The sequence below is a fragment of the Hibiscus syriacus genome, unplaced genomic scaffold (assembly GCF_006381635.1).
Source record: "Hibiscus syriacus cultivar Baekdansim isolate YM2019G1 unplaced genomic scaffold, ASM638163v2 tig00116951_pilon, whole genome shotgun sequence".
Lineage (NCBI taxonomy): Eukaryota > Viridiplantae > Streptophyta > Magnoliopsida > Malvales > Malvaceae > Hibiscus > Hibiscus syriacus.
In genome coordinates this window covers 1,425,664-1,478,175 of record NW_024063482.1, presented here as the reverse complement: position 1 = coordinate 1,478,175, position 52,512 = coordinate 1,425,664, and the positions used below count along the sequence as shown (strand labels likewise).

The 52,512-nt window shown below is 34.5% G+C and overlaps 3 protein-coding genes and 1 pseudogene across 5 annotated transcripts; 3 read left to right on the top strand and 1 right to left on the bottom strand.

Moving 5' to 3' along the window:
• Positions 1-25,202: 25,202 nt before the first annotated feature.
• LOC120188971 lies at positions 25,203-31,878 on the bottom strand (annotated as a pseudogene).
• A 2,238-nt stretch (positions 31,879-34,116) lies between these two features.
• Positions 34,117-38,117, top strand: LOC120188588. Of its 2 annotated transcripts, XM_039191980.1 has the most exons (13): positions 34,117-34,221; positions 34,303-34,504; positions 34,592-34,666; positions 34,800-34,901; positions 35,095-35,132; positions 35,317-35,430; positions 35,625-35,739; positions 35,845-36,035; positions 36,116-36,232; positions 36,490-36,570; positions 36,726-36,964; positions 37,138-37,177; positions 37,372-38,117. In XM_039191980.1, the coding sequence occupies exons 1-13, from the start codon at positions 34,174-34,176 to the stop codon at positions 37,945-37,947; spliced, it is 1,938 nt and encodes a 645-aa protein (XP_039047911.1). In that variant the 5' UTR covers positions 34,117-34,173; the 3' UTR covers positions 37,948-38,117. The 2 variants fall into 2 exon arrangements, with proteins under 2 accessions (XP_039047911.1, XP_039047912.1); XM_039191981.1 differs by lacking the exon at positions 34,117-34,221 and having other exon boundaries at positions 34,375-34,508; positions 37,372-38,116.
• A 1,300-nt stretch (positions 38,118-39,417) lies between these two features.
• LOC120188970 (K(+) efflux antiporter 2, chloroplastic-like) lies at positions 39,418-47,727 on the top strand. Its single transcript, XM_039192333.1, has 20 exons — positions 39,418-40,634; positions 40,993-41,161; positions 41,270-41,360; positions 41,630-41,766; positions 41,862-41,921; positions 42,002-42,121; positions 42,525-42,593; positions 43,045-43,110; positions 43,487-43,576; positions 43,899-44,003; positions 44,104-44,232; positions 44,672-44,881; positions 45,192-45,341; positions 45,868-45,921; positions 46,022-46,080; positions 46,455-46,521; positions 46,594-46,770; positions 46,878-46,934; positions 47,126-47,200; positions 47,461-47,727. The coding sequence occupies exons 1-20, from the start codon at positions 39,418-39,420 to the stop codon at positions 47,581-47,583; spliced, it is 3,225 nt and encodes a 1,074-aa protein (XP_039048264.1). The 3' UTR covers positions 47,584-47,727.
• Positions 47,728-49,281: 1,554 nt separating this feature from the next.
• LOC120189115 (bifunctional protein FolD 4, chloroplastic-like) lies at positions 49,282-51,580 on the top strand. Of its 2 annotated transcripts, none has more exons than XM_039192451.1 (5): positions 49,282-49,628; positions 49,808-50,137; positions 50,533-50,769; positions 50,866-51,033; positions 51,143-51,580. In XM_039192451.1, the coding sequence occupies exons 1-5, from the start codon at positions 49,443-49,445 to the stop codon at positions 51,311-51,313; spliced, it is 1,092 nt and encodes a 363-aa protein (XP_039048382.1). In that variant the 5' UTR covers positions 49,282-49,442; the 3' UTR covers positions 51,314-51,580. The 2 variants fall into 2 exon arrangements, with proteins under 2 accessions (XP_039048382.1, XP_039048383.1); XM_039192452.1 differs by having other exon boundaries at positions 49,283-49,629; positions 49,812-50,137.
• Positions 51,581-52,512: the final 932 nt, after the last annotated feature.

The window sequence follows — 52,512 nt, the reverse complement described above, 5'->3', positions numbered from 1 at the left end:
TTCGACATTTTGATGTCTGAATTGGCTGATATCAAAAAATCCAATTTGAAATCATGCAAAGACAATCAAGAGTCGAAGAGAAACTTGATCAAGTCGTAGAGAAACTCGAGAGAGTCGAAGATACACTCGAGAGGCATAAGGGGGTAGTGGAAGGAAAAATAGATGGAGTGGTGAAAGAAGTAGAGGTGTTGAGGGGTGAAGTGGTGAAAGAAGTTGGGGTGTTAAGGGGTGATATTAAGATGGTGACGGGAGAAAAATTTGAGGGAGTGGTGAAGGAGGTTGTGGATTTGAGGAGTGAACTTACGGGGGTGAAGGGGGTGGTTGATAAATACTCGGATGAAGGAGCTCAATTGAAGGGTGAAATAAAAGAGATGAAGAGCTATGTAGAAAAAAGTACGATGAACTGAAAAAATATGAAGAAGAAAAGAGGGAGGAGGAAGAAGAAGAGATGGAAGAAATGAGGAGGAAGGAAGTCGATGTCATTTATACACCGGAGAGTGTTATAGCAGCAGTTTTGGATTCGGAATGTCCTGCACCCCAGAAGAAGAAGCAGAAGGTAAGTTTAATAAAAGAATACTTAATTTGATTTTTATTATGTTGTTGTGACAAAAATTTGTATGCAAAATTGTAGGTTGAAAAAGCGGATATTCCAAGCGGAATTGATGACATCGAAGCTGCAATTTGTGATTATTTATGGAATAGCGAGTTAGAATCGGGGTAAGTGAAATATATTGTTTTGTGAGTGATATTTAAATATTTCATGACAACATATTAATCCTAATGATTCATACAGATATTCTGTAATATCAATGGGAAATCAATTCGCTACTGTATACGACGTTGCAACGTTGAAGCCTACGGAATGGGTTGGCGGTGTGGTAAGTAGAAAGTAGAAAATGTTAAAACTTATTGAATATGTTCTGATTGTGTAATTAATTTTGTTAGGTTATCGATTTGCTCGCCTGGACCATATGCTACGATTCTCAAAAGTCACTCCGGAGGATTGGCTACCTTCCATACCTCTTAGTGGTGAGTTAAATTAATAAATATTGAAAAGTATGTTATAGACGGTAAATTAATAATGTTTGTTGCGTAATTACAGCAACAGGCGTTGGAAGCCAACAACAAAGAAAGTGTTGAGAGTATTTCTACCTTCTGGGGTGTCATATTGGATAACTATGTGAAATTCACCGACTGTGAGAAGGTAAGACACCATACCAATTGCAAATGATGTTTTCGGATATAGAATGTTGAATTTTGTCAAATTGGGTGTGAAATTTGTTGCAGATCATGATCACAATAAACTACCATAATTCACATTGGTATCTGTTGGTGTTGGATATGGTAGATCATGTTGTAACAATATATGTATGTTTACAACTGAAGCAGCTAAACAGAGAGTGAAGGATGCTAAGAGATTGGTATGTATGTATGTATGTATGAAAGGACATTATGTAAATTATAATGCATAATTTTTTTGGTGCATAACTTCTTCTATTTTAATGCAGATTAAAATATTAGATTCTTATAATAAGAAACGCATTTGGGTTGAGTCCTGTGGATCTCTAGGAAAGTATCCCTTGAAAAATTTCAAATTTGTGGAGCATAAGAAGAATAAGCAATTGAATGGGTATGAGATGTTATCACAAATAGAAAGCTTAATTTATGCAGTATTCATCATAATTGACATGTGTGGTTTTCAAATTTTGTAACAGATATGATTGCGGCATGTATGTGATGATGTGGATGGAATCGATCGGTTCTACAGGGGCAACTGGTGATTTTGTAAGTGGATAGAAAAAATCGTTTGTGGTAAAATTGTTAAAAGTCGTATATTGAATGCTGTAGTTGACAATACTTAACGTTCTGACAATTTGAATATAGGTTGTTGGAGACTGGGATCGATCGCGAGTATTAAACGATCTCGTAAGCCACAATCAAAATGAACGAAGACAGGAGATAACAAAAGCTGCAATATTACATAAGAATAACAAAAGAATGCAATGATGTAAATGTAGGGTTAATTTTGTATAAGATTTATAATTTTGTATACGATTTATATTTTCGTATGTGAATATAATTATGAATGAGATGAGAAAAGTTAGCAGTATGTTGTTGTACATGTTGATACAATTTCGTATGTGAATATAATTTCGTATACAAAAGGGTCATGTTGATACTTGGAAGTAAAAGGCAAATTTACAATATGGCCAAAAGGATGTAATTTTTCAATCTAACCGGTACAATTATACCGGTTTTATGTGAGAATATGTCTAAATAATGTGTCGACACTAATATAGTTTGTGTCGATATTTTTTTTCCAGAATGAATGAAAAACAGGGTGCACCATAAAGTGTCGATCCATATATAAAAAGTGTCGATCCCAAAATCATCTAACCCAAAAGTATAATGTAATATGTAATTTTTCAATCTAACCGGTACAATTATACCGGTTTTATGTGAGAATATGTCTAAATAATGTGTCGACACTAATATAGTTTGTGTCGATATTTATTTCCAGAATGAATGGAAAACAGGGTGCACCCATAAAGTGTCGATCCATATATAAAAAGTGTCGATCCCAAAATCATCGAACCCAAAAGTATAATGTAATATGTAATTTTTCAATCTAACCGGTACAATTATACCGGTTTTATGTGAGAATATGTCTAAATAATGTGTCGACACTAATATAGTTTGTGTCGATATTTATTTCCAGAATGAATGGAAAACAGGGTGCACCATAAAGTGTCGATCCATATAAAAAGTGTCGATCCCAAAATCATCGAACCCAAAATTATAATGTAATATGTAATTTTTCAATCTAACCGGTACAATTATACCGGTTTTATGTGAGAATATGTCTAAATAATGTGTCGACACTAATATAGTTTGTGTCGATACTAATTTAAATATGAATGGAAAACAGGGTGCACCATAAAGTGTCGATCCATATATAAAAAGTGTCGATCCCAACATCATCGAACCCAAAAGTATAATGTAATATGTAATTTTTCAATCTAACCGGTACAATTATACCGGTTTTATGTGAGAATATGTCTAAATAATGTGTCGACACTAATATAGTTTGTGTCGATACTAATTTAAATATGAATGGAAAACAGGGTGCACCATAAAGTGTCGATCCGTATATAAAAAGTGTCGATCCCAAAATCATCGAACCCAAAAGTATAATGTAATATGTAATTTTTCAATCTAACCGGTACAATTATACCGGTTTTATGTGAGAATATGTCTAAATAATGTGTCGACACTAATATAGTTTGTGTCGATACTAATTTAAATATCAAGTGTTTTCCACCGTTTACGATATATAGTACTCTTAATCGAGAAACCCTAAACATAAAGGCAAGCAGGCAGATCTTCCTCTTTCTTCTACCGTTATCATAAGTGACGACCAGATATTCAGGTAAATTTATCGATATTTTATGGGTTTGATTGATTTCTATATTGGAGTTTTTATCCTGAATGTGTTTGTGTTCCATTGTAATAGGGGTAACATCCAACCAAAATGGCTCCAAAACGTCAGCGTCAGAAGCGAGGTCTTTCTCAAAGCTCTTCTCAACCCAGTTCTTCTCAACCACCTCCTTCTGTAACAAACGATTCTTCTGAGGAAATCAGGTCCTTCGAAACTCTGAACTTTAGATCCGACATGGAGAAACAAAGATGGCAGACGAGTTTTAAAGTAAGGAAGATTCGTCCCGAACGTGTCATTGACCTGGGTTTCTTGTTTGATGATAAATATGCATTTAGTTTTAAATCCACATTTACATCTTGGGGTTGGCTTGAATTCCTTGGTGTAGAACCAAGATATTATCCCAACCTAGTTAGAGTCTTCTACAACAATGCTTCCTTACAGCACGAGCCTAATAAGACTAATATAATAGGAATTAATACACATGTCATGGGGAAGGATATATATATCTCCAGAAACTATTGCGGAGGGTTTAGGTGTAGCGAATACAGGGGATTCAGATGAAAATGGTGTAGATTGGTCTACAATTAAACGGGTTACTAGAAATAGCCCAATTCACCTCGATGTAGAGTCGAGAGTGTTTCACAAAATGCTCACATGGTATATCCGGCCTAGTGGGGGAAAACATTCAACGCTTCGAGACAGCGATTATTGGTGGATAGCAAAGTATAAATCCAAAACGGCTCCAAACATTGCAAAACTCATATTTAATACAATTGTATATGGTCACAAAGGGAGCAACAATTTCAACTACACTACCATATGGATGTGTCATCACCCATCTGTTGAAGAAGAAGGAAGTTGATTTTTCACATGACGCCCCTGTTCGATTAACCCGCAAGATTGACATGGTATTTATTAAAAAAGCGAGATATGATTTTGTTGAAAAACTCGGTTGGAAGCGTGTCAAGGAGGTCGGATTAGATCAAGAGAGGGAGGAAATGGACCCCGTTGGCCATGAAGAAGAGCAACCAAGTGGAGACGCAATGATGGAAGAAGCTCCAGTTGCAGAGGATGTCACAATTAAGACCGTGATGGAATACATGGTTAATTTTCGGGAGCATATTGATTCCCTTGTGAGTGGAATGCGATCCGATATTTCATCATTGCAACGTGAAGTCTCCATGTTGCGTAACGAATTACGTCAACGACATCAAACGAGTTAGGTAATTCATTATCTATGTTTCTTAACATTTACACGTTCTGAACTTTATTTTATTTTCTTTTAACAGATGTGGACAACCAAGCGGTCGCAGAAGATGAAGCTGACGATGAAGATGACGATGATGATGACGATGAAGCTGGCGATGAAGATGATGACGATGATGATGATGAAGATGATGATCCAAACAAGTATATCGTGTCTGCAACGCCGCCTTCAAGAAAACTTTTAATTTTTGATCTCAATGGTGTCCTTGCCTACATCCCAAGACTGCCGGCAGGTTTTAATTCTATTCTTTTGTATCCATTATTTTAACATATAAGCGTAGAACTTTAATCTCATTTTCTTCATGTTGTAGATGTTGTCCTCAGAAGAGGATTATTTGAATTTATGCAATTTCGTGTCGACAATTTTGTTGTTGCCCTTTGGTCTTCAAAGATGAGGTTAGAACATGTTTGAGGCAACTGAATTACTGTAGTCAAAATCGTTAATACACATTTGAATGTTAACATTCAAACTTGATTACAATCTCAGGCATAACGTCGACCGTGTACTTGAGAAACTACCTGTATTTTCCGAGCATTTTCTATTCGTGTGGGTAAGATGAATGTCATTACAGTTTGCTGACTTTTCGTTGTCTATGATTCCTACATATTTATGTTCGACTATTTGTGAACAGGATCAAAAAAAATGCAAAACATACGATTCTGTTACCTACTGTAAAGATCTCAATGATGTTTGGAACGCGTGTCCAGATTTTAACGAGCTAAATACACTTTTGGTCGATGATTCAGCGGAAAAAATGATTTATAATCCGGTAAGTTGCATTTATGCAATATGTTTTTCCAGTTGAACAGGTGTTCAGACATTGATGATCCAAACAACTTATGTGTTTATATAGAAATACAATTACATATGTCCACATACCTTTGACGCTGCTTCCCATTCGAACGACAAAGCTCTAGGTATGACACAAATTTATTCATGCTTATGCGAATTTAATTTATTGTTAGTAAAATTGCACCTCATTAGTTTGATAATTGAAATTATTTATGTATGTCCTCAGAAAAAGGCGGAAACATACGAGAGTATTTGGAAAATTTGTTGAAGGCCTCTAATGTTCCGGACTTCGTTAGAAACAACCCTTTTCCATCGGATTAATTTTGTTTGTCGGTACATTATTTAAACATTCTTGTGTATTTATATTTTGGTGTGATTATATGGTGTGTATTTTTCATTAATTATTCCATATTTGCTTCTATGTGTACATATACATTTGAGTGTCTATACTTTTTTAATATATTGTAAAGTATCTATCCTTTTTATAAAAGTGTCTATACTTTTTCCACTGTGGAAAACATTAATTTAAGGTTATCTTTTGAGTGAGTTTTAAGATAATTTTTATTATAGGCGTCTAATGATTATTTTTACGTTACGGTATATATTATTATTAAATTAAAAATTCTTAATATTATTTTATAAAATATCAAAACAATCAATTAATTTTTTGTGCAAATGAAATTATTAAATTAATATTGTAGGTGGAAAACATGAAACATACTTAAAAAATATTGAAACATAAATTACATATCTTTAAAAAAAGTATCGATCCTTTTTATAAAAGTATGGACACTTTCAACATATTATAATAAAATAGGTAAATTTGCAATATAACCGGTATAAATATACCGGTTTTATGCGCGAATAGGTCTACAACCTATATCGACACTTTTTAATATTGTGTCGGTACTTTATGTCCATATTGGAAGAAAAATGTGTCGATACGATTTAAAAAATTGTCGACATTTACACATCGGAACCCATAATTATAATGTAATAGATAATTTTGTAATATAACAGGTATAAATATACCGGTTGTATGAGCGAATAGGTCTACAACCTATATCGACACTTTTAATATTGTGTCGGTACTTTATGTCCATATTGGAAGAAAAATGTGTCGATACGATTTAAAAAAGTGTCGACATTTACACATCGGAACCCATAATTATAATGTAATAGATAATTTTGTAATATAACAGGTATAAATATACCGGTTGTATGAGCGAATAGGTCTACAACCTATATCGACACTTTTTAATATTGTGTCGGTACTTTATGTCCATATTGGAAGAAAAATGTGTCGATACGATTTAAAAAAGTGTCGACATTTACACATCGGAACCCATAATTATAATGTAATAGATAATTTTGTAATATAACAGGTATAAATATACCGGTTGTATGAGCGAATAGGTCTACAACCTATATCGACACTTTTTAATATTGTGTCGGTACTTTATGTCCATATTGGAAGAAAAATGTGTCGATACGATTTAAAAAAGTGTCGACATTTACACATCGGAACCCATAATTATAATGTAATAGATAATTTTGTAATATAACCGGTATAAATATACCGGTTTTATGCGCGAATATGTCTACAACCTAAAATGTGTCGATACCATTTAAAAAAGTGTCGGTAATTTTAAGTAACGCGGTTTTTCTTCCTTCATTCAAAATATTTATATGTACATACAATAGGAGTCATGTTGATACTTACGATATATTATATGGAGATCGTTGTCATTCCATTCTGTCTTCGAAAAAATCAGTTGATGTAGGCTGTGTGCTTGTACTCAAACTGAGCTTGACTTGAGGACATGTTAGTTTGTTATGCCCCTCACCGTTGCAGTACCCACATCGCCTAATTTCTTCTCGACCTTGTTCTTCGGCACTTCTTTTCGCTTGCGTTGTTTTCGTTGAGGGTCACGAACATTGTTTACTACAATGCTCTGGTTGACTGAATGATTCAAACCAAACGAGTTTTCTAATTCTTCTATTAGTTTTTTCATCTCATCTCTTGCGGTTTTGAAAGACTCGTCTGTCTTTGATGCAATGTAGCATAACCTACTTGACGTTGAACGTAGAGCAGCGAACCTTGCCATTTGCATCACTTCTGGAGACACATTCAAATCAACATAGCTGGGTGCAGAAGCCTTCGCATCATTAGTCCACCTACTTTGAATCAAAGTCCCGGGCAAATATGTGTAGTCCAATTGCTTCAAAATGTGAAGTTGATGGCGACACGGAAGTCCAACGGTCTCGAATTTTTTGCAGGAGCAAATTAGAGTTTTCGTACGAGAATCAAAACTAATTTCAAATTTCCTATTTTTTTTCTGCGTACTTTGACAAAATATAATGTTGACATTCATCTGATAAGGACTTAATCTCTGCCTCAATCCGGTACAATGTCTCCCGTATAAGTTCATCTTGGAACAGACGAAAAGATTCGCGGGTAAAAATCGCAGCGGCATGGCTTTCAAGGTCGACCAGTTTTGTGATCTGGAAGGGCTTAGTATGGGAACTTAAGTAATCCGCTTTCAACTCGTTCATACGCATTCTACTAATTCCATCTTCAATTGCACGAACAACATCTAAATATGTCTTCTTGTGTTTCAGTGCAATAGCTAGTGAAGCATTCATAGACTCGCACCTTTGTGTTGAGAGAATATTGGCAAAGAAATGACCGGTTAGATATGCTTGTGCCCATAAGTGTCGTGTATTTCCCTTCTCAATCACCCATGGATGCTTGTGGACGTTGAATTCTGAAACAATCGAACGCCATTGAATATCAAATTCCTTGGTTGTCCACCAGGAAGCCATGCATTTTGAGAATGCTGCTGTAAACTTTGGGTCACCAATGTTAGCTTGTGCATTGCGAGAAAGATGCCAAGAACATAATTTGTGCTTAGCATAAGGGATAACAGATTTTATAGCCCTCTGCATTGCCCTATCCCCATCGGTTACAACAGAAATAGGTGATTTATTCATCATGGCTTCTAAAAAATTCTGTAGCACCCACTCGAAAGATTGAGACGTCTCGTCAGCGATTATGGCAGTGGCAAACACAATTGTGTTATGGTGATGATTGACACCAACAATAGGCATAATTGGTCGACCATACAAATTATCTTTGTACGTTGTGTCGAACGCAATTACATCACCGAAGCATGTGTAATCCGATCTCGATGTAGAATCCGACCAAATAAGATTATACAATGCCCCCGATTCGTCTACCGAGTATGTCATAAAAAACCCGGGATCATCATGTTTCTTATAATCAAAGTAGGCAATAAGCGCATTCACATCCCCATCGACGATTTCCTTTGCTTTACCTCTTTGAAGTGCATTGTAGAGGTCTTTATGTGTAAATCCAACATTATGATAGCCCCCTGCCTGCTGCGTTAAATAGTTCATTACTTGTGACGTGCCAACACCGACCTCTTTCAATGTTGTTGCCTCATCGATATCAGCCTTACTTACAGCTCTATTAGAACGCATAAATGGTGTCATAGCAGATGTGCACAATGCATGATTATGTTTCTGATCAGACTTACTTATAACCCACTGATCGTTTGTATTTGTTGCTGTAACTACGACTCTAGCCTTACATCCTGTTCTTGTGACTGGCGTATGAGCACGTTGGCGATCAACAGTATTGAATTTTGATACTCGAAACCCTTCTTTGGAACAACAAAATTCTTGTGTCTTCACATCCCCTTCCACGTCAAGCCGTGTTGTTCCCTTACGTGCACTAAACCCATGTTCCCGTGCGAATCCCTTGTAAAAGTGCCAAGCTTGATCACGTGAACAGAAGAGCTGACCAACCAATCTGTCAGATTCATCAACATTATGTACTTCATGGCATTCCTCGGTTGGCTTAACATTGTCTACATCAGTATTATCCATGGCAAAAATTTTGTTGTGCAAGTTCAGTGCTCCAGGAGTTGATGGAGATGTAAGCAAAGGTTCATTTTGAATATGTTTCAGTCGTGCTGCTTTCACTATGATGTGGCATTGGTAGTGGTAGTTAAAGGGTGGGTACAACATTAAATTCGCAGTACATATTTAGGTATGTACAATAACTACAAGTATATAATGTAATAGGTATCGTTTATATAATGTAATAGGTAGCGCTTATATAATATATTGTAAAGTATCTATCCTTTTTATAAAAGTGTCCATACTTTTTTCACTGTGGAAAACATTAATTTAAGGTTATCTTTTGAGTGAGTTTTAAGATATTAATTTAGTAATTATAGGCGTCTAATGATTTATTTTTTACGTTACGATATATTATTATTAAATTAAAAATTCTAAATATATTTTATAAAATATCAAAACAATCAAATAATTTTTTGTGCAAATAAAATTATTACATCAAATTACTTTATTCCAACCATGTGACAAGTGTGACAACTCCATCAACTCACAACTCAGCTTTGAACTCAATCAATATTGTCTTTTAGCTTGATGGTTCATAAAGCATGTTACTTGAACAGTATGAATCAATTATGCAATTTTCATGTTCAATTTAACACTGCATTTCAAATTCATTTCATATGTAATTGGAGTTTGAATTTAAATTTCAATTTGAGTTTGAATTTCAATATATATTTCGGCTCCACTATAAATATTAGCCCAAGCCAATATGCATGTTATCATTGATTATTCCTAATTTCCATTGTTTTTTTCTAACGTTTAAACGCGAGGGAAATCCAGACCATTGTATTTTTTGGTCAACTTTAAATCGTCAGAAACGTTTCGGGCGTATGATCTGGGTGGTAAACAAATAGCAACTAAAATCTAAGTCCGAAATGCTTCTGAGTACCACCCAAATCATAAGTCTGAAATACTTCCGATGCTCATCAAAATCCAAAGCTCATATGGTGCCAAGCAAAAGGAAATCAAAATTCAAATCTCATATGATGCCAAGCAAAAGGAAATCAAAATCTACAACTTGATTTTGAACATTGATATGATATGTTCAGTTGTTATCATGTTGGGATTTTCTCGTTTTTGATTGCTTGGATAGTTGTTCTCTTGCTTCTTCAAGTGTCCTTAGCTTGTAATTTATAGCTTGGAATGTGTTTGATGTGTATATATTATTATTAAATTAAAAACAATAAACATATATTACATATTTATTATTATCTTTGGTTAATGTTGTTAAATTAAAAATTCTAAATAATATTTTATAAAATATCAAAAATCAAATAATTTTTGTGCAAATGAAATTATTAAATTAATATTGTAGGTGGAAAACATGAAACACTATTAAAAAAAATTGAAACATAAATTACATAACTTTAAAAGAAGTATCGATCCTTTTTATAAAAGGTATGGACACTTTCAATATAATAGGTAAAAATATGATGTAATAGGTAACGCTTATATAATGTAATAGGTATCGTTTATATAATGTAATAGGTAGTGGTTATATTGTAAAGTGTCTATCCTTTTTATAAAAGTGTCCATACTTTTTTCACTGTGGAAAACATTAATTTAAGGTTATCTTTTGAGTGAGTTTTAAGATTTTAATTTAGTAATTATAGGCGTCTAATGATTTATTTTTTTACGTTACGATATATTTAATGTTGTTAAATTAAAAATTCTAAATAATATTTTATAAAATATCAAAAAATCAAATAATTTTTTGTGCAAATGAATTATTAAATTAATATTGTAGGTGGAAAACATGAAACACTATTAAAAAAATTGAAACATAAATTACATAACTTTAAAAGAAGTATCGATCCTTTTTATAAAAGGTATGGACACTTTCAATATAATAGGTAAAAATATGATGTAATAGGTAGCGCTTATATAATGTAATAGGTATCGTTTATATAATGTAATAGGTAGTGGTTATATTGTAAAGTGTCTATCCTTTTTATAAAAGTGTCCATACTTTTTTCACTGTTGAAAACATTAATTTAAAGTTATCTTTTGAGTGAGTTTTAAGATTTTAATTTAGTAATTATAGGCGTCTAATGATTTATTTTTTACGTTACGATATATATTATTATTAAATTAAAAATTCTAAATAATATTTTATAAAATATCAAATAATCAAATAATTTTTTGTGCAAATGAAATTATTAAATTAATATTGTAGGTGGAAAACATGAAACACTATTCAAAAAATTGAAACATAAATTACATAACTTTAAAAGAAGTATCGATCCTTTTTATAAAAAGTATGGACACTTTCAATATAATATAATGTAATAGGTAAATTTGTAATACTATCGGTATAAATATACCGGTTTACTTATAAATTAGGTAAATATAAGCACTACATATTACATTATATAAGCACTACCTAGTATGTTATTGTACTTTATAATATTTCCGGTTAAATAATATAACATAACCGGTATAAATTTTAACCGGTCACTTGTTTAACCGGTCACGCCGTATATTAGCCGTTTTTTAGGCGCCGCACCGCAGAACTACCCTGCATCGCCATCTAAGATATGAGAACTACACCTACCATACAAAAATCCATGGATGGCATTTCTACTACACTACTCAGTGTCGAAATGATTTTTCTTTAAAAAGTGAGAAAATGAAATTTTAAAAATTACAGTAATTTTTAACTTAAAAATAAAATGTGATTTAAAAGACTTCTCGTTTTAAAAAATTTTAAATTTTCTTTACGATTGAAAAATACAGTTCGAAGAGTCGCCACCAATCTTTGATTAGGGTGTGATTGGACACCCAAAATTTTTTTCTCATTTTAAATAAAAATTAATTTTAATTAAAACAACAAATTGAGGTCTGCGTTACTAAAAAATGAGTTCGGGAGTCAGTTACGTATGGAAAGGATTAGCACCCCCACAACGCCCTAAATCGGTACCTAGTCGATTAATTAACGTCTTTACAATGAACTTTATAAATTCAAACTTAATTTTATTTTTGATCTCATAAAACAAAGATGTAAATTTAAAAACATTCAAAAGCATTCAAATAAATTAAATTAACATTACCGAGTCGTTTTAGAAAGATAAAGAGTGTTCGATTATTTACAAATATCGAGACCGGATCTTAAAAACTATAACAACTTTTTCTCGATAAATTTAAATAAACGAACCCTTCCTTTTCTCTCGTTCCCAAATTTTAGGTGACGAATCAATTTTTGGTTTCACTTTCGGGATACACTTTTAACTTAAAATGGTCATAACGGCCCTCTAATCAGTTAAGACATGCCACTCAAGACAATTTTAAATTAAAAGGGTATTACCCTTAGTCCGATTATGTAATAGGTCGAGTTATGCACGTGAGAGTATCATACAAATTATGCAAAAAGTGGATGTCATGCCAAAATTAATTAAACAAAATTAAAAACATCATACAACGTGACATACAAAAAATTATATATATATGTTTTAATTAAAAATCATAAATTATGCATATTAACGAATAATGTACAAATATGACTCAAATATAAAAACGAAAACATAACATGCTAAACTAAAAATTTAAAAAAATGTATATATACATTTGTGCTGCATGAAAAACAATGATAATAAATGGCAAGGGACACTTGTACATTATAAGGCACATACATTTGGCATGAAGTAATTATACGTAGATGTATTTACTTGCAGTGCATCACCCGTAATTTGGAAATCAAAGAACTTAAAAGTGCACATGAATTACATGACCATGTATTTACAGGACATATGAGCATGCATGATCGCAATTAAATAAAAAAAGTATAATAATAATAACGGTTGATTAAAAGAGGAAATTAAGGACACGGATGAATTCAAGCATGGTACGTGGAGAGCATTAAAAAAAATAAAAATAACAAACGCATGGAATTACAAGCATTAGAATTAACGGCGTAGGATTACAATAAAAATAAGAAAAACAAATTTCAAATGTAAAACAACAAAAAAAAAATAGTAATAACCCAACACTGGACTAAAGAAAGAGCGTGTGAAATATAAAGATAAAATTATAAATTCGTAAAACTGGATTTAAGGACTAAATTGAATTAAAGTGGGAACTGACATGACTCATGAGGCAATAAACCCTTTCGCACACATATGGGCTACCCTAATTATCATTTCCTTTACCGCTACTCTCACGCAGCTTTCTCTTCCTTCTTCCCCTATCTCTTCTTTTTTCTTTTCCTCATCTTTAAAAACAAATCTAAGAATCAATGGCAACCCATCTCACCCCTTTTCCGAGTGCTTAATCTTTTTTCTAAATGAACCGAACTAAAGCCTAAAATCTTCACCCCGGTCTTGGATTGACGACTCTACTACCCTCCGACCGCTCGACTCCTCTAGACTAGACTTCAACCACATGTAACCTAAACACTCTATCTTTTTACTATTTTTTATTCTTGTTTTGCTTTATTTTGAAATCTATTTAAACAAATGAAAAGAAAAATGCAACCATAAGTAATCATGAAGAGAAAATCTTACACGAATTGGATTTGCTTCGTATTGCTTTGAAAGAGAAAGAGCCCTTGTGTTTATAATAATCTTCGAATTGGAGGAAAAACCTCTTTACACACTGTTTTTTTTGTTTCGAATAGGATAATAGAACCCTCTATACACTGTCTTTCTCTTGTTACTCTATTGTGTTAAAAACAAATGAATGAGCAAACTCTTTCGTGCTTTTCTTGCCTTTTTTTTTAAAAAAAAATGGTCTCTGGTTCTTCGTCCCTCCCGTGATCACTCTTTTTCCTTTCCTCCCTTGTGTAATGTTTTTTTAAAAAAAACTCATCTCTCTCGTATATTCTCCTTTTTTTGTGATCATCCCCCTGTACAAACTGGTTCCCCCAATTATTTTAGTTAACTGCTGATAACTGACCAGTTATCATACGTGGCTGAAAATCCTTTTTTTCTGATTGCAGTACATCCAAGCAGTTGTATGGTTAGATAGCTCCAACCAACCAATCCATTGGTCCGGGCTTGCTCCGATTTAGCCCCGGACAAAAACGAGCATCTACAGTTGCCCCTTTTTGCTCATTGTCGTGTAACAAGAATAGAGCAAAGATCAAAAGATGATCGAACTTGTTCGGTTCTAAGAACTTCAAAAGATTAAATCACTTCATTGTTACTTTGGGATAAATGAAACTTGAAAAATCTTCAAATGATAAGTCTGCTCCCTATTCCTTCAGGGAGTATAAGACTCGAACAATCTTCAATAAACGGGTTCGCTCCCTCTTTCTTTCAGGAAGTTTAGAACTCGAATAATCTTCTGTAATCGGGTCTGCTCCCTATTGCTTCAGAGAGTATGAGACTCGAACAATCTTCAATAATCGTGCATGCTCCCTATTTCTTTAGAGAGTATAAGACTCGAACAATCTTCAACAATCGTGTCTGCTCCCTATTCCTTCTGAGAGTATAAGACTCGAACATATTCTCTTACAGGTTCGCTCCCTTTTTCTTTAGGGAGTATGGAACTCGAACATCTTCTTACGAGTTCGCTCTCTCTTTCTCTAGAGAGTATGAAACTCGAACATCTTCTTCTTATGGGTTCGCTCCCTCTTTCTCTAGGGAGTATGGAACTCGAACATCTTCTTCTGCTTTACTACTTTCCTGTGAAGACTTCTAGATGATTTACTTCACTACTCTCTCATGAAGACTTAAGTTTGATTTGCTTCGAAGGTCGAACCTGAAAATCAAACATTATCAATCATTAATGTGTGCTTGAAATTTTGAAAATCATTATACTCAAAAATTTAGAATTTAAGAGAATCTTTTCGAATTCATTTCTCTTGTGAGAGCTTGTCTCGCCGCAACTAAATACGAGAGTCTTCCTTGACTTGACTGTCATTTGAACCTCTCCCTTCCTGGGACATTGAATCGGTTAATAACTCCTCACGCGCGTTTCTTTTTTTGTACTCGAGAAATTTTGCTTTTTCTCCTACATCTGATTGTCTGATGGTTTACTTCAGCACTCTTTCAAGAAGGCTTAAAAAGGATATGCTTCACTACTCTTCGATGAAGGCTTAAGATGGTTTGTTTCACTACTCTTTGGTGAAGGCTCAAAATGGATTTGCTTCACTACTCTTTGGTGAAGACTTGACTTTGCCCCAATCTTCTGTGTACAAATCACTTTAATCGAGTGATTCCTCTCTTCATACACGAACATCTCTGTTTTTCTTCTATATCTGATGGTTATCACTTTAGAGTAATGCTTCTTCTGTGGATTAGACCTCTCAATTCTTCAGAGTATGTCTCTCTAAACGCGATTTCTTACGTTTGAGGTTTGAAATCTTCCTTTCGACTTGTTGGCCTTTTGACATCCTACATCTTCTTTTTTCACTGAAGATCTGTCAAAACCATGTGTTTATGCATGAAACACGAACACAAATGCAATTAAATGTATTAGTGTAATGCATTTTCTTTTATGCAAATGATGTTCTCATGAATGCATAAATATCGATTCCATCTTTATTTGACTTCAAAGTGGTGAACTTAGTCTTCTTATACTTGATCATTCCTTTCCAGGGTTTGCTTTATATACCCGTATAGCAACTCATAGTTTCCAACTTGCATTTTTAACGAGCCCTCTGATCTTAATCTATCTCCTTGTCGTCTTTGTTATCTATCTTTATTTCGGAGAAAGTGTTTTCTCTCTCAACTTCTTGCTATGGTCAGAAGCATGATTGTGTTGCCCCGTTTTTGGAGACTATGTACATGACTGCCAAATTCTGCCAAGATTAAAGGGAGAGATGCATCTGTTCTGATTTGACTCTTGAAACATGACGCCAAGAGGACCCATCCAAATTTCATTTTCATCACATCATTTCTCATTTTAACCTTGGAGTTGCGTAAGACAACCTTCATCTTGGATAATGGAAACAACACATGATCGTAACATTGATTCAACATCATATTTACTGGCTCATAAAATATTTAACACACTCATCTTTTCATGTGGCTTCTGCCCATATCTTTCAATTGGAGAAGCTTTTTACAAAGCGCTCAGAGTTTTTTTGCATGGTATTACAAGGATACCAAAACTCAATGGAGATTAAAATGGGATATTTTGGCTCGCCAACATTAATGCATGTGAAATCACTAGAATAATGCAACTGATGATGGACAAAATGATCATATATGGTAAACTCCACTGTCACTGTTTCACCATTTTCATTCTTCATACATTTTTATCCCCTTGGAACCATTTTTCAATTCAATGATCGTTCCACAGGTCTTCATTGGCTTCCAAAGATGCCCCACAATATTACTTTTAGCTGGAACAAGCCTTCACTAATGTCGACCCATTATCTTATTTAGGTACGAGCCTTCAAAATACTCCAACACCTCAAATTATAAGGCTCATTTTTAATGCCTTCTTGGTCTGAACCTTATCATCTCAACATGATGTGGGTTCAGTTGTGCCCCGACATTATCTCATACTGGTACGGGCCTTCAAAATGCCCCATCATCTCAATTTGTAAGGCTCATTCTTCATGACTCCTTGGTCCAAATCTTGTCATCTCAACATGATGTGGGTTTAGTCATGCCCCAATGTGGGTATTCATGGTTCCTTTCGTACCAAAATCTCTTGACTTTGAATGCTCAAATTATCATGCCGCTACACAACAATGTTGTTAAATAGCTTGAGGGCTTTTCTTCACGCTGTCATTGACACTTAAGAAATGATCAACCCTTCTAACGCAATGTCTTGTTTTTTGTTATGAGCTGGGATATGTGTGCCTCTCTATTCAAATAAAGTGATCATCTTATTCTTGACTGGTCACACTCTTGCATTTTTACTATGCACTAGGATATATGCCCCTTTCCCATATGGTGATCATTTGCTTGACTGGTTACTGACAACGTCACAAAGGAGTGTTACAAGCTCCATTCCTCAGTCCTTTTGATCTCTCGGACTATTTGCTTTCAACACTGTGGAATGCTTCATGTTCTGGCATCGCTTATTCTTTCTTCAGTGGAGGCAAAAAGAGCCTCGTCAGCCTCAAGGACCTTTCACATTTGAGACTATCCTGTTTGAAAATATTTTTCCTTTTTTTCTTATTTTAGGGATCAAAGAATGAAATAATTTTGTAAAACACTGCCCCTTAATTCAGGCTCACAATTGAATCAAATCATAAATAAGAGTTCACAGAATATCAAAAGAATCAATAGATCTTTAATATTTTCAGGGTTATAGCTCTTTGACAAGTGTCAAAATTGAGGGGTTGGCTTCCTATTTTCTAAGGTTTCAACCACCGAAATATCATTTTCTTCTCAGTCATCGTGAATATTACAACATGCCCTTCTTTTTTTGGCTTGGTATTTTAATCGGATGCGAACAAAATGACGCAACTAGCATAATCCATTACTAGACTTTCTAGAACACTTCCATTTCAGTTCTCTGAAATCTTCCATTTGTTCAAGCCTCGTAGACTCCTCTAACCAAGGCAGTGCAAAAATATTGATCTAAAAATGAAATTTCTGAGTGCACGTGTGAAATTGACTATAACAGGAGTTCCTTATCTCCCTTAGTCCATTTTTGCCGCAACTCCTTATTTATAAAATTGATTTAATTTTCCATTGTCTGGCTAGCTGAAATCAGCTTTATTGTAATTTGCCTTTATCGGGCTAGCTGAAGGATTCATCTCATCACAAAGTCTTTGACTTGACAATCACAGTGGAGCATACACCGAATTACCAAGTACCCGATTAAGGTCATGGTTTGAATATAATCTATTCATAAAGCCAGGGCTTTCGAGTTTCCTCTATAACTAATTGCTTTAGCGGAATAGCTCAGCTTTATTGTATACATATAATATAATCATCTTTATCATGGTAGCTGAATTCTATCCATAAAGCCGGGGCTTTTAAGCAATTGCTCTAGAGGGACAGCTCAAGCTTTATTATATACATATACTATTATAATCTGGGTATATGGATCCAATTTCTTAAGCTTGTCAAGAAGAACCTGTCATAGTCTAGGTGTTGTTGAAAGTCAGAAAATCTCATCGTTAGAGTTCAATTCCCAAGCAACTGACCTAAACTAGACTCATCTACTCGACTATTCCATCCGTAAAGATCATAATCATCATCGAACGTCGTCAACAAAAGTATGGTCTAGATAGTTTTGTAATGTCATACGTAAAAGATGCCCCATGTTGTCCGCTCCTATGCATACCTGAATACCAAGCCTATGGTTCATTCTATTATGATAGAAGAATGCTATATCGGTCCCTGCAATAAAAAGATATGGTGTTCAATTGTATCTTCTGGGGATAAGGTCAAGGTCATTGTTTTATCATGTTTCAACCTTGCCATTTTGTCAAAAATTTATAACTCTAACCATTAAAGAGCTGTTAATTCAATTGATATTCAAAGAATTTCAAATCATGAATCTGATTCAATGATTACCATTCTTAAAGTAACATGATTCAATGATTACCATTCTTAAATGGGAAATGCAATTGTGGTGGAGCACAACCTTCACTTGTTCAACCAAAAGGCCCTACTTTCCCTAGAATGGCGGGTGCCCCGTTGGATTAGGGTTTTCATCCTCATTCTCTCCCCATATCTCGATCATTTCTTGTGTCAGGACTCCTTTATCAACGAGATTTTCTATCTCTTCCATCAACGGTATGCACTTGTCAGTGGGATGACCTAATGCCCCCATATGAAAATCACAAGCACTATTCGGTCGTAGCCATAAGCGGATGGGCTAGTCTTCATTCTTAATGGCCTTGGAGTGAGGTACTGATTCTTGATTAAAGGGGATAACAAGTCAGAAATGGGCACTTGAAAAACCTTGAGGGTCATATTTTCCCAAGACATCTTCTACGGCCAGTCTCGGACTACCTCTCCTTTAACTTTCTTCTTGTTACTTCCCACTTCTATCTTCTTTTTAGCGTCAGAGAGGTCTCAAGAGTTGAGTCCTTTATCTCTGCTTCACATATCTTGCTTTCATTGATTTTATTTTTCTCTTTTCAACACTCTCTTCGGCATATACTTCACTTGTTTCAACCCCATCAACTTCATTCTGGCAATTGACTTTCAACTGCTGAGCATCCACCTCTATAACTCCATGAGCCAAAAGATCTCGAACCTGTCACTTGAAGTTGCTATAATTCTCGATAGAGTGTCCTCGGGCTCCAACATGATATTCACAAGTAACATCCTCATTATACCAACTCGGATAAGGGGGCAGCAAAGGCTTGGCCAGACGTGGGACAATCAGTTGGGCTTGGAGCAACATTGGATATATCTGGCTATATGAAAACTCTTTTGATCTCACTTTCTCCTTTCCGTTATTATGATCATATTGAAGACCTTGTGACTGACCACTGGAACATTCGCTTTGAAGGTTTAACATTTGACCAACATCTTGGGAGAGACATTGATTTGCAGATCTCCCTTCATCGACAAGTTTTGAGCTTCCGAGAAGCTTAGGTTTTCCATTTTCAAAGCATAACAACCCTTCCGTGATGAAGTTTTGAACTTTAAATCTCAGGATCGAATAATCTTCTGTAGAGTGGCTAAACTCTTGAGAATAATAACCGCATGATCTCTTGACACCTTGTCAGTCTGGACGCAAATAAGTATTGTACCTCAGAGGAAAAGACTTTAGAAGCCCACTTTCAAAGAGAAAGGGTAACAAGTCTGAATATGAGATCGGAATCAGAACCATAGATGTCATCTTCTTCTTCTTTCTATTCTTTTTGGCCTTCTTTACTGGCACTTGAACTTCCTTTATGCTTCTTTTCTTTGAGTCCAGTTCCACTTTCGTATTAGAAGTTTCACCCTTAACTTTTGCTTTTCCCAGTATGATCTTCGTAGCATCTTCTGGAATCTTACTTAATTTTTGGAGTTGACTTGAATTACCACATCTCCTAACAGGTTCTTGATCAGTTGCTATCATCACATTGGCTGCACCACTAACATTCAGATTCTCACCCGAAGTCTTCATATTTTCTTGATCATTTGCTATCATCACATTGGTTGCACCACTAACATTCAGATTCTCACCTGAAGTCTTTATATTTTCTTGTGTAATAGGGTCATCGGATGATTATCCCCATATATCACTGTAATCATCATGCTCGTCAACTTGGACATCTGTCCCCTGGATTCAACTTGGAACTTCCTTGCTTCATCAATCATTTCTTGTTGGGTCCTTACAAGTTGTTCTTGAATTCTCTCGATCTTACTAACTCGTGCTAAGATCTCATTCATTGTTGTCTCTCTTTCCAGAAACACGTCTCAGGGTAACTTCAATTTGCTTCCAGAGCTTCTGTCACAGTATCTTTCATGAGTTACTCTCACGTTTTCATGATTGATGCGTGTAAAAATGCTTAAATTAAAGCAATGCGAATGCAAATGTGGGTGCAAAATGCAAATGCAAAAGGTGTTAATTCCAAAAGTGACCACTATAGAACAACCTTCATTTAGAAAACAAGATTTCATTACACCATGTAATCAAAATACAATTGTGATTCTTCATTTCCTTGAATCGTACTCTTCATGGAATCTGACATTGCATCTCCAAAATGGTCGGCGTATTTTATCACATTTGATGAAATCGATTGTCCTTGAATTGAATATTGGGATCTCCATCTCCACTTTCAATGGAAAGTGCTCTTCACGTCTTTATGAAGGGTCTTTTCGTCCTTGGCATTACTGTATCTATCTCCTGAGGGAACATCTTCAGGATGTCTTTCTTTGTGGATCAGTCTTCAATCAGTTTCAAATTTCTTCATTCATCGGATGTCCTTCTTCATGAATCGTTCTTCAGTCAGGTTCAAATTTCTTCATTCATCGGATGTCATTCTTCATGAATCATCTGAACGCCTCTGGATCTCCCGATTTTGATTATATGGTTAAGAATTTCTTGTCTCATTATGACCAGCCTTCTTATTAGTCAATCACTTGCGAATTAACACCTTTGGATGACATGAAAATGCAAATGCAATAAAATCAAAATAAAATAGACATATAACAAAATGGGTTAGTACACATAATATAAACAACAAAATAATAAGTATCAAAGTCATTAAATAAAACATACCCTCACATGTTGGCTACCCAATCATGCTTTAGCAAATCCTACCCAACATGATATCTACCCCCATGCCTTGTCATTCACAAAAAATCCTAACCGCATGATATCTAATTCGCATGCTTGTTCGAGAAAAATAAACCTAGCCGCATGATTTCTAGTTCGCATACATGCTCAAAAAAATAAACCTAACCGCATGATTTCTAATTCGCATACATTTATTCAAAAAACGAAATTAAATGACTCAAAAAGCTTTTCCTTGTGTTCCCTCCTCACGGGACTCTTAAGGTTCGGGTTAGGCTCGACCTAAATTTGGGCTCTATGTTCACTATATGTTGAGTTCGATTCTAAAGTAATAGGTTCTCAAATTGTCCTTGCCGGTGCCCCCTTGGGCTGTCGAACCCTCAATCCTGGCCTATCACAGGCTTTAGGGGATCGAGTTCAATTTCGAGGGAACCCACCTCCTTATGTCCATGCGGAGGTGAATACCATCACGAGGACCATAAGGCGTGAGCTCCAGGAGCGATCCACTATCCCATGCGGAGGTGAAAACCACACGAGGGCATAGTCTCTCACTCCTACTTAAATAGGACGGAGCGGGGGTTTTAGCTCATGTTATGATAATGCAGCTGTGTAGTGTATGAGGAAAAGCGAAAAAAAATAAAAATAAAATAAAAGCACTCAAAATCAATTCCCAAAACACACAATTAATCTTAAACCATTAACAAACAGATCAGTATAACTATTTATTGGTTAATCAAATTATATATAAAAAATTATAAAAACGAACAAGGGATCAAAAACCAAATTAAAACGAATTTATAATTTTCATTTGTAAAGACAATTAATTAATCAACTATCAGTCTGACTCTCTAAAAAAAAGTCCCCAGCGGAGTCGCCAAGCTGTCGAAACGGTTTTTCCTTAAAAGTGAGAAAGTGAGATTTTAAAAACCACAATAATTCTTCTTTTTAATTTAAAAACAAAATACGATTTAAAAGACCTCTCGTTTCGAAAAATTTTGGATTTCCTTTACGATCGAAAAATACGGTTCGAAGAGTCGCCACCAATCTTTGATTAGGGTGTGATTGGGCACCCAAAAATATTTTCTCATTTTAAATAAAAATTAATTTTAATTAAAACAACAAATTGAGGTCCGTGTTACCAAAAAATGAGTTCGGGAGTCGGTTACGTGTGAGGAAGGATTAGCACCCCCCCACAACGCCCTAAATCGGTACCTAGTCGATTAATTAACGTCTTTGCAATAAACTTTATAAATTCAAACTTAATTTGATTTTTGATCCCATAAAACAAAGATGTAAATTTAAAAACATTCAAAAGCATTCAAATAAATTAAATTAACATTACCGAGTCGTTTTAGAAAGATAAAGAGTGTTCGATTATTTACAAATATCGAGACCAGATCTTAAAAACTATAACAACCTTTTCTCGATAAATTTAAATAAACGAACCATTCCTTTTCTCTCGTTCCCAAATTTTAGGTGACGAATCAATTTTTGGTTTCACTTTCGGGATACACTTTTAACTTAAAATGGTCATAACGGCCCTCTAATCAGTTAAGACAGGCCACTCAAGGCAATTTTAAATTAAAAGGGTATTACCCTTAGTCCGATTATGTAATAGGTCGAGTTATGCACGTGAGGGTATCATACAAATTGTGCAAAAAGTGGATGTCATGCCAAAATTAATTAAACAAAATTAAAAACATCATACAACGTGACATACAAAAAAATTATATACATATGTTTAATTTAAAAATCATAAATTATGCATATTAACGAATAATGTACAAATATGACTCAAATATAAAAACGAAAACATAACATGCTAAACTAAAAATTTAAAAAATGTATATATACATTTGTGCCGCATGAAAAACAATGATAATAAATGGCAAGGGACACTTGTACATTATAAGGCACATACATTTGGCATGAAGTAATTATACATAGATGTATTTACTTGCAGTGCATCACCCGTAATTTGGAAATCAAAGAACTTAAAAGTGCACATAAATTATATGACCATGTATTTACAGGACATATGAGCATGCATGATCGCAATTGAATAAAAAAAAGTATAATAATAATAACGGCTGATTGAAAGAGGAAATTAGGGACACGGATGAATTCAAGCATGGTACGTGGAGAGCATCAAAAAATAAATAAAAATATCAAACGCATATCAAAGAGGGGTAAAATGGAATTTAACAAAACTACAAGTATTAGAATTAACGTAAACCCAAAACATGCGTAGGATTACAATAAAAATCAGAAAAACAAATTCCAAATATAAAACAACAAAAAAATAGTAATAACCCAACACTAGACTAAAGAAATAGCGTGTGAAATATAAAGATAAAATTGTAAATTCGTAAAATTGAATTTAAGGACTAAATTGAATTAAAGTGGGAGCTGACATGACTCATGAGGCAATAAACCCTTTCACACACATATGGGCTACCCTAATTATCATTTCCTTTACCGCTACTCTCACGCAACTTTCTCTTCCTTCTTCCCCTATCTCTTCTTTTTTCTTTTCCTCATCTTTAAAAACAAATATAAGAATCAATGGCAACCCATCTCACCCCTTTTCCGAGTGCTTAATCTTTTTTCTAAATGAACCGAACTAAAGCCTAAAATCTTCACCCCGACCTTGGATCGACGACTTTACTACCCTCTGACCGCTCGACTCCTCTGGACTAGACTTCAACCACAGGTAACCTAAACAGTCTCTCTTTTTACTATTTTTTATTCTTGTTTTGCTTTATTTTGAAATCTATTTAAACAAATGAAAAAAAATGCAACCATAAGTAATCATGAAGAGAAAATCTTACACGAATTGGATTTGCTTTGTATTGCTGAGAAAGAGAAAGAGCCCTTGTGTTTATAATAATCTTCGAATTGGAGGAAAAACCTCTTTACACTGTTTTTTTGTTTCGAATAGGATAATAGAACCCTCTATACACTGTCTTTCTCTTGTTACTCTATTGTGTTAAAAACAAATGAAGGAGCAATCTCTTTCGTGCTTTTCTTGCCTTTTTTTAAAAAAAATGGTCTCTGGTTCTTCGTCCCTCCCGTGATCTCTTTTTCCTTTCCTCCCTTGTGTAATGTTTTTTTTAAAAAAAACTCATCTCTCTCGTATATTCTCCTTTTTTTGTGATCCTCCCCCTTTACAAATTGCTTCCCCCAATTATTTTAGTTAACTGCTGATAACTGACCAGTTATCATACGTGGCTGAAAATCCTTTTTTTTCTGATTGCAGTACATCCAAGCAGTTGTATGGTTAGACAGCTCCAACCAACCAATCCATTGGTCCGGGCTTGCTCCGATTTAGCCCCGGACAAAAACGAGCATCTACAGTCAGACAGTGACAATTCCATTATGAATTCAATAATATTCTGACTCAAATATTATCCCCCAACAATTAAAAGAAAGATGACAAAAATTATCTGAATTATTTATATAAACCACAGATTTGGATTTCAAAGTAGCAAAATGTTCTAACCAAACTGGAAATGCAAATATGGTGGTATCAAACAACAGCCAACACTAGTCTTCTTAAATGTGAGATGCTTTTTATTCATTGAAATTGCAAAAGATTTAGATGAGCAAATGCACCAACAGAAAATAAAAACAACATACACTTCTAGCACAAGCTACACTTCCATCATGAACAGAGTACCAAAACATAATTTAACTAGACCAAAAGCGGTACTCATCTAAATTCTCTCCCTAGTCTGCTATATCCTGTGAACATTTCAGGACTATGAAATCTGACATATCAATTAAAAAAAAGCATTAAAGGATTACACGCACCAGCTAAAACGTCTTCCACCAACACCACCTAATGTATTTCAGAATATATAATCCCACCCCAATGTGCAAGGACCGACACCTTGAGAAAGCAGATCTTTAACCCTGACAAACATGCCGCAATTGCACATCATCGATGATTAATTACAATAAACAGAGAAATCACTTATTGCACCCAATCATAAAATGGACTAGAGGGTGGGTGGTTGCTGACCATTGTTACCGCTGTAGGACCATAAATCGCCGACAGTATATAGCCTGATCTATATGTGGAGGAATTTGCTTAATTTCAGTCCCAAGTTCTTGTTCAATCCTATACCTGTTGGAGAAGAACATGCAAACATTTCAACAAATCAGAAGAACCTCAACGCTTATAGCACTATAGTTTCAAAAACAGTTGGAGATATAGCAATATACAGGTTAAAACGATCTTCGTAAGTGATCAAATTCACAGCTAATCCAAGATGACCAAACCTTCCTGATAGACCAACCTGCTCATTAAGAAGATAGTCATGAGCTTGGTTTTAAAATGCGAGATGCGCTCTGATGCGTTTAGTGTCCCGAGAGCCGATGCGTGATGCGCTCGCATCACGAACCCGATGCGCTAATTTTCACAAAAAAAATACTTTTGAACTAATTTTATACCCTGTAAATACTTATATATAAAAAATACATCAATTAATACCAAAAGTAGTTTAATAATACTTCATAAATGTTAAATAACATAATAGACAAGTACGCGTAGGAAAATCAAAACAACCAAAAGACAAATCAACAATAGCTCCCACTTCCCTTCGCCCCACAGAGTTCTCCAAACTTTCTCTAGTCACAAACTAAATGTCTCCAAGATCCCCATCATCAAACCCGAGCACGTCTCCATCTCCCTCATCATCATCAGTCACTCCAATGTCTTCCTCCATCTCATCTTCATCAACAAGAGCATGTCTTTTTCCTTTATCATTTCTTGATCGGCCGACTCCATCATAGAACCACCGTGCTATATATTTACAAACTTTTTCCCTCAACTCTTTTTGAACCGTGACATTGATAGTTTGTTGCTTCCCTCCTTTTCCAACTTTTCCTCCTTTGACAACATCTTCGGGATTAGGAGCGAAGAACTTATCTATAGGACCTTTTTGTCTTGGCTTTTTCCTTTGAGACATTTTGCTACTACCCCTTGCACTTCAACATAATCATCATCTTCATCAAGATCATAGTCACTATAGTCGAATCTTCTTGAGTAAGTTGAGTTCATCTTTTTTTTCTATGGTTTCCATTTCTTTTTTTTTGCATGAAAGACCTCACCTCTTCCTTTACATGCTCTGGACAGTTTCGACAACTAGTAACATCCGGAAAACCACCAATGAAATGCCATTTCATTCGATACACGCCACCCTTCACTACTTTAGGACAAAAATGGCAACGAAAATTGTTTCTATTGCTAGGCTCTTGCGTAGAATATTTCCTAGTTGGATCAGTTGATTTGTTGGTTGTGTTTGTATTTGAACCCGTTGAGGTAGCACTAGGAGTTGGTTCCATACTAAAAATCACAAAAAACAACTTGTTTTAATACATATAAAAGCTTAAACAAGTAGCAAGTAGCAAAACAATCACACACCCCAGCAACAAAAAGAAACAGTTCTTCGCTAAACCTTCAGTAAAATCAATTTAAAGCTATTGCGGCATTAAAGCTTCTTGATTTAGTTTTTTCAGTAAAATCATAGGACGTAAAAACAGTTCATTCATTTAAGCAACAAAAAAACAACTTGTTTATGTTTCTAAAAGCTAAAAGCTTTTGCAAGTAAAAGCTATTGCAACAAAAAGAACTTATCTATAGGACGTAAAAACAGTTCATTCATTTAAGCAACAAAAAACAACTTGTTTATGTTTCTAAAAGCTAAAAGCTTTTGCAACTAAAAGCTATTGCAACAAAAAGAACTTATCTATAGGACGTAAAAACAGTTCATTCATTTAAGCAACAAAAAACAACTTGTTTTAGTACACATAAGAACTTAGGGATGAAAAAAATAGCAGCAGCCTCTTGTCAAGTCTATTGCGAGTGGCAGGATGAAAAGAAACAGTAAAATCGAGGATAAATGTAAAAAAAAAATTGAGACTTACCTTCAAGTTTCTTCAATGGCAGCACTCAGCAGACAAATCTTCAATAGCAGGGGGGAAAGCTCGATGGAGGAAAGCAGCAACCAGGTGACATTTTATTAGAGATTTAGGTCAATTGAATATGGGCTTTTTAAGCCCATTCCAGCAATTAAGTTAGAAACATAAACTAGTCCAACTAAAAGCCTAAAAAAAATCTTATTAAACGCATCGGCCCGCATCAGACCGCATCAGCCGCATCGGATCGCATCAGACCGCATTATGTACCCCCTACCGCATCAGGCTGCCAGATGCGCTTTGACCATCGCAATGGTCGCATCACGCGCGCCTGATGCGCGCTTTTTTAAACCAAGGTCATGAGGATTGGTAAAAGGAATATATAATAGTTAAAAGTGTTGTAAGAGAGAAAAATAGATAGCTAACATACCCTATGGAGGTATGTTTCAGAGTTCTTGGGGAAGTCAAAGTTAATAACAACATTCACGGCTTGGATATCTATACCCCTTGTAAAAAGATCTGAAGCAAGTAAAATACATTAAATAATGACTATAAAATACTTATGAGTAAAGTAAAACTGTTTTCTGCACTGCCATAGAGAACTAATCCTAAAGAAATTTGATGCATGTTGGTTGAAATAAATAATCAATTCCCACTCGTTTGAGGGGACAATGAAAAGAAATTAAAAGAAACGCTTAAATATAGCTAAAATTGTACCATATATTTATTAAATTAAAATACTATCATTCTTCAATCCCTAGATTTAACTTTTGTGAAAAGAGGGAGGCAAATTCAAATGTAAAGTACCACTAATAAAAAATAAGCAGTGGTAGTGGATTAAATAATAGGTATGATAGGCTTCAGCTATATTGTCTGGCGAAACATAAGAAATATAAATAGAAGATTAAATCAAAACTGATGCCAAGCCTGACAAACTATCAGTATCAAAACAATTACTTGCTAAATAATCAAATTGCAAATTGAGATTAGCTCATATACCCAAAAGGAAAAAACACATGGCAACATACCAGTACAAACAAGGTTCCTGCATGCACCATTGCGGAAATCATGAAATACTCTGTTACGATAGTCCTGAAGCATCTTTGCATGGATATAAAAGCAAGAGTAGCCAAGTTCTGTAATTTTCTTGGCCAACAGTTCCACCCGATTTACTGCGTTGCAGAAAATGATTGATTGGTTTATTTGCAGCTGCAAATAAATTTATATCAAATCTCAACCAAACAAGGGTAAAGGAGAGAAAGCTAGATAAAAGATAATATAAGATTAAACCTTAGAGAAAAGAGTATTTAGGCAGCGGACTTTCTGTCTTTCTTCCACAAAAGCATAATATTGTGTAATACCATTTAGGGTAAGCTCATCCATTAGATTAATAATCTAAGGTTTCTGTAGGTGTCTGTCTTTAAAGTCCTTAACAGTAACAGGAAATGTGACAGAAAACATCAAAATCTGACGAGTTGCAGGAAGAAAACGTATCAGCTGCTCCATGGAAGGTTGAAACTCAGGAGACAAAAGTTTATCTGCCTGAAAGAAACAAAAACACAACATTAAACTTAAATCAAGCATGCTAAAAGACAAGGAAAATAATCAAATACATTCTCCATTCCACAATAAGCAACTTGCTTCCTTCCTTTTTAAGAATTGTTATACCAATGAATAACACTTCAGAATTCTACTTCCAAAACTAGAATTTATGTAAATATAAGAAATTTTTAAAAATATAAAAAATGAAAGGGAATACGAAGAATTGTTATACCAATGAAATAACACTTCAGAATTCTACTTCCAAAACTAGAATTTATGTAAATATAAGAAATTTTTAAAAATATAAAAAATGAAAGGGAATACGAGGAACTGGAGATAACCATGGTCAGTCTTTACAGAAAAATAGAGATGGGCACTCTGGGACCAATAGAGTATCCGCACTGAAAGGTTGAAGACACTTCTACAACCACCTTCAGTGACTACATATTCAGTTGAATTTTCCAAAGAAAATTCTAAGGTATGGATAATGGGGTACAAGTATACAACCAACATAAAATAAGTAATTGCAATTACATTTAACACTTTTAAAGCAAAAATCCAATAAATTATGCAACCAAAACTGTTTCTAGGACCTTTGAAAAGAAACCAATAAACTTTTCAACTGATTGCTAAATTTTCCAAATTGTAAAGAAGCGGCAAGCATAGCCTATCACCATCTCACCCAACCAAAAAGGATGCCAACCATAAATCACAGTTAACAGGATACAAAAAGAATAAATAAACTTTCTTCCATGTCTAGCCAAATACAAAGCTTCAAATTCTAAAATGTAAATTTAATCAAGCTGAAAAAAGAAAATACAGATAGAAACCATCAAATACTTACTTCATCCATGATAAGCATTGAACAATCCTTCAAAATGCAAACACCCTTCTTGGCAAGGTCTAGAATTCTGCCAGGGGTTCCGACCAACAAATGGACTGGTTGATACAATCACATGATATCATCCTTGAGACTGGTACCTCCTGTTGTGACCATGACTTGAATTTGTAAATGTTTCCCAAGCTCCTTGCACACTTGTGATGTCTGCAGAGCCAGTTCTCGAGTTGGAACAAGTATAACAACTGTGCAAAAATACTTATTTTGGGCAAACACAATAACTGAAAGGGCAATTAATGTAAAATAAGAAAATGCTTATCCCTGTACTAACACAAAAGTAACACTTATATAGCAACAAGGAATACAAAATTGATTAATCAAAAAAAGGAATACAAAATGGACTGGCTTCAAGAACGGAAACAAAGTTTGAACCCTGACTTCACTATGTCCATCCATCCCATAATTCAAATTTCAGTTAAGTAGTTAACATTCTTCAGCAAATATGCCTCTCCCTCTGATTTACATGCAGATCAAGCAACTAGAAGAACAATAAAAAACTGAATGGGCAAAGTTATCCTATTTGCAGTACCCATTACTATTTAACTGAACCAATAATAAATATACACAAGAATATACAGAAAATAAAAAAATTGAGATTTAACCTTGAATAACATTGTTATCTTGATCAACTTTTTCCAAGGCAGGGATGCAGAATGCTGCTGTCTTCCCAGTTCCATTTTTGGCTCTAGCAAGTATATCGCTTCCAGTTAAAGCAATGGGGATACTCTCTTCCTGAATAGGAGATGGTCTTTCAAAACCCTTTTCATATATTCCCATTAGAAGTTCGCGTTTCAGAAAATAGTCCTCAAATTCATTTCCTTTGGTAGCTGTCACATCCTGGCAGGCAGCAATTTAATAGGCAGTTCAGTGCATAAACATGTAATCATAACATTAGAAATGTGTCCAAATACCACCTGCACCTCTATCATGCCTTGTAATGAGAGATATATATATGGCACGAAAATAAGATGATATGCTTCCAAGGAAGAAGTAATGCAAGCCAAAACTGGCGCTTTAATAAGTAAGTTCAAACTAGAAGGCCTCAACATCGAAGAATTAGGTATAACTGTCCCCAAGAACTTTGGATACTGTCCACTTATAATTGTATATGAACCTGTACGATAGTTGGAAGTAAAGAAGAGTATTCCATCTGCATTACCAGAATAACATGAAGAGGCAATCCGTCATCTACCATTCTAAGGAGCTATGAAGATTTTTACAAGATTAACAACAAAGGCAATACATAAGTTCCGCCCACCCTCATCAAGTCCTTCCTAAAGGGAAGTTTAGAACTAATTTAAAACCTAAAAACTATTTTCTGAAGTCATTAAGAGCGTTTAAAAGGTGAAAAACAGTCGACTATGGAAGAAAGATGATACCACATAATACAATAGAAAACACAAAATCGTCATAAACATGAAAAACAACAATAAGAAAAGAGAGAAGAAATGAAATTCAAAAGTGACATTGAGTCAACGGCTTCCGTTTGTACGGTCTTCTCGACCTCGTGGATGACACAAGTGTCATTTCCGCCGGGAAACTGGTTACGCCTGAGCCACTGCTGTTGCTGTTGATGCTGCTGCTGTTGAAAATGCTGCTGATTGTGATGTTGAAATTGCTGCTGATTCTGAACCAAATTCCTCTGCACGTAGTGCTGTTGCGATGGCCTCGACTGAAAACTAGGGTTCGCATTAACTCCGCCACCCCGGCCAACGCCGATTCCCGGAGGTGGATTCCTCCCTCTACTATTCATATAACAATCCTAAGCCCCAAAAACAACCAAAATCCAAACAAAACTACCAAAACAACAATCAAACACTAGGGACTCTTACAAAGGGGTAACGCCGTAAATAGTGGGAAAACCGAGGGTCGTCCTTTAACAAAACAAAGAAGGCTAGATTTGTTTGAACGAAGAGAAATGTAGAAGGTTGGATCGTAAATTTGAATGAAAACAGAGGGCAATGTTGTCCAGAGGGAAGGAACCAAATACGTTTTGGGTAAATTACACTATTTACCACTATACTGTTATATTACTCCTATTTTAGTCACCTAAGTTTATATATTTTCAATTTAATTATTAAACTTTCAAATTATTCTTATTTTGATCACTGAATAACATATATTATTTTATTATTATTATGACATTGTATATAATATTAATTTTTTACCACATAATATTAAAATAAAATAAAATAAAATTTATACCGAGAATCAAACTAATAAACTTTAAACCCTAAATCATACCCTCACTTCAATCCCTATTGGTGTCACTCACCCTCACCGATATCATCGTATATCGACAAGCTATAATAGTTAGGGACGAAGCTCCCTTAGGGCCCAAGGGACCCCCAACCCCTACTAAAATTTATATATTCGATATAATTTTGATTTAATAGTATTTTGGTTCATGTAAAAATAAATATTTAAATTTAAAAATATAAAAATTTATTAAATATTTAATTAAGTAGGGGTCGAACTAAAGAATGATAAGTATGTGTTGTCAAATTTTTATCTAATTACAAATTAAATAATTGTAAGTTTAAATATTAGACAAATTAGAAGTTGTCTTTTGAGTTTTGAGTTTTTTTTTATTTAAAGTGAGTACAAGATAATATATGTACAAAAACTTTCAACTATTTGATAAATGAATGCTCATACCCCTATATACGTGCTTGAAATCGGGACCTCAAGGATAACAACAACCCCTTAATCACTAAGGTCGTTTGATTCATGTTGAATTTCGAGTTTAAATACCTAATAAGTCTTTATATTTTTCTTAAATAGTCTAATATTTCGACTCATGTCAATATTTAATTTTGACTCTGATAATAGCCCGCTTAATGTGTGATGATGGTTTGTTTAACAACCAAATCAGACGATGGTAATGAAGATAGAATCTATATATTAATTCTTAAGATATTTTTAAAAGTGTTCTACCTCTACAAAAGATAAATATTCACTAAAATCCCAAATGAAAACCATGCACGATAATTGTGTTTCATCATATATAAATCACAAATTAATCGTTATTGTAATCACATCACCTTTCATCTTCCTCTTACACGTCGACATGTCAAATGGGCACAATAAAAGCAACTTCAAGGATCCTAGCAATAATAATAGCATTGATGATTTGATTCTTTTGTTGATTCAATCACTCACGACAACGATGATTAAGAATATATTTTTCCCTATCGTAATTTTAACAGATTTTTTTGCAGTACTCTATAGTTGAATCCAAGCAAGGACGGTAGTTATTTTCATCTGATTGTTTTTAGAACCCAATTTCGTGGATAAGCGAGTGACGCTGGTGAGGATGGAGTTGTTAGGTTGAGAGTAGAAATATGATTTGGAGTTTAGGGTTTAAATTTTATTTCTTATTGTAATCTTATATGGCAAAAAATTTAATAAAACATGAAATGTTATAATAAAAATAATATTAAAAATAACTAACGTATTTAGGAGTGATTAAAATATAAATAATTTAAAAGTTTAATAATTAAATAAAAATAAAAGTATAGATATAATTTAATGATGAATGGTATAGTTTAACTATATATTATTTTAATTTCCTATAAACTAAACCAGTGATCATTTTTTTCTTATGATCAATTAATTTTTGAAAGTTATGTTTTGGTTATTTATATTATTAATTTATCATAAAATAATTATCTAAATTTTAATTTTTTTATAAAATTAATGGTATGATATATTAATAAATTATATAATTTTTAATTTAATTTTCAAATTTTAGAAAATTTATTATTTTTAATATTTTAACGACTAATAATATATTTATAACAATATTTTAATTGATATATTTATATTGTTCAGAATAAAATTGATTTATTTGTTATTTATAATTAAGTAATTTAGATATAATTTATTCTAATAATTGATTAGCTCGTTTAATTTAATAGTATTATAAAAATTAAATTGATTTGATTTTTAAATATAAAATATTTAATTTTTTAATTTTTTAAATTATAAATAAATTAATAAAGTATATAACTTTTGAAGTTTAAAAATATTATTTATTATTTTAAATTACACGTCTATTTTAATTTTAACAATTAATATATTTATAATAATATTTTAATTAAGTGACCCATTTATAAAAAGTAATTTATTTAATACTAAATTCATAATTAAGTGACTTTAGAATTAGTTTTACCCAAATAATCTTCAAAAACTCGTACTTCGTTTTCCAGATTCTAATCAGGAACTTCTCGGTTTGATAGTCAGGACTCCGAAGAAGAAAACTCGACGGTGAGACAGATATCTATGGAAAAGCAGAGCTTCGAAGAGATGCATGACTGCCTGATCAAGAAGGTTAGCTAATTTTATCAGTTTTTAGAATGAGATATCGAACATAGTTTTCCAGAGTATGAATTATTGTATGTTAAACTGCAGAGAATCAATCCTCAAAGAAGAAAAGACAAAGTTTATATTGGTTGTGGAGCTGGGTTTGGCGGTGATCGGCCAATGGCAGCTCTGAAGTTGCTTAACAGAGTCAAAGAGATTAATTATATTGTTCTTGAATGTTTAGCGGAACGTACTCTTGCTGAGCGATATCAAGCTATGGCTTCCGGCGGTGATGGCTACGACTCTAATAGTATGCTAATGTTGCTTTCAGTTGTTTTGAATTCAAACTTATTTATGTTTTATTCTTGGGTTTTCTCTAAATTGTTAAAATTTTCAGTTTCAGAATGGATGTCTTTGCTACTACCTTTGGCTGTGGATAGAGGAATTTGTATAATTACCAACATGGGTGCAAGTATGAGAATTTGAAAACAATGTTTCAGATGCTAAGTTTGTCTAACAAATTTCACCAAAATACTTTCTCCTGCTGTTTAATTTTGTCTTTGATGCTTTCTTTTCATATTGATTATTGATTCTTTTCTGTATAGTGGATCCACTTGGTGCTCGAGAAAAGGTTTTAGAAATAGCCAGCAGCCTTGGGATTTGTGTGTCAGTTGCTGTGGCTCATGAGACCTTTGTTAATGAATCAGGTATGCTTAGCCCCTTCTAAATTATGGTAGTTATGCAGGCGAATTATGCAGGTGAGTTCCGATGATAATTATGCATGATCTTTATTTTAGGAAATATAGTAGGAATATAAGTTGAGTGCAATCCATAAGTTTGATCCATTGTGTTTAGCAACATTCTCTGACTCCAAATGAAAAATATTTTAAAAATATTCAGGTTCAGGATCTTTGCCTGAGAAGCTGGTTATGGAAGGTGTAAGAATCTGATGTCACTACTTGCATGTACCATTCAATGGACTTAATTGCATCTTCTTTACGGTTTTAGGTGAAAAGTATTTATGATCAGATTTTCAACTGCATGTGCATTTTTCCATCTTTAGTCATGAAATTTGATGAGGAACGCAAACTCTTGAGCTTCATTTTGTTCAATTTTCTGCAGGGTATTAGCACATATCTGGGAGCAGCCCCAATAGTTGCATGTCTGGAGAGATACCAACCAAATGTTATAATTACTTCAAGGGTTGCTGATGCTGCGTTATTCTTAGCTCCAATGGTATGAAAATATAACCTTTCTTCTCATTACTTGGCTTTAGGTTTCCTTTTCTGTAGTCTTGGTATAATTCTCTATGTTTTAATGACTTTGCACATCAAAACTGTTTTCCTTATCAGCCATTATGATTCTATACTTTAGTTTATCATGATTATATTTAACAGTTTGTGCTGCAATTTTGTTGGAATATGATAAAGGTGTATGAACTAGGCTGGAATTGGGATGACTTGGAGCTATTAGCGCAGGGATCTGTGGCTGGACACCTTCTAGAGTGTGGTTGTCAACTCACAGGGGGATACTTCATGCATCCAGGTTAGTTACACTTTGTTTGTCTAGATAATAAAAAGGGAAATAGGTTGATTAAATGGAGAATTCTAATTGACTCGGCTTCAATGTGCTACATTTTCTCTAATCTAGCGGACAAGCATCGGAACTTGTCTTTCACAAATCTCCTGGATCTATCGTTGCCCTATGCTGAGATTTCATTCAGTGGGGAAGTCTGCATCATGAAGACAGAAGGTAGCGGCGGGATTTTAAATTTCAGTACTTGTGCAGAACAACTACTTTACGAGGTTGGAGATCCAAGTGCTTACATTACACCTGATGTTGTAAGTTGAATTTCATTTTTGGAAATTTGTACTGCATTGAAAGGGAAAACTAAATAAAAATAGGCTTCTTGTAACTGCAGGTAGTTGATTTTCGGGGTGTTTCATTCCAGCCACTATCTAGCTCTAAAGTTTTCTGTAGTGGTGCAAAGCCTTCTGCTCATCCCTTTCCTGATAAACTTCTGCAGTTAATTCCAAAGGTAACCTTCAGTTCTGAAGGTAATATTTAGCTTATAACTTGGAATTTCTTTTTTATCTTAGCTTCGGTTGTGCAGCAGATGGCTTGTAGGTATTTCGACAAAGCATTATTCTCTTTTCTTTTGTGTCTGAGTGATGTTATTCGTCGTTGCAGTGCCCCACGCCACCCAGTTATCACAATATTTTTCTAGTCACAGATCTACTGGGTTTAATGTATCCTAAGATAGTTTCTGTGCTAACTAATTTATCTTGTTTCCAGCACTGTGGATGGAAAGGATGGGGTGAGATATCATATGGAGGATATGAATGTGTTAAACGTGCTAAAGCTGCTGAATTTCTTGTAAGTCTGATGTAAAAAAGAATTGATGGTTTATTACTTTGTTGATTTCGAATGACATTATTTAAGATTGATCTTTGTCTCTAAATGCAATTGAAATACTTTTCTCATTGTTTCCTTTGGGCTCTTGATATCACTTTTCTTTGTTTATATATTAGGTTAGATCATGGATGGAAGAGACAATTCCCGGTGCCAGCTCACATATTCTTTCTTATATTATCGGACTTGATAGCTTGAAAGCTACCAGCATCAATAATTATCTATCAACATGGAGGGCTAGTGAAGATATTCGGCTACGCATGGATGGACTGTTCCAAGAGAAGAAGCACGCACAGCAACTTGTTAAAGAGTTTACTGCATTATATACAAATGGACCGGCTGGTGGTGGTGGTATCAGGTATATTTCCTTCTAATTTTACATCTATGATATACATGTACAAAAAATTAAATGCTAATAGTTCATGTATAAAGTTTCCTGGTTATGGATTATTCCAAATGATTGTGAGTTTTTTTGTTGGCTCGATGATTTTTGTGTCTAACCTAGATGATTCTGTTTATCATCTCATGCAGCTCCGCTGTCAAGAAGGAGATTGTTCTGGAAAAACAACTGGTATTCTCCCATTTCCCATCTTTCATCTAATTAATTTCTTAGTCCATGCAGTCCATAGTGTTGAACTTAAAACTGTAATCAAGCCATCATTTCGTTTTTTGATCTACTCGATTCAATCATTTTCAGATATGCTTATGCAAAGAACTTCAATAAAATGACGATCACTTTCTGTAATCTGTTTTATTTCCACTCAGATTGGTCGCGAACATGTTTTCTGGAAGATAGGGGCAAAACAAACCGAAGTCGGTGAATTAAAACATCAGGAACATGTCTTTGCAGATGTTACTAAGGCCTGCATTTCGAATGAACCAGCACTGACACCATCTCCACAAGAAGATATGCAAAAAACCGGACTATATTGTTCTTCATCAGAAATCGACTTTTCAGCAGTTTCATCTGGGCAAAAGGTTCCGCTTTATAGTATAGCCCACAGTAGGGCTGGAGACAAAGGAAACGATTTGAATTTCTCCATCATCCCACACTTCCCTCAGGACTTTGGGAAACTGAAGCTTATCATAACACCCCAGTGGGTGAAGGGTGTAGTCTCGGTCCTTCTGGATGCATCTCCAAAGGCCATTGATGAGACAGAGAAAGGGGTGAATGAAGATGATGTTAAGGTGGAAATATATGAAGTTGAAGGAATTCAGTCTCTAAATGTCGTGGTCCGAAACATTCTTGATGGTGGCGTCAATTGCTCACGGAGGATCGATCGCCATGGAAAGTGCATCTCGGATCTTATATTGTGTCAACATGTCGTGTTACCTCTGTAATTTTTGATGTTAAGAAATCTATGGAATCGTTTACCAAAAGTTTGTGTGATATAATCAAATATGGCCTTACAAGTTTATATGCCGAGGATACAGAGAATGAAAATTCAGCTCATTGGGGTTGGATAAATTGTTGATTAGTTATGGAAAACTTCCACATTTGAATATTACTTCCTGCTTGTATTATATGCCAATGAAGCTTAATATAATTATTAGGGTACGATGCTCCCCCGGCAGAACTTGTTGGTACGATGCTCATTGGCTTTGCCGCTGCACTTTCAGCTAGATCGTTACGATGTTCCCCCCGACAGAATTTGTTGGTCTACTGGCCTTGGACGCGGACTCGATGCAACAGGAAGATCATACTCCTATGTAGCCTATTGTCTTGGACTTCTTTTTAGTTTAATAAAAAATATAGGATAACGTACCCAAATGGTCCTCTAATTATAGAAAGTTATTTTGTTGAGTTTCATGATTATTAAAATGGTCTTCTGACTATAAGATGTTATTTTGTTGAGTTCATTGACTATTAAAAGTTACAAAATGACTATTTATATGTTTTAAAACTGTCATTTTGGGTTGAAAGATTTACGTTCGTCCGAGTTGAACATTAACCTGCTAATCGGGATATGATAAAATTATATTTTAATGATGTCTACTAACATCACTGTTAATTTTAAACACTAATTCATCAGCAAAATGTTTCAAGTAATAGCAAAATATAATATATAAATTTAGTCAAATTTGCAGAAAAAAATAATTTGATGACGCATACATTTACCATTAAAAAACTACCTCACACGCGTAAAAAATGAAACTGCTTTGACTCTACCATATTAAATTATTAATTAAGTTCTTCCTAAAAAGAAGGCCAGTTCTGTAAATTCAAATCATCACCAAAGGGAAAGAATATCCGTCGATCACCTTAGTTCCTTCGTGTATTTTTTTCCGCGCCTCTTTCCCGGTTCCCAAACAGAAAAATGAAATACAGAGATTTTGAAAATTTCTAAGTTACAACCTCTTAATGGGAAATACAGAGAGAAAAATGAAAGAGAAAGTAAAACAGAGTTGTCAATTAATAAAAGAAAGGAAACAGGAGTAAAAAAGGCCACGTTAAATTGTTTATCAGTTTTTTGTTTCTGTTTTTTTTTCTGTTCTCGTCTTTGGTTTCTCCTCTCAAACTACGCATCTTTCCTACGTTTCGTCTGATTTTTGATCGGTCAGTTCTCTCGCTTCACTTTTTATCAATTTTTATACACAACTACGTAATTTCTACGAATACGCATATTCATCGTAGACGTATAAAGTATACGTTATTGTATAAAAGTATGTTTTGGATCACTGTTCTAAGGCTGCAAGGATGTATTCAATATTCATTGATACTTTGATTGATTTGCCAGGTGTTTCATAAACCGTCAATGTGAGTGCTTGAAATGCCTTGCCAAGAATAAAAGATCGGTGTGGTAGAGAAAGATGGATTTTACTCATTGTTTTAAGCATTCCACTGGCTTTCAAGGAGGTGAAGGTATTAGAAATATGATATTGGATCCATTATGTCATAGGTTTAGATGTAGAAATTTCAATTGCAATGTTTTCTATCCCAAGCATGGATCAAAAACTTGCTCCCTGAGGAAAATAAGGAGAATCATGGAGTATAGTAGTTGTTTAAGTTCAAATTTGATTTTTGAAGGAAACTCTGATAATCCTTTGTGCAGAACGTATTTGGCTACCTCATTTTTTTATGATTTACCTGATGTATTCATAGTAAGAGGAGTTAGATCGCATTGCCAAGGTAATGAGTCTTTAGCGTGTACTGATGGGAATGGTCGGAATGTGGAATTTCCTGAGAGTAATGATGATAGTTCAAGTAATTCTGTATCCAATGGTCTAGTAGAAGAGGTGAGAAATCTAAATGGTCAAGTGAAAACACCTACTGTATATGTGTTGAGGAAATTGGTGCAGAAGGCAATGGGGGAATTGGAAGTGGCTCATCTTAACAGTAGGATGTTTGAGGAAAAGGTTCAAAAAATATCAGAAGCCGCAATAGCCTTGAAGGACAAAGCAACTAAAGCTTGGAATGATGTTAGTAGCACGCTTAATGTGATCCAAGACATTGTCAATGAAGAGTATATTGCTAAAGAGGCTGTTCAAAAAGCAACAATGGCACTATCTTTAGCTGAGGCAAGGCTACAGGTGGAAGTAGACTTGGTTGAACCTCTGGAAAAGGGAAATGGTTCCCTAGAAAGTTATGGAAAGAGTGATGTTCAAATGGATGTTAGGGAAGATAATGGAGCGCTATTGGCCGCACAATATGAGATTGGAAAATGCCAGGGGAAGTTGGCAAATTGTGAAGCAGAGTTAAGACAAGTGCGGAGTAAAAAGGAGGACTGGCAGAAAGAAGTAGAGAGATTGAATAAGGTTGCCGAGAACTCACAGATGGATGCCTTGAAAGCTGAGGAAGATGTTGCAAATATCATGCTTTTAGCAGAGCAAGCTGTTGCTTTTGAAGTTGAGGCTATAAAGCGTGTGAATGATGCTGAGATTGCCCTTAAAAGAGCTGAAAAGTCTCTTTCTAATTTGACTGTTGATAGGAAAGAGCTCACGCCAGCATCAGTTGCCCAGGGTCTTATGGAGTCTGCAAGGAAACAAATTCCTAAGCTGGTTGTAGGATTACTTCTCTTTGGAGCTGGGTATGCTTTGAAAGTTACTACCTTGTTTCATGAACTAATTTCAATATCACTCTTCCATAAAATTCTGGTATGTATTCATTGAACATTGGTGAGTTCCTGCTTCTTGACTCAAATGTCATATAAGATTAACTTCAGTTTTTGATGGAAGCTGTAGAAACAAGATGTGTTTCTTTATAATGATATGATCATGTCAGCTTTACTTAAAAGTTTAGCCATAAACCCTTCACTGTTTGACTATAATGCAAACAAGAAATCAAATCCTCTGAAAAGGGCCATTCTTATGACTTTGTATTTTATCAGTAAAATTCCTTTTGTAAGAAATTGTGATGAAAAAGTGTTTGCTTGCCTATGATCACAGGGTTGCTTTCTATGCTAACCAGGCAGAGAGGAGTGCTCAGTTGCTGCAGCAGCCAGAGGCCATTACCTCTAGAATAGAAGTTTCTGCAAATGCAAAGCCTCTGATCCAAAAAATACAGAAATTTCCTAAAAGATTAAAAAAACTAGTTGCAATGCTTCCTCATCAAGAGGTGTTTGATCCTACACCATTTATTAATTTTCTATTTGATTCTTTTAATCTTAATCCTACACTATATGGCTTCTTGTCAGCAGCTTATTTCTAGTTTTGAATTTCCCAGATGAATGAGGAGGAGGCCTCTGTCTACGATATGCTGTGGTTACTTCTTGCAAGTGTAATTTTTGTGCCGATATTTCAGAAAATTCCTGGAGGTAACAAATCTGTATCCCGTAGTTCAAATTTGATTGTGTTGCATTGATATGACATTCTTAAAAAATGCTTGATCTTCGTGAATTTTTGTGAAGATTTTTGGAGCTAATGCTTGAATTCTCTGTTTGCTTTGTAAGACGTTTCCTCATGGTCTCTACACTAGATTTTATTTTTTTCTTTCATGCTCATTATTATTTGTTCTATTTTCCTTTTTCCTCTTCTGCAATTTTGTGTAAGCTGATGTTTGTCTTCTTTCTGCTTCAAATTTTAGGCAGCCCTGTTCTTGGGTATTTGGCTGCTGGCATCTTGATTGGACCATATGGTCTATCCATAATCCATCATGTGCATGGGACCAAAGCAATTGCTGAATTTGGAGTTGTTTTTTTGCTGTTCAATATCGGCCTTGAGGTGGAATTTATTATTTAAATCCATGTTTCTAGCTTTATATTGAATCTCCATCATGAGAAGATTTTTAATCTGAACCCTTATTTTGTTTTTTGCAGCTATCTGTTGAAAGGTTAAGTTCCATGAAGAAATATGTTTTCGGATTAGGCTCTGCCCAGGTAATTGAGAAAATAAATTTTGTATTATTGTTTCTTGTATTTGACAGATTTCTTGTAACTTATACTTCGATATGATGTAGGTCTTGGTGACATCCGTTGCAGTTGGCCTTGTTGCTCATTTTATTTCTGGGCAGCCTGGTCCAGCAGCAATAGTGATTGGGAATGGCCTGGCATTATCTTCAACTGCTGTTGTCTTGCAGGTAATTGAAGTAGACTGATTTTACACTTCATTAAATTTAGCATTAAATTACACTACTACTCCAGTACCAATATGAAGAAACCAATAAAGTTTGTGAGACAAGCTTCCTACAGCAAAAGGGCTCTTCTTGAATATGTTACACATTCATTTTTCCTCTTATATTCATCTGCAGTATCTTAAAATCTTTGAAACTAGAAGATAAATTGGTTTCTTTCCATGTCTCTACGATTCCACTAATAAGTTTGATATAGTATGATATGACCTGATTGCAACAGATTTGAGTTAATCAGTTATTTATACACACACACACACACACATATTTCCTTTTATAATAACATACTTACCAGAGAAGATATTGAAACCCCATGTCTAGAATGACATGTAATTGCTATCTTTATTTGCAGGTATTACAGGAGCGAGGTGAGAGTACTTCCCGCCACGGACGTGCTTCATTTTCTGTCTTGCTTTTTCAGGTTATCCTATGATCCCGAGAATAGGGATTGGCTCCAGGATGCAATTTCTTTTGAATTGAATTATGCAGTCTGTGATAATAATTCTCCTGCAGATTTATCCAAATGTATCTTCATAACTGATTCACGTGTCACTTTTTTTCTTCCATTTTTTAAATTTTCTCTCCCCCTCTTCATTTTTTAATCTGGCATCTCTACTTTTAAGTTAGCAAAGGATGAAATTAGAAATCTACTCAACATGATGTTGTAATTATCTATGCCCTTATGCCATCTAGCTCCCGATGTGTTTAAAATAATTTATGAATGATTAGAATAAACTATCAATCATGACAAATATAATACCCACTTGATGTGTTTGTGATCCTTTGTTTGTCTTTCAAGTTTTACTTGGCATTTAGTTGATTTAGATGATTGTTGTTGCAAATTTTTTGTTGATTGTTGTCTATTCTTCCAGGATTTGGCTGTTGTTGTTTTGCTTATACTCATACCTCTTATCTCCCCAAATTCATCAAAAGGAGGGGTAAGGTGTTCTAAATTCTAATAAATTCATCTTTGCTTTTCCTTTTTGTTCTTCATTTGATACTGAAGGTTCTTACATTGCTTTTACACGCATCTAAGTTCATTGTTGTAATACTGAAATCAACCTTAAAGATTACTTAGGACTCATATTTCGATGATTGGTTTCTTAAGCTTTTATTAAGAAAAGGCTTTCAGTTACTTAATCACCCTAGGGTTTCTTAATTTCTGTTTGGGTTTTTTCTGTGCAGCTTACTCCACTAATTTGCGTTAAGGGAGCTTGTGCTTTCTTCAAATCTTGGCTTTTATGTTATTAGCTGGTACTTCTTCTACATCTTATATTGGCACTTTTGAGTAATGTATTTTTTCCTGGTTTTCAGGTTGGTTTTAGAGCCATTGTGGAAGCTCTCGGACTGGCTGCTGTTAAGGCATCAGTTGGCATCACTGCAATTATTGCTGGTGGACGGTTGGTAAGTTTTATATCTAGACATTCATAAATTCTGACCTCAATATTGTCTGTTAACTTATGATTGATAAGAAACTTAAAAAAAAAAAGTCTATCAAGTTTTGAATATATCCTGGTCGGATGTCTGCAGTATCATCACAGTGGAGGTAACTGAATTTCTATGAGGTCTGATATGCACAATGATGAATCTAATATACTGATTGTATTTGCCAGGAAGCATTTGACCCCTTAATCTTCTGAAATTTTACTTAAGATTGTCTATATGAGTAATGCCTCAGAAACACAGCATCTGCTGGTTCTTATATACCTTTTATTCTTTCTTACAGTTGCTCCGACCAATTTATAAGCAAATATCTGAAAATCAAAATCCAGAAATATTCTCTGCCAATACTCTCCTCATTATTCTAGGGACAAGTCTACTAACTTCTGGGGTATTGAAAACTATACTTGTTCTTGATTTTTTTTCTTTCTTTTATGGTAGTTATAATAATACCTTAGATGCTTCCTTTTTCTTTTACTTTTGTTGAACAGGCTGGACTTTCCATGGCGTTGGGAGCATTTCTAGCTGGTTTGCTTCTTGCAGAGACTGAATTCTCTTTGCAGGTTGAATCGGATATTGCCCCATACCGTGGCCTCTTATTGGGTCTCTTCTTCATGACGGTATTTTATTTGTTGGCATCTCCATAATATGCAAAGATTAGATGCGTGTTTCTTTGAATTACATTCTTGCTTCATTTGCAGAACCTATTTTGGTGTTCTGTTTTTGTACACAAGGTCATTTTTGGTGAGAAAACTGCAAGGAGTATAAAACATATTTTTTTATGTCATTTAGTGCGAATATTATAGAATTCATATTACCAAGATTTGTTATTTTAACTTACAGTAGAGGATAATTTAATGCCATAGTTGGAAGTGAGACAATCGTTGGGAGAGGTGGTTGTATCAAATCTTCGCATAATTTATTACATTACTTGGTTTGGAGGGTGAGAACACTTGCTCAATTGGCTTCTATTAGGTTTAAGTTATTGGTACTGCCACATATTGACGATCAAGACATCAAGCATGTGGAACTGATGGCAACTTTTTAATGAGTTTTCAGGTTGGCATGTCCATTGACCCGAAGCTTCTTATTTCAAATTTCCCTGTTGTTTTGGGGTCATTAGGACTCTTAATTGTTGGAAAGATTATATTGGTGGCATTTGTTGGTAAACTTTTTGGTATTTCAATCATATCTGCTATAAGGGTTGGTCTTCTTCTAGCTCCAGGAGGAGAATTCGCATTTGTAGCTTTTGGTGAAGCTGTTAATCAGGTTTGTCTCCTTATTAATGGACACCATTTCATCATGACTTCATGAGATTATCCTATTTGTCTTTCTCTTTATCCTGCATTTCTAAATTTTTAGTTAATCTATTTGGCTATTGGATTTTACTTTTGATTTTCTCCTTTGCGTGTCACATGTTTATTTTATTATGATTTGTTGTATTCATTAGTATTCATGACTCATGTATATGGCCATATTTTGTTGCTAAATCACCATTGAAATATTGCTAATCCAACTTCTTTGTGTTAATTATGAAATGTCCTATTGCTCGTGCAAGTATAAATGGTGTTATTGGCAGGGTATAATGTCTTCTCAACTATCTTCATTGTTGTTCCTTCTTGTGGGGATCTCAATGGCCCTCACACCATGGCTTGCTGCTGGAGGTCAGTTAATTGCCTCTCGTTTTGAGCTGTACGATGTTAGGAGTTTATTGCCTGTTGAAAGTGAGGTAACATGTCTAACTTACGACTCCTTTTAGGTTTGCAAAGTTTTCTGTTTCTTCCCCTCAGCAGTTTGTAAATAACTAAAGCCTACGTTACTTGGATGGACTTAGGTGTGAGTGTTAGATATATGTATTTGGAAAGGGTATAGTTAGAATTTTTCTAAGGTTTTCCATTTATTCGGAGGACCCTTGGAGGTCATATCCCCATATTTATATCTGAGACATAATACTTCAAAAAAAATGAAGAGTACGAGTACCATTTACTAAAGCAGCCTTGCCATGATTCTCCAAATGCATGAATGATATATAGATCCCAAGAAGTTATAGAAAGAAAGCTAATTGTTTTTTCCATAAAATTATTTAGATTTTCATCAGTTCTAAAGTTCATTTAATGTGTATATTATAAAATACCGGAGGCAATATATATTTGTATTCAACAACTCTTTGCAATACGTCAAAGCATCTGATTCTTGATGTAGTGGGATAGCTGATTACTTGGTAATCTGTCTCTTTGACTTGGTTTTATTTACAGACTGATGATTTGCAAGATCACGTCATCATCTGTGGATTTGGACGGGTTGGGCAGGTGTTTATATTTTATATACTTGTACCCTTTAATTTGAGATTTTGGTATAAATATGTTTGTAACCATGGCATGTCTTCTCTTTCATTTTGAGTGTTTTCAGATCATAGCTCAGCTTCTTTCAGAACTGCTAATTCCATTTGTTGCTCTTGATGTTAGAAGGTAACCTGAAATTTTATTTCTTTATTAACGGTTTTAAAGTTCAAATAATTATCGATAATTGGTGTGGTTTTGCAACATCTAACTCCATCATCTTAAGCTAGGGCATATATCCTTATAACCAACTTAATTATTCCATGACACTGGCTCATAACTCATGAATATTTTTTCGTTATCCAATTTATGCAATGTATTTGTATAACATTAAATATCCGGTTGCTGTTGTATGTGCATGACTATGAATTAGAAAGATTGATGTAAATACATGATGAATGTTGGCTACCGGGTGAAGGGAACCTGGGGCCTTACTCTTTGAAATGCTTATCTAAAGCCCATCAATCAATCATGGTAAGATACAGAAATTCTCACTTTTTCAGCGATATGGTGGCCATGGGGCGTGCACTGGATCTTCCTATTTATTTTGGAGATGCTGCTAGTCAAGAGGTAAGCAAAATTAGCTTGAAGTAGGCTCTATTTGTGGATCAATATTTGACTTTCTTAATATTGGGAGACTAGGTCCTTCATAAAGTTGGTGCTGAAAGAGCGTCTGCTGCAACAATAACCTTGGATACTCCTGGTGCCACTTGCAGAACTGTCTGGGCTCTGAGCAAGTATTTCCCTAACGTGAAGACTTTCGCTCAGGCTCATGATGTTGATCATGGCCTTATTTTGGAAAAAGCTGGGGCAACGGCTGTAATATTACTGATGCTTTCTAATTTAATCCTCCTCTCATTTCCTCTGTGTGATTTTTCTCTTCTTCTAGAGTTTCTTTATAATTCTCTTCTGGCTTTTGAGCATAGGTCGTGCCGGAGACCTTGGAACCAAGTCTGCAGTTGGTCGCCGCTGTTCTTGCACAGGTATCAGAATCCTGACCGACTTGTTTAGAACCAGTTTATGATTGTTATTTACCAAGAAGTGATTGCTAATCTGATATGGACAGAGAGTTTAATCTGTTGTTCATTTTTCCTCAAGCAAAATGTTATACATTTATTATTCTGATGCTTCGGCTGATATTCTGTTATTGACATCCCATTCCTTTATGGTGAAGGCTAAACTATCGGAATCGGAGATTGTTTCGACAATCAACGAATTTCGGTCCCGCCACCTTGCAGAGCTAACAGAGGTAGTACTCCCTCCCACCTTACTTTTGCATCCATTAGCATTCAATACAAGTTTAATCATCGTTTACAAGAACGACTTTCACAATTCATTCATGCATGGATCTACACATTTGAATGGTGATGATTAGACATTAATGGAAGAAAAGTAAATGGTCTGGATCTCAACTCCAATTTTTTTTGAATCACCAACTATTACACACTGAACTAACCAACTAATTAGACGGCCACTCACACCTGACATCTCAAAGTGTTTTCTTGACAGCTATGCCAAGCTAGTGGATGTTCTCTTGGTTATGGTTTTTTTGGAGTCAAGAGTAAATCCAAAACTCAACCGTTAGATTCTTCAGATGAAAACCACTCTACTGAAGGAACTTTGGCAATATGACAGGTAATTCCGTTGCCACAAAATAAATAAGAGAGAAAAATGGGAGGTAACTGTATAGAATAAATTCATGCCCCGGTGTTGCAAGTCGTACATAAATAGACCAAAATGGGGTAGAAGCAAATGCATAGTGGACTTTTCGCTGAGAACAAGCTGTTTAACCTTCTCTTTAAGTCGTTGTTCGCATTTTGTTACAATGGCAATTTCAGGGAAGTTAAGCGAAGGAATGTGGTTGAAATTTCGGGATAGGAGCATTGAAATATCTCGCATGATTTTAATTTGTTTGTTACACTAGATTTCTGTTGTTTGTTTCGTAGCTTGAAGTGGTGGCATAAAGAGTAGCTTTTCTAGATGCAATCAATTTTTGGGGGGAAAATTATGTAAAAATTTTATATAAAAATATTAAAAATAAAATAAATATAATTTAAATTAATATTAACATCATATAATTGACACATTTTAGAAAAATTAATACCCATTATTTATGCTTTTTTAGGGAAATAATACAAATACTTCTTTTAAATATGATATATCTAAATCTATTTAACAATAAATATCCAAACATATATGTAGACCTTATGCTTGAACTTGGAATCTATAGGGACAATAATCATCTTTTATCTACTGTTGTCACTTGATTTGTACAAATTTCTTATCGTTAAATGCTAATGACATTAATTTAATAATTAATAAAAATTAATATAATTATACATTTAATCTCTATTTCTTATATATTTTATCAACAAGATTGGTCAAGGTATTGTTAACGTGTTGGGAAGAAAGTAACTCGAAAACAATACAGATGAAAAGCAAGTTGATTATCTGGAATCATTGGATTCGAAGAATTATATTATAAGTTTATATTACTTCATTTTTTATGCTAATTGTTGTAAAGTTTTATTTGATACAACTTAAAAGAAAGATTTGCAAAGCTTGAGCGGGGATTCTATGATAAAAGAGAATGAAAATGAGTTGATAGGATTAACTTAGTAAATTACATATTTATTCACTTAATTATTCATACAATTTTGTTTAAATTATCTAATTATTTTTTTAAATCGTACTTAACGATATGTTTTGATTTTATTTTGGTCATTTAATATTAGAAAATTAACAGAATTACTAATGTGGATTTTTTTATTAAAATGAAACTATAATTTTAAAAAATAATTAAATTGCACCAATCAAGTTACATTAGTAGTTAAAAAGATGATTGTTATATCTAGAGATCCAGGTTTAAGCACCAGATATTGTAAGAATATTTAAGTTTTCATTGTCAAATAGTTAAAAAATTTTAGAACGTATAATACCTTATAATCACCTTAAATTAATAAAAAATAATAATAATTAAGTTACCAAAATAGATTTTATTAAAATGAAACTATAATTTTAAAAAAATAATTAAATTGCACCAATCAAGTTACATTAGTAGTTAAAAAGATGATTGTTATCTCTAGAGATCCAGGTTTAAGCACCAGAGATTGTAAGAATATTTAAGTTTTCATTGTCAAATAGTTAAAAAATTTTAGAACGTGTAATACCTTATAATCACCTTAAATTAATAAAAAATAATAATAATTAAGTTACCAAAATAGAACTATGCAAATAATTATGTGACTAAATACATAATTTACCCATAAAAATAAGATAAATTTGTTGTTTTTGCAAAGCCGAAGCGCCAAAAAAAAAAAAGTGAAAAAAACACAAAGGAAATGAACAGAGTCGCGCCGCCAAGCCTACTTGCAAAGTGAAAAGCTGAGAAGCAGCTTCCGTTTCCGTCATCTCTGCGTTTTAGTGAAGCCCTAAATACCGAAGCAACGTTTAACTTACTGCAGCGCCGTTCCAGGACTCATAACAGTATCATGGCGTCCATGATATTCACTGATCCTTCGTCGGCCGCCGCCGTCCACCACCTCCCATTTACCCGTTTCAGCAACGGCCTCAATCCCCTTCGCCGATTTGTGGGTCCACTTCATGTTTTCTCACCCACGCCTACCCTTCCTCGAATCCTCTCCGTCCGCTCTCCTCGTTCTTCCCGTTTCGTCATCGGTATGGAAGTTCTTATTCTCTTTAAGAAGCTTTTTTTAACATATTTTTTCTTTATTATTTTCTTTCACTGTCGCATTTCGTCAAACGCTTGGACTGCATTATGTGCACTTAAATATTTGATCACATAAATCTTCATATAAAAGTGGGATCATTAAGGTAGTTTTTGGTTTGTTCTTATACAGCTTCAATGGCTATAGAGTCATCTGCTAAGGTGATCGATGGGAAAGCCGTGGCAAAGCAAATAAGAGAAGAGATAAGCGCTAAAGTGTTAAAACTGAAGGAAGCAATTGGAGTTGTTCCTGGATTAGCAGTTATTCTAGTTGGGGATAGGAAGGACTCTGCTACTTACGTGCGGAACAAGAAGAAAGCTTGTGAATCTGTAGGGATTAATTCCTTTGAAGTGCATTTACCTGATGATGCTTCTGAGGAAGAAGTTCTAAAGTTCATCTCTGACTACAATGGTGATCCTTCGGTTCATGGCATCCTTGTTCAATTGCCTCTACCTTCGGTATGATTCTAAACTACTTGTAACAACCTACATTTTTATCTTCTTTGTGTGAATCACACTATATGCTGTATATGGGGCTTGCATGGTTGAAACTAATCATGGACTAGGGAAATTAAGCAACTTAAATTGCAATATTTGATATAACTAGTGCAATTATTTTAGCTAATGCATTATGTTGTCTGCCAATAGGAGTTTTGCCAACATATTACTACATGGTTAAAATCCATTGTTACTGGCTTATTTTTTTTCTGGCTCGGTCTTATTCTGCAGTAGAAGTCCATACAATAGGACCTTTGCTAAATTCGTGAGTCGACATATTTTGTTGTTTATCTCTGGGTTTGTCTTGCATTTGGTACTGATATGGCTCTTGATATTGCTTCATGGGTTTCCATCAGCATATGAATGAACAGAACATCTTAAATGCTGTCACGATTGAGAAAGATGTGGATGGCTTCCACCCATTGAACATTGGTCGTCTTGCCATGCGAGGTAGAGAACCCTTGTTTGTTCCATGTACTCCTAAAGGATGCATAGAGCTATTGCATAGATACGGTGTTGATATTAAAGGAAAGAGGGCTGTTGTTATTGGCCGGAGTAATATCGTGGGGATGCCAGCTGCTCTGTTACTACAAGTAATTATTTTTGTCCTAATCATTTCTATCAACCTCCAAGGCTTAAATTATTATTTCTTCCCCTCCCTACCTCTAACAGTGTCTTGATGTTTGTAGAGAGAAGATGCTACTGTAACCATTGTCCATTCAAGAACCAAGAATCCCGAGGAAATTACAAGGCAAGCAGATATTATAATATCTGCTGTGGGGCAACCAAATATGGTGAGGGGTAGCTGGATAAAGCCTGGGGCTGTTATTATTGACGTTGGAATAAATCCAGTTGAGGTTAGTGGGCATTTTACCTCTTTTCATTTTTGAGTTTTCCATCTACATGTTTCCTTACCCAATCCCCATATAATATCCTCTTTTGTGTGTGATATTGTTTATGTAAAAGGATGCGAGTAGTCCACGGGGATACCGGTTAGTCGGAGATGTTTGTTATGAGGAGGCCTGCAAGATTGCTGAAGCTGTTACTCCAGTTCCTGGGGGAGTTGGTCCGATGACGATAGCAATGCTTCTTTCAAACACACTCAATTCAGCGAAGAGGGCATACAACATCAAGTGAGATTTTATCCATTTGACCAAGCTGCACTTGTGGCAACACATCCTAGCTAATCCTTTGCAAATAAGGAACTTCATACAATGTTATTATAGTGGCAGTTCTGTTTTTCCGCAACTCAATAATTATTCAGTGTAGAATTGAGACTTTGAGAAATAGGGTCAAAGATTCAGATGAAGCTGGTTCTCTGCTAGCATTGTTATAAACTATATTTTCCTTGCAATGCTCTCCAAGAAATAGGGTCAAATGTAATAAGCTTAATCTTGGCAACAACCAAACCCCAAAGGAGAGTTGGGATAATTGCTATTATGTATTGGTTTTTGCAAGAGGATTTGGTTGTTTCTTTAGCATATTTTTTTACTTGATCTTATCATTAATGGCTTCTCCATATTGTTTATTAGAGAACTAACTGTTCTTATTTTCTTATTTGTTGAATGAAACCATTAATTTAAACGTAAATGGCTTTTGATGAGAGAAGCCACCTGTCTCCAACACCTTCGAACCAGTATTTGCTGCAATTGGTTTCTTCTTCTATGTTATTATTATTATTATTTAAACATGTATATAGTAAAGCCAAAAGTAAGTTTGCTTCTCTCGGATTATACTAAAAGAGTCTTATGAAATAATGCTTATAACTCTACATACATCAGCCAACGTTACACCTTACCACTTGTGCTTCTCCTAAAAAACCAGTCAACAAATCATTTACCAAGTGTTAGGATGAGATACAAGGATATCTGTTGATGGTCAAGATATGAGATGATGGATTAGGTTAATTGTTGATGGTTAGAAAAGATGGCGGATATGGGCAGTTCATCCGTGTAGATGTGGACATAGAGTTGTTGGGTAAGGGTGAGCATTCTATCAGTCGAGATAAGAGGTTTATTTAAAAGAAAATTGAGTTGAATTGTTTAAGTTTCTATATAAATTTAATTATAATTATTTATAATATTTTGGTACAAATTTAGTTCAATTTATCGATTTTCTCTATGCAAATTTAGTTATAGTTATTCATATTCTTTTCCATGTTGTAATGTTATTTGATAAATAAAATTCAATCTAACATTATAAATATATTTATAATATTATTTTTTAAAGAATTTATTTTGAAGATAAAATATTGATGGAAGTATAAAAAAGTCGATGGATTGATGAGAAGAAAGATTGTAAAAAATTTACAATGAAAAAACCAAATTAAATAAAAT

Coding starts and splice junctions, on each gene's coding strand:
- LOC120188970 (XM_039192333.1), top strand. CDS start 39,418: ATGGATTTTACTCATTGTTTTAAGCATTCCACTGGCTTTCAAGGAGGT. Junction 41,922..42,001: donor TCGGATTAGGCTCTGCCCAG/GTAATTGAGAAA, acceptor GATATGATGTAG/GTCTTGGTGACATCCGTTGC. Junction 43,577..43,898: donor TTATTGCTGGTGGACGGTTG/GTAAGTTTTATA, acceptor TCTTTCTTACAG/TTGCTCCGACCAATTTATAA.
- LOC120188588 (XM_039191980.1), top strand. CDS start 34,174: ATGGAAAAGCAGAGCTTCGAAGAGATGCATGACTGCCTGATCAAGAAG. Junction 34,505..34,591: donor TGATGGCTACGACTCTAATA/GTATGCTAATGT, acceptor TAAAATTTTCAG/TTTCAGAATGGATGTCTTTG. Junction 35,133..35,316: donor AGAAGCTGGTTATGGAAGGT/GTAAGAATCTGA, acceptor AATTTTCTGCAG/GGTATTAGCACATATCTGGG.
- LOC120189115 (XM_039192451.1), top strand. CDS start 49,443: ATGGCGTCCATGATATTCACTGATCCTTCGTCGGCCGCCGCCGTCCAC. Junction 50,138..50,532: donor TTCAATTGCCTCTACCTTCG/GTATGATTCTAA, acceptor GGTTTCCATCAG/CATATGAATGAACAGAACAT. Junction 51,034..51,142: donor TTGGAATAAATCCAGTTGAG/GTTAGTGGGCAT, acceptor TTTATGTAAAAG/GATGCGAGTAGTCCACGGGG.